General features: G+C 47.6%; 1 protein-coding gene across 1 annotated transcript; it reads right to left on the bottom strand.

Moving 5' to 3' along the window:
- Positions 1-34,729: 34,729 nt before the first annotated feature.
- On the bottom strand, positions 34,730-63,859 carry LOC133339710 (interferon-induced very large GTPase 1-like). Its single transcript, XM_061547864.1, has 3 exons — positions 63,796-63,859; positions 58,123-58,222; positions 34,730-42,037 (listed from the first exon to the last, which is right to left on the bottom strand). The coding sequence occupies exon 3, from the start codon at positions 42,032-42,034 to the stop codon at positions 34,787-34,789; it is 7,248 nt and encodes a 2,415-aa protein (XP_061403848.1). The 5' UTR covers positions 42,035-42,037; positions 58,123-58,222; positions 63,796-63,859; the 3' UTR covers positions 34,730-34,786.
- Between the last annotated feature and the right edge of the window lie 8,230 nt (positions 63,860-72,089).

The raw sequence follows: 72,089 nt of genomic DNA, 5'->3' as shown, positions 1-72,089 counted from the left end.
ATTCACTCCTATCACTCACATCATCCACTGACTCCATCAAACACTTACTCCCATCACCCACTCACTCCCATCACTCACTCTCTCCCATCACTTAATCACTCCAATCACCCACTCACTCCCATCACTCACTCACTCACTCCCATCACCCACTCACTCCCATCACCCACTCACTTCCATCAAACACTCACTCACTCCCTCCATTCAAAAACTCACTCCCATCACTCACTCCCATCACTCAATCACTCCCATCACCAACTCACTTCCATCAAACACTCACTCCCATCACTCACTCACTCCCATCACCGACTCCCTCCCATCATCCACTCAATACCATCACCGACTATACACTGCACTATACACTACACAATACATAAGACTGTTACACACTATACTATATACCACACTATACAATGCACTACTACACACTACACTACAACTACATTTAACTCTACAATACCATACACTACACGATCCAATACTGCCTAGTATTTATATATACTACGCTAAAACTACACTATACACCACACTACTATACACCATACTATACATACAATTATATACACTACACTATACTGCACTATATACTACACTGCTATACACTACACTATACTCTAATATACACTACACTATGCACTACTATACACTAAATTACTATACACTACTATACACTAATATCAGTACGGCGCTTGTGTCACGTTAGCAGCTAAGTAACGAGTTAAATTAGTTCCGAGTTAAGTACTAAACCATGTGTGTGTTGGAGAGTTAAACCACTACAACATTTTCATATTTGAGTTACAAAATTAGTTACTAGTTAAACACTAACTAGGTGTGTTTTGGAGCATTAACCCACTACAGCATTTACATATTTGAATAAAAAATGTGTTATTAGTTAAGAACTAACCAAGTGTGTGTTGGAGAGTTAAACCCACTACAATATTTACATATTTGAGTAAAAAATGTGTTACTAGTTAAGAACTATTCAAGTGTGTTTTGGAAAGTTAAACCACTACAACATTTACATATTTGCGTTACAAGTTAATTACTAAACAAGGTTCTCGTTGGAGAGTTAAACCACTATAACATTTACACACGATTCGAGTTATTGAATTAGTTACTAGTTAATCACTAACCAGGTTATAACCTACGTGTTAAGGAGACATCCTAAACTTAACTAAGCTAATGAGCAGACCTGGCTATCACCAATGCTATCACCATCGTAATGGCATTGAACTCTATAGCAGCAGGCACACTCTAAACTCGTGTTTTTACAGATGCATAAAGACTCAGTGAGACCCAGAAACCAATACTCATAGAAACCCACAGAGACCCACAGAACACACAGATACCATACTGACAGAGACCCACAGATACCCACAGAGACCCAAATAGACCCAAAGAGACCAATACTCATAATGACCCATATAGAACCACAGAAACCATACTCTTAGAAACCCATAGAGACCCACAGAGACACACAGAGACCATTGATAACCATTTAGACACACAGAGACCCATTGAGACCCATAGATATCCCCATAGAGACCCACTCAAAGAGACTTATGCTGACTCACAGACTCCATACTCATAAAGATCCACAGAGACACTTAGAGACAGACATACACCAATTGAGATGCATAGAGCCCCATAGATGCCCACACGCACAGAGACCTATACAGACCCACACTGACCCATTATCAGAGATCCACAGAGAATAATACTCATAGAGACTCATACAGACCCATAGAGACCCATAACCATAGAGACCCACAGAGACCCATTGAGACCCATAGAAACCCACAGAGACCCATTGAGACCCATAGAGACCCACAGAGACCCACTGAGACCCATTGAGACCCATAGAGAAACATAGAGATCCATAGAGATCCATACTCAGAAACCCATAGAGACCCACACAAATCCATACTCATGGAGACCCATAGAGACCCATAGAGACCCATATATATATACACAGAGACCCATTGAGACTAATAGAGACGCACAGAGACCCATAGAGAGCCACAGAGATCCATACTCAGAGACCCAGAGACCCTTACTTATAAAGATCCATACAGACCCACAGAGACCCATACTCATAGAGACCCACAGAGAACCACAGAAAACCACAGATATCCACAGAGACCCATACTTATAGAGAACCATACAGACACTCAAAGACCCAAACTCATAGAGACCTATACGGACCCACAGAGATCCATTCTCAGAGACCCATGAAGATCCATTTAGACCCATACAGACCAACAGAGACCAGGCCCATACTCATAGAGATCCACAGAAACCCACACTCATAGACTATCACTGAGACCCACAGAGATCCATAATCATGAAAACCCATATAGATCCACATTAATCCATTCCCTCAGTGACTCATAGAGAACAATACAGACTCATACTTATAGAGACTCATAGAGCCCCACAGAACCATACTCAGAGACACCATCAGAGTCCCACATAGACCCTTACTCATAGAGACCCACAGCAATTCATACTAATAAGGACACACAGAGACCCACATAAACACTTAATCATGAAGACCCATAGAGTACCATAGACAGCCATACTCATAATGACCCACACAGACCAACAAAGACCCATACTCATAGAGAGCCCTGCAGATCCAGAAAGACCCATTCTCATAGAGCCATAGACACTCATAGAGACCCAGAGAAACCCATACTAATAGACTGAGACCCAGAGATCCATACTCATAGACACACATGGATACCCATACTCGTAGAGACGCACAGAAACCCATAGAGACCCTAAATCATGAAGACCCACAGATATATATAATCATACAGACCCATAGACATCAACAGAGACCCATAATCATAGTGAACAACAGACCCATATTCGTAGAGAATCATATAGAACCAATAGAGATCCATAGACTCAATGAGTCCCACAGAGACCCAGAGACGTATAGATGCCCTTGAAATCCATAATCGTAGAGACCCACAGAGACCCACAGAGCCCCAGAGACTCACATAATCGACCTGGGTCATCACACATGATAGCAGCTCAACCACGTGGCTGATATCATCATCATCATAGAGACCCACAGAGACCCATAATCATAGACCCACAGAGACCCATACTCATAGAGACTCACAGAGACCCACCGAGAATCACAGAGACCCATAGACTCACAAAGATCCACAGAGACCAATAGAGATCCACAGAAGCGACCTGGCCATCACACATGATAGCATCTCAATCAAGTGGCTGATATCATCATCATCATCACGTGGACGCTCATAGCAGCAGACAAATCCTCCATACGCGTGTTTCTACACAAACCCATAGAGATACATTTTCATGCAGACCCAAAGAGACCTAAATTGATAGACTCATACAAACCCAAAGAGACCCATACTGACCCACAGAGACCCATATTCATAGAGACCCATACAGACCCACAGAGACCATTACTCATAGAGACCCACACAGACCCACAGAGACCCATACTCACAGAGACCCATACAGACTTGTAGAGACCCATATTCATAGAGATCCATACAGACCCACAGAGACCCACACTCATAGAGATCCATACAGACCCACAGAGACCCATACTCATAGAGACCCATACAGACCCACAGAGACCATTACTCATAGAGACACATACAGACCCACAGAGACCCACACTCATAGAGACTCATTCATAGAGACCCATACAGTCCCACAGAGACCCATACTCATAGAGACACATACAGACCCACAGAGACCCACACTCATAGAGATCCATACAGACCCACAGAGACCCATACTCAGAGACCCATACAGACCCACAGAGACCATTACTCATAGAGACCCATGCAGACCCAAAGAGACCCATAGTCATAGAGACCCATACAGACCCACAGAGACCCATACTCATAGAGACCCATACAGACTCACAGAGACCCATACTCATAAAAATCCATACAGACACCCATAGATACCCGGTAGTGTATGCCGTGAGGCTTACGTCCTTTCCACAGTCAACGTGTGGTGATGGCGTTGTTATCTTTGGTACCCTTAGCATATTGTTAGCGGCATCACCAGTAGCGACATCCGATGAGCATCAGCAGTGTTAAGTTTCTGTTGTGGTACAGAGTGCATTGGAGATACGGTGGGCGGGTCTGAGATCTGACAGTGGATGCAGTAAGTTTTTAGATCTTCACACAATCAGTGGTGGTGGCGTTACCTTCGGTAGCCTTAACTTTTGTCATCGACATCATCAGTAGCAACGGGGGATGAGCATCATCAATGTCGAGTTAGCATAATGAGTGTCGTGGTACGGAACACGTTGGAGACACGGTGAGCATGTCTGAGATAGCGGATGCTGTAAGGCGTACAGTCATCGCACAGTGGGGGTATTATCTTTGTTACCCTTAGCTCATTGTCATCGACATCATCAGTAGCAGCTCAACGTTCATTTGGCATCGGTGTGGTGGTGCGGAGTGCATTGGAGATACGGTGAATGCCTTGGGGCTTACGATTTAGCACAGTCAGTGTGTGGCGTTGCCGTCGTTATCTTTGGGCGCAACGTTTCTCTCTCTTTCTCAAGACAAACTCCTCCCGTTCCACCCCGAATCACTTAAAATCCCAGCGTCCTCCATCCTCAGCTCCAGCAGTCGGAGCCACACCGAGCCTACGCCACCGCTCCCGGCGACGAATTCCGGGCTCAGCTCCACCCTGGCCCCGTAACGAACTTTGGCGGAGTCCGAGAGGAGCCAAACAGCGGTGGAGGCATCGTAAAAGGCCAAGCGCTCGTTGCTCCGCGTCTTGATCCACGTGGCTCTCGCCACCTCGCAGGCGCCATGCCCGGGGTCCTGGGAGGTGATGCGGAACGAGAGGTTGGCCGAGGAGCCCGCGGTAGCCGTGACCACGTCCGGATCGGCGCTCAAGCGGCACTCTGCAACGGCATCGGAGGGTACAGAGGGGTTGGTTGGGTAGAGCCGCGGGGTGGTGGTGGTGGTCATAGTGTGATGGTGGTGGTGTTGGTATACTCAGGGTTGGTACGATAAAAATATCAACATACACACATACTGGGCATGTGTGGTGGTGGTTGTCATGTTATAATCAGTCTTGGTACGAAGGAAGTTTAACATCAATATAGGGGTATGTGTGGTGGTACTATAGAAGTGCAAAATGCATACGTATTGGTGACATGTTTCATGGTGATATTAGCAGGGTTGGTATGAGAGAAGTTCAACATACACACATATTGGGGTATGTGTTGTGGTTTGTGGTGGTTATCAGGAACGGTGTCAGGATTGGGATAAAAATGTCAGGGGTCAGGGTCCAACCCACAACCTCCTGTACACCAGGCAAGGTAGTTAACATCTCCCTAGCCACAAACGCTTAGTGGTTTTACGCTCTTCATTGTTGAAGATAATGCAAACTAACTTGCAAATTGAATACATATTTAGCTGTTATATGTTGACGAGTTTAAATACTTCATTGATGAAGATCGTGAAATCAATTTGCAATTAAATAAGAATAATTATTTAGCGGGTAGATTTTTTATGAAGTTATTGTTCTAGATAATGAAATTAATTAGTGATTAAAATAAGAATAGTAATTTTGCTGTTACATTTTGACGAGTTAAAGCTTTCAAATTTTTGAAGTTGATGACATTAATCTGTGATTTAAAATAAAATTAAAACGATTTAGCCGCCACTTTTGACAAAATTTATTACCACTTCATTGTTGAAGAAAGTTCAATTAATTTGTAATTTAAATAAACATTTATCTGCTATTTTCCAATGAGTTGAAGCTCATGATGGATGAAAAATATGAACTCAATTTGTCATTTAAAATAAAATTTAAACGATTCAGCTGCCAATTTTTGAAGAAGTGTATTACCACTAATTTGTTGAAGAAAGTGAAGTCAACGTGTAATTTAAATTAGAATAATAATTGACCTGTTAGGTTTTGACGAGTTTATGCACTTAAGTGTAGCTAAAAATGTAACGAATTTGTAATGAAAATAAAATAAACATTTAGCTGATACGTGTTGACGAGTTGAAGCACATCGTTGTTGAGGAAAATGAAGTAAATTTGTGATTTTTAAATAAAACAAGTTTAGCCTTCATGCTTGGCGAGTTCAAGATCTTCATTGTTGAAAATGAATAAATTAATTCGTGATCAAAATATATTAGAGAAGTGTAGCTGTTACATTTTAGCGAGTTTATTAACCCTTATTTATCTAAAAAATTATAATTAACTTGTGATACAAAGATACCTACTTAGTTTTTACTTTGTAATGAGTTTAAGCTGTAGATTGTTGAAGGTAATGACGTAAATTTACGATATAAAAACAGTAAACATTGGCCGTTACATTTTAACGAGTGCTTTAAGCTCTTCATTGCTGACAAATATGAAGTTAAATTTGTGATTTTAAATGCGTTGAAAAGGGTAAATTAGCTGTCGCATGTCGACGAAGTGTCCGGGTTTGCGTGCTAGTGCGCCCTTGCAAAGCGTTAACAACCAAACCAAAGCGAACTCTAAATGTTGAATTAAACTTAAGGGTTACTGATCAAAACGTTGACATTGGGCGGAATTTAAATAATTAACAACTACAAAATGAAGTAGTTGAACTGCTGAGACGAGTTCTGAATGTTGTAGAGATTTAAAGAATTAAAGATAAAATTTGTCAGTTAATAAACTGTGTGAATTGAATAATTATCATCATCACATCATTATCATCATCACATTATCTAAGGGCAGATATCCCGTTAGTAGAGAACCATGGACTCACACAGAGACCCATAGATGCCTCACACGGAGAAACCCACAGACTCACAGAGAGGCCCATAGATTCACGAAGTAACCAACTGACTCACACATAAACACACTCACATAGAGACCCATAGATTCCCCACAAAACGACTAATAGACTCACGCAGAAATCCATAGACTCACGCAGAGACCAATAGACTCACACAGAGACTGATATACTCCCACAAAGAACCATAGTTTTAAACAGAAACCGGTATACTCACATAGAGACCCACAGACTGACACAAAGACCCATAGACACACGTATAGACACATAGACTCACACAGAGACACATCAGATACCCAAAGGTTTAAACAGATACCCATTGATTCACACAGATACCTATAGACTCAAACCGAGACCGATAGACTCTCACATATACACATAGAAGCACATAGATACCCATATGCAAACACTGAGGCCTGTAGACTCACAAAGAAACACGTATACTCAAAGAGAGACCCATCGACTCGCTAAACAGAGACCATTCGACTCATGGAGACACTCAGGCTAAAACAAATAACCACAAACTCGCACAGAGAACCATAGACTCATACAGATACCCAAAGACGTACACAAAGACCCGTAAACTCATACAAAGACCCGTGGATTCAGACAGAAACACAGACTCACACAGAGACCCATCGACTCACCACACAGAGACAATTAGACTCACACAGAGACCCATAAATGCACACAAAAACCCATATACTCACACAGAGACCCATAGACTCACAGAGAGAGTCATAGACTTACATAGAGAACCATAGACTCACACAGAAACAGATAAACGTACACAGAGACCCATAACCTTGCACAAAAACCCATCGATATAAGCAAAGACAAACCCCCTTTGTATAGCCTTAACAAACTGTTGGGGCAAATGCTGTTAGCAAGCACCTATAAAAGCCGGCACTGCACACGAGGAAGTGGGTGGCCAACACCACACCCAGACGCCTTTGTCTTCCCAGTGGCAATCTTTACACACTGCACCAGGTACTCATTTGAGGCTGGTTTGACCTATTGGAGCCCCAGAACCGGTTCAGATAATCGTCACTGGTGTTAGCCATGAGCAGGAATTAAACCTGAGTCGCTGGGTTCATAGTGCAGCGTAGTGCGACCTGCTACACTACCGCTCCCCACACTGCCGACTCAAGAAGAGAGAGACATATACTCACACAAGGTCCCATAATCTAACAAAAAGACCCACAGACTCATGTAGAGACCCATACAATCACAAAGAAACCCATAGACTCACACAGAGTCACAAAGACTGAAACAGAATACCATAGACCCACAGAGAGCGCCATAGACTCACACACAGACCTATAGACACACATAGACAAATAGGCTAACACAGAGAAGCATAGACTTACACATAAACCCATATAATCAGAAAAAACCCATAGACTCACACAAAGTTCCAACAATGTTCCACACATATAACCTTAGAATCAATCAGAGACCCTTTAGGTAAAAAAATAGAACCATAGACTCACACGGAGTCACGTAGACTGACAAAGAAACCGATTGACTCGCAGAGACCCAAAAACTCACACAAACACACATAGACTCACACAAATACAAATAGACGCACATAGAGAATCATATACCCACACAGAGACCCATCGACTCACACAGGGACCCATAGACACACACATGTACACATAGATGTACATAGAGAACCATATACGCACACAGAGACCCATCGACTCAAGCGGGGATACATCGACACATACAGAGACACACAGATTCACACAGAGATCCATATACTCACTTAGAGGCCCATAGTCTCATGCAGAGACCCATAGACTTACATTGAGATGCATAGACTCTCACAGAGACCCAAAGATTCACACACACCCATAGACTCCCAGAGAAAGCTGTGGACTCAAACAGAGACCTATAAACACACATGAAGGTAAATAGACTTACACAGAGACCCAGACTCACATTGAGAGCCATTGACTCACACAGAGACCTATTGACACACATAGAGACACATTGACTTAGAAAGAGACCCATAGACTCACACATAGACCAGTTCAAATCGATAGCCTTACAGAGAAACATAGACTCACATTGAGAGGCATTGACTCAAACAGAGACCTATAGACACAAAAATAGACAAATAGACTTACACAGAGACCCATAGACTCAGACATAGACTCATAGGATCCCAAACGACACATATGCTCACACAGATACCTAAATTATCACACAGATTCCTCACACAACAGCTAAAAAAAATCACAGAGACGCATATCCTCACACAGAGACCAACACAACTCACACAGAGACCCGTAGACTCACACATAGACCCATAAACTCACACAGAGACCTATCGACTCACGCAGGCATCCATAGACTCACACAGAGAACTATAGACACACATAGAGACAAATAGACTCACAACGAGGCCCGTAGATTCACACATAGACCCATAGAATCACGAAAAAAACCATAGGCTCACACAGATACACAAAGACTAACACAGATTCCTCACACAGCAACTAAAAGAATCACACAGAGACCCATACACTTACAAATACACCCATAAACTCACACAGAGACCCATAGACTCGCACAGAGACCCATAGGCTTACATAGAGAACAATAGACTCACACAGAGACCCTTCGACTCACGCAGGGATCCATATACTTACACTGAGACCCATAGACACACACACAGACCCATATACTCACACATAGACCCATAGAATCACAAAAGACCAATAGACTCATACAGAGGACTATAGACTCACACAGAGACCCGGAAATAAATACAGAGACACCTAGACTCAGATAGAGTCACATAGACTCACACAGAGGCCCATCAATGTACCACAAATAGAAACTTAGAATCACTCAGATACCGTTTATGCAAAAAATAGAAACATAGACTTACACAGAGTCCAATAGACTAACAAAGAGACCCACAGTCTCATGCAGATACCCATATAATCAAACATAAACCATAGACTCACACAGACACCCATAGAGTCACAAAATACCCACAAATCTCACACAGAGACAAATAGACTCGAACAGAGTCTCATCGACTCACGTAGGGATCAGTAGACTCTCACAGAGACGTGTAGATGCACACCGAGACCCATAGACTCATGCAGAGACCCATAGACTCACATAGAGTCACATACACTAACAAATAATCCCATGGACTCACACAGAGACCCATAAACTCGCACAAAGAACCATATTCTCGCAAAGAGACCCATAGACTCACACTGAGACCCATACATGAATACACATACCCCTAGAATCACATAGAGTAACACAGAGACTGATTGATTTACCACACATAGCACCTTAGAATCAATCAGAGAACCCTTATGGTAAGGAATAGAACCATAGACTCATGCAGAGACGCATAGAATAATAAATAAAACCATAGACTCACACATAGACCCAAAGACATACAGATACCCAGACTCACAGAGAGCGCCATAGACACACATACACATAGACCCATAGACTCACACATAGACCGATAGAATCACAAAACGAGCCATAGGCTCACACAGTGACCCTTAGACTCGCAAAGAGACCCACAGACTAACACAAAGACCATTATAAATCCATATATTTACAAAGAGACACATAGACTAACAGTGAGACCCATTTACTCACAGAGATACCCATAGACTTACATTGCGAATAATAGACTCACACAGAGACCTATCGGCTCACACAGAGTCACCCCTAGACTCACGCAACGAACCGTAGACTCACATAGAGACACATATACTCATACATATACCCAAAAACTCACGCAGAAACTCATAGTCTGACGCAGTGACACATAATTTCACTCGGCAACAAACAGACCTCAATTGAACTCCACCCACTGAGTGGACAACAGAACCACAACCAATCAGACATCAATCAAATTCCACCCCTACATGGATTATAGCAGAGCCACAGCCAATCAATGAATCGAACTCAGCACATTAAATGGATGATACAAGAGCCATAGCCAATCAACGTCAATCAAACTCTGCCCCACCTTGTGTAAAGGTATTGCAACTACTGTACTGGAGATGGTGCGAGCATGTATATTTCAGATTAACTGGAGCAAAGTATTTGTTTAGTTTAAGGACCCTGATTTGACTTGTACATAAATCATCTCCAAGAATAACAATGAACATAACTGGTTCATTATATGATTAATTCGGGCTCAAGAAGACATGAACTCACGTGAAAATCTGAGGCACTCCGCAGTTAAGGCGCAAATTAAATAAACCGCTAATACGCAGGCAATCGATATTATAAACCTATTATTATTTGCTTTGAATGGTAGTTCGACATTTGATTGGATTATCGAGTCGAGTGTAGGTAGATCCCCCTCCTCTTAACGACTGTGATTGGTTCATACGAAACTGGCCGTTGAGTGGTTTGGCTTAATTCATTCCAATGGCATTGAAAGTTACACCCCCATTTCTGACCCAGAGCAAACGTACTTTGTAACATTTACACAATGGATTTTAACACGTGAATATACTAAACACATAACGAACACATGGCATTAAATGAAACGTGGTAAATCAATGCATTAATTCATATTTCACGTACCTTCAACAGCTCATCGTTTACAGGGGAATTGTCGGTAAGTGAACACATTGGGCTCTATTGAGGCACTACATACACGATACACTACTATACAATACCTTCCACTATACACTAATATGTGCACTACTAAATACAACATTACTATGCACTAAGCTACCATACACTACACTACACATAACACTATACACTACATTACTTTACACTACACTATACACTACAATGTATTCTACAAAACACTACACTATTATACACGACACTACTCTACACTAGACTGATATATACCACACTACTATACACTACACTATACACTGCACTACTATATACTACACTATACACTAAAATACTATATACTGTACTATACACTACACTAAATTCTCCACTGTATTCTATAGTATAGAGGAGTAGTGGGAGGAAGTGAGGAATCGGCAGGAAAGAGTGGGATGACGTCATAGCTTGGCGTCATGTATTCATAGGGTCAAGGTACTTAGGGGGGACCCCGGGGTGAGGGGCGGGATCGTTGTGGGGAGCCGAGGGAATGGAGGATGACACCCTGGAACGGAAGATACGCCGCTCGACACCGAGACCCTCGTCCGGGGTCGGAGTGGGATTAGTCTGGAGTTTAGGTCAGGATAGGTCGAGGACTTAAGAGGGTACTGGGACAGTCCACGGGAAGGACCAAGTGTAGAAGAACCTACCTCTGGTGTGATCCTGTCATCCTGTACGTGAGTGTAGTAGTTAATAAACTGGCAAAACCCCTTACAGAGAATCTCGTCTCCATGTGAGTTACACCACAACATGAGCATGAAGTGATCACGAACCTGCAACGTCACGTCCAAGTCGGTGGCGAAGCGCAAGTACCATCCAGTAGAGAGATTGGAGAATGAGGCGAGCTCAGAGGAGGCGCCCACAACGTCCCCGGGACCCGGAGATGCGCCCTGGGGAAGTTGGCCCATCGACCGGAGTGGAGGTGGCAGCCGCGACCACGGCCATTTCATCATCATTGCGGGAGAGCTGGAATTTACTCACCTCCCAGTTCGGACAGCTGCTGTAGACGACTGCTCAGCTCGCCACTGTGATGATGGAAGTGGGTGCCCAGTCGCGCGCAATCATCGAGCTTCTGGAGCGGGATCGCGCGCATCCCGCCGCCATTTCCCTTCCTGCCACATCACAGTTTCGCAACAATTCTTCCATCAGCGCGGGACTCGGGCGCCATCTTGCATTCCGGTGCGCCACCGCAAACGGACGCCATTTTGCACGTGAAGCGGGCGACACTGTACATACGACTCAGCAACCGGGCACCATTGCCCCGGCTCCAGCGACGCCGCTATGCATTAATTCTGGAGCGCAATCGCCGGCCCTTTCTTCCAACTCATTATTTTTGTGACGCTCGCCGCCCGTGCGCCCTTTTATCGCTGCCGCGGGTGACTGGGCGTCCTTTTGCGACCGCTTTGATGCGGCCTACATCTCTGTCGGGTGGCCCATGGAGGAAGCACTTGAAGCCCTCCCGACGGCCCTGGATGACAACTCTCTTGCAGAATTTAATTCCATCATGCCTACAGACAGGGCGACGCTTCCTATGGCATACGCTCAGATGGCGGCCATCTTCGAGCCGCTTTCTAGCGCTCGCCAACAGTTCCTGACGCGGCAGCAGGAGGATACCGAAAAGCCTCTCGCGTTCAGCAGCGCCTTGCTGGCGCTGGCCCGGGCCGCTTATACCAGCATGGATGCGGCGGCTCGAGATTTGTTGGTCATTGAACGCCTGATATTCCTCGCACGTGAGCTCGGGGTAGCCCTGTCAGTGGCAGACGAGGCAGATGTCTCATCCCTCAAAGTGGCACAAGGTATTCAGGCGCACCTCAGCCTGCGCCAGCCACCCGGGGTTGTGCGGGGGCCCTGAGTACAGTGATGGCCGTCACGCTGGGAGACGAGGACCACGACCACCTCGTCGCCTTCGCTGCCCGCGATTGACGGGGGAGAGGTTTCAGAGGCTGATGGCCGGACCAGCAGTGGCACCCGAGGTCATCCCTTTTGCAGCGGACGGTGTCCACCATTTATTTCCGCTGCGGTCAGGCGGGCCACATTGCTGTGGGCTGCCGCAACCCTGGGGGGGCCTTCAGCGGATCCTTGTCGTCCTCCCCCTCCACATCAGCGTTGTCCTCGGAGCCGCAGAAAAGTCGCGACGCATCACTCTACCGGCCGCTCCCTCCACCTCACACATGCAGTGGGGATGAGGCTCATATTCACCAGATCACCTCCCAAAGTTCTGTCTCACGTTGTACTCGCTCGCCGTCGGTATCCGGGTGGCCCACACGTGTCCATCAATAGGCTGCACTCACTCATTGTGTTGTGGCGGCCGCGGCGGCTTCTTCCGCGGTCGCAGGTTACATGCAAAGGGTGGAGGTTTGCATTTTGGTGGACATGGGGGCATCGGCCACGATTATATCAGAATGCATTTTTGAGTTGCTACCACGCAGCGTTGGTCCACTGAGACCTGTGCAGGAGGCATGTGTTGCCACAAATGGGGGCAGTCTGGGTATAGTGGGCCATATTGTGGCATCCATTCGAGTTGGGGACATTCAACTGGAGGGTCCTGTCTTGGTCTCTAAGACGCTCGCAGTGACCTGCCTCTTGGGCACAGACTTCTTGGCCAAAATGCCCATGAAGATACTCATCGACCAGGGTTGTGTCGAGTTACTATCAGGCCAGAGCTTGACCTTCATGAATTCTCCTATGGTGTTTGCGGCCAGTGTAACCAGTGTTTGTGCTTTTGCTAGGGATTCCTTGACTATCCCGCCAGTATGACAGATGCTCATACACTTGAGGCTGCGCGGGAACTTACAATTTCAGACTCTGGAGGCGGGCATCCTCTTAACGCCCCCCAACTATTTCTCACAGACACCCTCCCTTGTGGGTGCCCTTCCGGTTGTGGCAGCAAATCAAGAGCCATTCGTACAAATTCTCAATGCGGGGCCCTCGCAGGTAACAGTCCCTGCGGGCACCGTTGTCGCACACACGTCCCCGGCCCTCCCACCGGTCAAGGCGATGCCTGAGGGGGTAGTGGCGGTGGTTTTGCTGCCCGAAGTGAAGTCTGACACGGCCTGGGTGGATGCGCTCTGTCACGAAAATGATCTCTTGTCCCCAGACGAGCGGCGCTGGCTTCACACACTCATCACCAAATTCTCCGACGTGTTTAGTCACGGAAATTTCGACATTGGCCGCACGTCCCTGCTAGAACATCACATAGAGACGAGGAATGCGGCCCCCATTCGGTTAAATTCCCATCGCTTTAGCCCAAGGGAAAAGGAGCATGTCCGCTCAGCCATCGATGACATGTTGGCAGCAGTCATTATCTTTCCTTCAAATAGTCCGTGGGGAGCCCCTATCGTTCTGGTAAAAAAACTGATGGGAGTCTCCGTTTCTGCGTTGATTTCCGTAAGTTAAACAAGATTTTGGTGGCAGATGCCAATCCTCTGCCTCAGATGGATGATTTGCTTGATGTCTTCTCAGGCATGCGGTTCTTTTTGACCATTAATTTCCTTTCGGGCTTTTGGCAATTTCCATTGGACGAGGACATCAATCATCAAACCATCTCCCGCACTCTCACGTCCATGCTGTGCCACCATGTCAACGAGTCTCAGTCGGACTGGGACTTGCTGATTCCGGGCGTCCTCGCCGCGTATAGGTTGGCCCCTCATGCCTCAACGAGGTTCTCACCCTTCTATCTGATGTACGGGAGGGAACCGGAGCCCCCAATGCAGGTGCAATTGGGTCTGCAGCCACCTCTTAAGATATCCGCCGTGCCGGTGTTAATGAAAGGCACACTCAACAGACTGCACAATGCTCGCCAGGCGGCCATCAACAATTCGGCCAGCCGCCAAGCGGCTAACAAATTCCTACCAAGACATCAGGCTTCGGGGGTCCCATGAGTCACAGGGGACAGGGCGTGGCTCCATTGCCCGCAAGTGCCCGTCAGTACATCGCCTAAATTTCACCGCTCTTGGCAAGACCCTGTTGACGTCGTTGAGGCCCACCGGCCACAGTGTGTATGTATTTTATTCGGTCGCCGTTATTGGATAGTCCTTCCCTCTAGGTTGAAGAGGTATGTGGCGCCTTGTTCGTTTAGTCTATCCCCATCCCCACTCACGGAGCAGCCGGATTGTGATGCATCCGACGAGCCGGGCCACCCGGCCCTGGACGCTACGTGGAATAATCCACCTATCTATACGCTCACAGAACCTCTCCGAGTAGGTCCCGCCGTCCTGCTCATGGGGCCCATGACAATGGGACCTGCACCAGCGGATGCCTCGCCAGACCCCATACCGGACGACGCCCATGGGAGCGGACCTGCAGTGTACACGTGCTCAAGGGCCGCTCGGTTTCGCTGACCGCCAGGGGCCGTCCGGCCGGCAGCCAGCCATCGCGGACATCATGGCGCCGGCCGACCTGTGGAGGGGGCTTCCCGCCCTGCTGTCCTGCCTGTCTTGTTGTTCCCTGTGTCAGACATCATCTCCGCGTTGGAACCCCCAAACTCCTTCTCTTCTTCGTCATAATTACCAATTGCATGGGTGCTGATGTTACAGATTGTCTGCCAGGCCTAAAAGTTGTGTTATCAACCGGGACGGCTGTATTTTTTATGGGGGGGGGGGGAGGTGATGTAGAGGAGTAGTGGGAGGAATTGAGGAATCAGCAGGAAAGAGTGGGATGACGTCATAGCTTGACGTCATGTATCCTTAGGGGCAAAGTACTTAGGGGGGACCTCGGGGTGAGGGGCGGGGTCATTGTGAGGAGCCGAGGGAACGGAAGACACGCCGGAACGGAAGACACACCGCTCGGCACCGAGGCCCTCATCCGGGAAAGAGTGGGATTTGTGGGAAGTATATGTCAAGACAGGCCGAGGAGTTAAGCGGGTACCGGGATGGTCCATGGGAAGGACCAAGTGTAGAAGTGTCTACCTCGCCTGTGATCCGGTGATACTGTACGTGAGTGTAGTAGTTAATAAACTGGCAATAGCCCTTACAGATAATCTCACCTCATGTGAGTTAAACCACAACAATATTATACACTACACTTCTTTGCACTTCAGTATATACTACACTATACACTACACTGTTCACTGCACTACTATACACTACTCTATACACTACTTTGTAGAATGCACTATTCACTACACTACGATATACCACAGTTTACACAACTTTTACACAATTTACACCCATACTCTTATGGACCAATAGAGACCAATAGACACCCAGACTCATAGAGATCCCATAGACACCCACAGATATCTATAGATACCCATAGAGACCCATGCTAATATAAAATCATACAGACCCACGTAAATCCATACTCATAGAGACCTCTACTAAACTCAACTAGCCTGGCACAGCAGTCAACCGATAGACACTTGCAGGGTCTGTCACGTGACCTCACTAAGCTGTGGCCTATCACAACTTGATAGCAGCTCAACCCTGTGGCTGATACCATCATCGTCATCATGTGGACATTGAAAGCAGAAGCCAGACACTCTAAACCCGTGGTTCTACAGACTCATAGTGAGCCATATAGACCCATAGAGAATCACAGAGACTCATAGATACCCATATAGACTCACAGATACTCATAGAGACACATATAGACTCGTACTGACCCAATAAGCCCCCATACTAATAGAGACCCAGACTTAAACGAAGCTATATTTATAAAGCCGTGGCGGCGTTGATTCTAAATGTCGATTGGAAAAACCGGAGGAGCCAGAGACAAATCCACGCGGTGGCCACCACGGGTAGAGAGACGCAGACTCCAACATAGACAGCAGCAGCAGGCACCGTCTGGGTCTGGGATCGAATCCACGATGCCCTGTACACCAAGCGAGGTAGTCAACATCTCTTAGCCACCGTGGGCATTAGCGTCCGGGATCAAGCGCACGAGCCTTCCGCGTACCAGGCGAGGTAGTCAACATCACAACTCCCTGCGTACCAGGCGAGGTAGTCAAGATCACGACCACCCACGTACCAGGCGAGTTAGTCACATAACGACCTCCTGCGTACCGGGCAAAGTAGTCAATATAACAACCTCCTGCGTACCAGGCGAGGTAGTCAACATCTCCCGTGTGATTCCTACGGGGGGGGTTTCGCCACAGCTCTCCATTCGCGTGAGATTCTGACCCTGACTCGTGAGCCCCCAGTTCTGCTTTTTTGCCTCTTTTTTTCTTTTGAACTTGGCCCAGAGGGGCAGTGGCCTCCTTCCCGATAACCCTCAACAAGTTTTGACTTAAAACTTTCGTGACTGCGGGAATTCACGTTCTACGGTTCTTTTGGTAAAGTCACTTTGATAGAAAAATACCAATTAAATAATAAAAAATAAAGTGAATAAAAACATCACGACGCTATATCGTTGCGATCGAAATGCCATGATATTTTTTAATTCACTTCATTTTGTATTATTTTATTGAAACATTTTTTTTATCTACGTGACTTTACCGAAAGAACCATAGAATATGAACCCTCGACAGCCCCCAAACCCCCTCACTCCTTCCCTCCTTCCGTGCTTCGTTTTCGTTGGGAATGAATAAAACGAATTTCAGCCGACGCAATGGGGGTCAGACGCTGATAAGAAAGCTGACACCGCCATGTGGAGATCGTCTGGTCAGATTGGTTTCCCCGCCTAAAACCTCGAGTCGCCCAGGTGCGCTGGGAAATGTTAACTACCTCGCCTGGTGTGCAGGAGGTCGATTGGTCGATCCCAATTCTAACGCCCCAGTGGCTAGCATATGTTGACTAACTCGCCGTTTGTGGACGAGGTCGTGGGTTCGATCCCGGACCTTAACGCCCAGGTGTGCTAGGAAATGTTGACGACCTCGACTGGTGGGCACGAGGTCCTAGATTGGATCCTGGACCCTATCGCCCAGGTGCGCTAGGAGATGTTAACTACCTCGCCTAGTAAGCAGGAGGTCATGGGTTCTATCTCAGACCCTGGTGCCCGCTCCATATTTGGAGTCTGTATGCCGCTTCCTCTCTCCGTAGTCGCGTTTTATTTTTCCTTCAGGTCCTGTGCTTTTTTCCCTTACACATTTAGAATCAACATCACACGTTTATAAACATTGCTTAGTTTTAGTATTGGTCTCTATCAGTATGGGTCTCGGTGTCTCTATGAGTATCTATGGGTCTCTGTGTGTCTCAATGGGTCTCTATGGGTCTCTGTGTGTCTCAATAGGTCTCTGTGGGTCTCTATGGGTATCTGTGGGTCTCTATGGGTATCTGTGGGTCGCTATGAGTCTGTAGAAACACGCGTTTAGAGTGTCTGGCTGCTGCTGTGAGTGTCCACCTGATGATGACATCAGCCACGTGGTGGAGCTGCTATCAAGTTGTGATGTGCCAGGTGGCTTCTGCAAAAAGAGCGGCTCAGTGGGGCCTTACCTGGTGACAACAACAAGTTTTCATTTTAGTATGGGTCTATGAGTATGGTCTATGAGTATGGGTCTGAGCGTGGGTCTATGAGTGTGGGTCTGTGAGTATGGGTTATCGTGGGTCGGTATGAGTCTCTGTGAGTATGGGTGTCTGTGGGTCTATGTGGGTATCTGTGGGTCTGTGTGGGTCTCTATGGGTATCTGTGGGTCGCTATGGGTCTATGTATATCTCCATGAGTATGTGTCTATTGGTGTCTGTGGATCTATTTGGGTCTCCATTTCTCTGTGGGTCTCAGTGGGTCTATGTAGGACTCTAGAAGCATGTGTGTCTGTGGGTTTCTATGGGTGTCTGTGGGTTTATCTGGGTATCTGTGGGTGTCTGTGGGTCTTCATGGTTCTCCATAAGTCTCTGTGGGTCTTTATGGGTCTCTATTTTTGTTTTAGTCACTTTGTGGCACGTAACGGCTGTGTGTGCGTGTGTGTGTGTGGTGGTGTATGTGTGGTATGTGTGTATGGTGTGTGAGTGGTGGTGTGTGGTGCGAGTGTGTTTGTGTTTGCGGGGAGTGGTGGCACAGCGGTTAGCGCACTGTATGTGTGTGTGTTGTGTGAGTGTGTGTGTGATGTGTGAGTGTGGGGTGTGAGTGTGTTTGAGGGGAGCGGTGGCGCAGCGGTTAGCGCACTGTGCGTGTGTGTGGTATGTGTGTAAGTGTGGGGTGTGTATGGTGTGTGAGTGTGTGTGGGGAGCGGTGGCGCAGCGGTTAGCGCACTGTGCGTGTGTGGGGGGTAAGTGGGGAGGAGTGATGGTGCAGTGGTTTTCGCTATGCTAACCGCTGCGAACCCCACAGCGACTCAGACGCATCGAGACCCACACTAAAACTAAACTACGATTAGTTGTATTCTTAGGTTCTTTCGGTAAAGGTACGTAGATAGAAAAATAATAATAAAAAAGTGACTCAAAATGAAAATAATAAAAATTAAATACAAATAATTAAAAAAAACATGAATATAGGCTACATTCTACATTTATGTTTTTTTATTCTTTAAAATTTATTATTATTTTTATTCACTTTTATTGTTATTATTATTTTTCTATTTATGTAAATTTACCGAAAGAACCAACGAATATGAATTCCCGCAGTCTCGAAAGTTTTAAGTCAATTTAAATGTACGTTTATTTTACCAGGTCAAAGGCCCCACTGAGCTGTGGAGTTATTTGTTAAGAAGCGACGTGGCCACCACAAACGATAGCAGCTCAACAATGGCCGTCACTGTGGCACACACAGAGGGCGTGGGAGGCCAGAACCACCACGCCCGGCCGCCCTTGTCTCCTTCCACTGGCGATGTTTACTAAACTACACCGCTACACCAGGTAACTCATTTGAGGCTGAGTCGACCGAGGAGGGAGACCCAGGTACCGGTTCACATTATCGCTGTCACTGGTGTTGGTTTCCGTGAGCTGGAATCGAACTCGGGTTTATGAGCCGATGCCGGAACAGCGTGTTGGTAATTAGAAGCCATAGGCTGCACAGAAGTCTAAACACCACACACGCAACACACCATGCACACCACACACACCACACCACACTATACCACACACCACACCACACACTACACACACACTACACACCACACACACTACACGCATCACACTACACACCACACACACTACATGCATCACAATACACACCACACTACACCAAACACACCACACACACCACACTATACCACACACCACTCCACACACTACACACACACTAAACACCACACACTACACACCACACTACAGACCACACACACTACACACACCACACACATCACACTACATACCACACTACACACCACACACACACTACACACCACACAACACTACACACTACGCACACACCACACACACCAAGCTCCCCTGTCGAACTGAGGAGTGTAAAACTTTAGAGAAATAACAAAACATATAAATTATTTAACTATGGGAACAAAAGCGACCGTGTATGTATCGGTCATTTAATCAGCGGTTCCAGCCACCTACACATGGAAAGATGTGGTGTGCGTGGCTGGAGATAAGAGAGGGCGATTTCGGAGTTGGTTTAAGAATTTCTATAAATATCAAGCGATGTGAAGCCAATGGCGTGCGAAGACAGAGGTGGTCGTGACGCCACTGGTCACTCACTCAGTCAGCCACTGACTCACCCACTCAATCACCCACCCACAACTTACCCATTCACCTACTCGGTAACCCACCCACTCACTAACTCATTCAGTCACTCAGCCAACCACTCACCGACTCAGTTACCCACTCACCCACCGACTCACCCACCCAGTCACTTGCTCACCATCCCACTCACCCACTCAGTCCCTCACTCAATCATCAACTCACCCACCCACCCAGTCACCCACTCTCTCGCCCTAACTCACTCACCCACCCATTCACCCACCCACCCACTAACCCACTCACTTACTCACCCACCCACCCATTAACCCACTCACTTCCTCACCCACCAACCCACTAACCCACTCACTTACTCACCCACCAACCCCCTAACCCACTCACTTACTGCAATGAGTACCTGGTGCGGTTTGTAAACATCGTCACTAGGGAGAGAAAAGCGGCCGGGCGTGGTGCTGGCCACTCACCCCCTCTGTGTGTGTCACAGTGGCGGCCTTCATAGGCGCTTCTGCTGCTACTCGCTATTACTGACAGCCACTGGCCCCAAAAGTCTGTTAGAAGCTACACGGGGGATCTTTGTCTGTGTGTGTGGGTGCGTGAGTGAGTGTGTGGGTGAGTGAGTGAGTTGGTGGGTGAGTGAGTGTTTGAGTGAGTGGGTGAGTGAATGGGTGAGTAAGTGGGTGAATGAGTTGGTGGGTGCGTGAGTGAGTAAATGTGTGCGCTACGAACTTGGCGACCCGAGTTCGATTCCTGCTCACGGCCAACACCGGTGACGATTATCTGAACCGATCCTGGGCCTCCCTTAGGTCGACTCAGCCTCAAATGTGTACCTGGTGTGGTGTGTAATCATCGCCACTAGGGAGACAAAGGCGTTCGAGCGTGGTGCTGGCCACCCACCCCCTCGTGTGCCGTGCCGGCCTTCATAGGTGATCCCTAACAGCACTTGCCCCAACCGTCTGTTACAGGCTATACGGAGGATCTTTGTGTTGTTTTTATGTGTGTCTGTGTGTTTGTCTGTATGTCTGTGTTTGTGTATGTGTGTCTGTTTGTGTCTGTGTGTGTCTGTGTGTATGCATGTATGTGTGTCTGTGTGTCTGTATGTATATTTCTGTGTCTGTATGAATGTACCCATTTATGGGTGACTGAGTGGGTTAGTGGGTGACTGAGGGAGTAACTGAGTTGGTTTTTCGGCTAGTGGTGGGTAAGTGAGTGAGTAGGTGACTGCATGGGTGATTGTCTTAGAGTGAATAAGTAACTGAGTTGTGATTTGGTTATTGGACGAGTGAGTGAGTAACTGAGTGGGTGAGTGGGTCAGTGAGTGGGTGACTCACTGGGTGACTGAGTGCTTTAGTGGGATGGTGAATAAGTTACTGAGTGGTTGAGTAGGTTAGTGGATGGGTGAATGAGTGAGTGATTTGAGACTAAGTGGGTTAGTAGGTGAGTGAGTGAGAAACTGAGTGGGTGAGTGGGATAGTTGCTGGGTTAGTGAGTGAGTAGGTGACCGATTGGGTGAGGGGGTTTGTGGTTTCGTGAGTGAGGGGCCGAGTGGGTTAGTGAGCGAGTGAGTGGGTAACTGGATTGGTGACAGTGTGGGTGAGTGGGTTAGTGGCTGAGTAAGCGACTGAGTGGGTGAGTTAGTCTGTGGGTCAGTGGGCAAATGAGTGAGTGACTGAGTGGGGGCTTGGATGGGTGAGAGGGTGAGTGAATTAGTGGGTGAGTGGGTTAATGAGTGGGTGATTTGATTAGTGGGTTAGTTGTTAAGTTGGCGAGTGAGTGGGTTAGCGGGCGAGTGAGTAGGTGAGTCGGTGGCTGAATTAATGACTGAGTGGGTTAGTGGGTCGGTGTGTGAGTTGGTGACTGAGTTGGTGACTGGGATGGTGAGTAAGTGACTGGGTGGGTGAGTGAAGCTGATTTCATCGACGCACGCGTGATCGCCAGCAAGTTCCTTCTGAAATTACAAAATAGCTTCAACATAGCAGCACGCTTCAGGAGGTCTTAACACCCCGGTTAAGATTAAAAGGAAAAGTTGATGAAATAGACCCTGGTCCCTAGAAGGCATTAAAAGTGGCCGATAGCCCGCGTTAATATTTGTTCGTGTCTGTAATAAGGTACGGACTGATACGGGGTTGACAGGTATACGTATACACTACAGAATACACTACACTATACACTACACTATACACCACAGAATACACTACACTATATACTACTCCATATACTACCCTATACACTGCACTACCCTATACTACTATACAGTATACTATACACTACACTATATACTACTCTATATACTACCGTATACACTGCACTGCTATACACTACTTTTAAGTATACTACACAATACACAATATACTATGCTATACACTACACTATACACTACTATACACCACAGTACTATACACTATAAACTACTTTATACTACACTGCTGCACACTACACTATACACTACATTACTATACACTAGACTATTCACTACACTACTAAATTTTACACTATTTACTACACTGTACACTACACTAATACACAACACTATTCACTACACTACTACACACTACACTATGTACTACATTATACACTCCGCTACAATACACCATACACTACACTACTACACACTACACTATGCACTACACTATACACGACACTAATATGCACTACACTACACACTACACGATGTACTACACTATACACTATACTGTACCTGTCAACACATACGGTTTAACCCATATTCTTGTACAGAGAAATTGAGGTCCATACGTTGAAATTTATAAGGGGCAAGCGGTGACCAATGGGGTCTGAGTTGTTCTCTAATGAGGTAGCCAGCACCGATAGGGGGTTGACAGGTATGGGGTAGTGGAGTGTACAGTGTAGTGTATAGTGTAGTGTATAGTAGTGTAGTGTATAGTAGTGTAGTGTATAGTAGTGCAGTGTAGAGTGTAGTGTATAGTAGTGTAGTGTGCAGTGTATTGAATAGTGGTGTAGTGTAAAATAGTCTATTGAATAGTGTAGTGTATAGTGGTGTAGTGTATAGTAGTGTAGTGTATATTAGTGTAGTGTATAGTAGTGTAGTGTATAGTAGTGTAGCATATAGTAGTGTATTGTATAATGTATTGTAATGTAGTTTATAGTAGTGTCTAGTAGTGTACAGTCGTGCAGTGTATAATGCATTGTATAGTAGTGTAGTGTATGGTAGTGTATAGTAGTGTAGTGTATAGTAGTGTAGAGTACAGTAGTGTAGTGTATGATAGTGTATAGGAGTGTAGTGTATAATGTATTGTATAGTAGTGTAGTGTATATTAGTGTTGTGTATGGTAGTGTATAGTCGTGTAGTGTATAATGTAGTGAATAGTAGTGTAGTGTATAATGTAGTGTATAGTGTAGTGTGTTTCTCCCTTGTGACGGGACTTTGTATGGTGACCAATAGGCTCTGAATTCCTAAACGATCGACAGCCATGACGCAATCCCCACCAAGGTCTCTTGACACCTCCCGGTCTCTCCCAACCGCTCGGCACCCCCACGGGGTCCCAGCGGCGGGGAGGGGATTCTGTGCCGCATCTGTCCAGACGACAGCGGCCACCACCCCCCCCTACTCGCCATCCCCTGCCGTGAGCGGTGGCAACGCACGGGATGAGTGGAACGCCTCTGCCGCTTGCGACTGAGGGGCGTTCGGCGTTGGGTGGTCGTTCTTTGTTTTTGTTAACTTCTCCTTTTGAGATTCTCGACTCTATTTATTTATTTTACTGAACCTCTCGTCGAATTTTAACTTAAAACTTTCGTGACTGCAGGAATTAATATTCTTGGTTCTTTTGGTAAAGTTACGCAGATAGGTTCTAAATAAATGTTTACGCATAAACTACGATGATTCCATCGCTCGTCATCAGGTGGAGAAAAAAACAGACGACGACAACTTGCATTCCAATTGCGTTGCAATTGAAGCATCGAAGTTTTTTGTGTAAAAGTTTTGAACCTCTCTAAGTGACTTTACCGATAGACCCAAATAATTATTTCTCTCTGTAGTCGCTTGGACCCTGGAGCTCCACGTTTGTGTCCTGCACCATTGGTAGGCGTGGGGATCCTAGTGTGGAGAATGCGTGTCGTGGATTTGGAATTGTCATCGCTGTGGTTGTCGTTGTTGGCTGTTGTTTGTTTGTTGTTGTTTGCCGTTGTTTGTTTGTTGTTTGTTTGTTGTTACCTTGCTCCGCCGGTGCGACTGGCGGTAGAGCGACCAGCAGCAGCATCAGCCGGGCAGAAGCCGTCGCGATCCGGGCTCGGTCCCCCATCGCCTCTCACTCTCCTCTCTCTCTACTCACTCACTGAGCTCCCATCCCCCCACAGGGGACACACAGAGGGGGAGGAGGAAGAGGGCGGAGCTAGAGGGAAAGAGGGCGGGGCGAGTGATAGAGAGGGGGAGGAGTGGAGAAGGAGGGCGGGGCTAGAGGGAAAGGGGGCGGGGCGAGTGATTGAGAGGGGGAGGAGTGGAGAAGGAGGGCGGGGCTAGAGGGAAAGGGGGCGGGGCGAGTGATTGAGAGGGGGAGGGGTGGAGGTGGAGGGCGGAGCTAGAGGGAAAGGGGGCGGGGCGAGTGATTGAGAGGGGGAGGAGTGGAGAAGGAGGGCGGAGCTAGAGGGAAAGGGGGCGGGGCGAGTGATTGAGAGGGGGAGGAGTGGAGGAGGAGGGCGGAGCTAGAGGGAAAGGGGGCGTGGCGAGTGATTGACGGGGGCGGGGCCAGTGATAAAAGGGGGTGGAGCCAGCGGCTGAACGGGGCGGGGCAAGGAGAGCAGCGACGCTCGTAATTTCTGGAAAAACGTCATGGCTACTCCAATTGTAAATGTTGTGGGTTGACTCTCCAACACACAACCGGTGTGCTGAACTAGTAACGAACATGGCATGTTCGGTTTACATGACAACCCTCACTAATCGGCTGAGTCGGTTGGGGGCGGGTTTAACGGCACGTTTATATTTGCGCAATCTAACCCACAAAAACCTCTTTTATGGATTCTTGGAAATGTTGTTTGTACAAGTCACGCACGGTGATTAACAGGAACAAACATGCTGCTCCGTTAAATCCGAAACACACGCGATCACCACTACAGTACAGTAGTTGCAATATCTGTACACACAGTGAGTGGTGCAGTTTGATTGATGTTGATTGGATGCTGTCCACTTGGTGGGTGGAGTCTTCCACGCAGGAAAATTTTATCATCACTGAGCACCCACATTGATTTGATGATTGTGAGTATGCTTTCTCAATTTTCTTAACTTGAACCTTTGTAGTGACGCCGACACACATTGATACTTTACTCAGAGCCATCAATGCGGACACAGCACTATCTTATCTTAATGATTTTTAAATAGCGCCTTTATCAAGGTGCTTTAGAGCGATTATGAAGATTGTACATAGCGTAACAATAATTTGAAATAAATCATTGGGTTATTGTCCACGGTGTATTTTTATGCAGCAAAGCAAAATCGATTGCTAAAGAGGGGTTTGGGATAGGCCTGGTCGTAGTTGGGGGTGCAACAGAAATCTTGGAGGAGCTGAGAGGTCATTAGTCAAATTTGCATTGGGAAGACAAAGGGGGGGGGGGGACTGAGAGGGGCCAGGAGGGAGAAGGGCGTCCACGGCGATGGAGTCTCCAGCACCGCCCACGACGTCCACGACCTCCATGCGGCGTCCTAGCCCGGGGCTTGGTTCTTGATGCTTCAACTTCGTCTTCTCTACAAACCGTCCCCCTCCCCCTCCCCTCCTTGTGCTGTCCCCTTTCATATTTACCAAGCCGGCCCCCCCTCCTCTCCCTCTGGAAGCTTCGCTCGCCCCGCTCCCTTCGACCAATCAACGTCCTCCTCCAACCAAAGGTCGTCAACCGGCGCCCCCTACAGACGACCCTCGCTTCCCATCTTCTATGTTTGAATCTCTCCTCCAATCGCTTTGAATCTCCACCGATCCTGATCAATCGCCGTCCTCCTCCAACCGACGGTCATCAAACGTCGACTCCTCATGTCACTCATAATAGTAAGGTTTGTCATGTAAACACAACATTGTGGATTTCAAAACCCCACAACATTGTGGGTTTGGTCTCCAACACACCAGTGTGCTGAACTACTGTTGAGGTGCAATTTATGACTCCGAGGCAGGTTGCTGTTAGGGGCTCACGCCACGTTTATTTAAGGGCTTACGCCAAGTTGTTCAGGGCTTACGCCAGGTGGATAAGGCTAACGCCGAACCAGCACTCCCCGAGCCAATAAATCCCCAGGGGACAGGGTACTGGGATCCCTACACCCCGGCTATCTCGCCTCTCCACCTTGCCCCTGCCCGGGACCACCCCCAACCTCAGCCGGTCAGGCGGAGTAGCCTCCCCTAGCCTCGTGTGAGGATCGACTCCCCGAGTCCCCACTTCTACCCCCGACGAACCCAGGTTCCATCCCGGGTCCCCCTTTAAATACCCCCTGGGGGCATGACGTCATCGTCCTCCACGGCCCGCGTGACGTCACGTCCCGCGACGTCACTCTCTCCGAGGGCGCGCGTGACGTGATGTCACCCTCTACACCTCTACACTAGTAATGAATTGTCACGTTTTGTTTACGTTACAAACCTTACTAATTGGCTGTGTCGGATGATTGCGGGTTTAATGACACATTTATTTATTTACACAATCTAACCCCAAAAAATCCTGCATTATGGATGATATTGGTTCGCGAAAGCCTCCTACCAGGTGTTAAACGTTCAAGTCACTGATGGATGAGGGCCTCCCCCATGCCGTGAGGGGGTCGTGGGGGTTGTTTGACCATACTTCACCACTCGGGGGGGGGGGAGCAGGAACGTGGCAGCATTAGCGCGGCGCAACAATACACGCACCCTCCTCGACTTGCGAACATGATTCGTCCCTGAGATGCTTTCGTACATCGAATAGTTCGTCAGCTTGTACGTGAGTGAGGGTGTTCGTAAGTCTGTGGATGCTGCTGCGCTGCCCCCTGCTGCTGACAACGTGGCCTGGAACAGTTTTTAAAAAAATAAATACTCTGAATTGTAGAAATACCAGAGAAGTTACGTTATCCGTCATCAATGGGGAATGGAGGGTGCTGGGTAATCAAATGTGCCGGTTATCTGAGAGTTATATTTACGGCTCACCAATGTAATTTTTAAGAAAGAACAAAGCCTACATTTTAACTATGATGCTAGAAATTTAGCACTATTTTACACAGGTACGGGAGGCCTTTGACTTGTTAACGGGTTCCATTCATGAGGCGCGTTCGTAAGACGAACTGCTCATAAGCCGGAACACAACATGCAATTTAAATACACGTACAGACAGGGGTATTAAATGTTTTTGTAATTTAACAAAAAAAATGAACATTGTTATCTAATAATTAAGAAGAAATAATGTACATTTATTTGTGATGCTGTAATAAATACGTATAGGAAATGCAACATAATATTAATTAACATGAATAAAATAAAATAAATGTTTTAAAAAAGTATCGATTGAGAGTCGAAATGGGGTCGCCAGGTTGGTAACGCAGCGCGCTAACCGTTGCAATACCGCTCCCCAAACATACACACACACATACGCACATACGTACACACACACATACACACGTGTGCAACAACAACAACAACCGCCATTCGCCACTAAGTGGCGGTGACATCACCATGACGCTTGTGCCAGGCCATGTACATCTTGAGGCCACATGAAGTGTCGAACGCCCACCAGCAGGAGGTCACGGGGCAGACCCAGGTGCCACGGGTCGACTGACTGAGATGACTGGCTCATGTACCACCTGTGCCCTCTATTGTGCCAACTTGCTGTGCTTTAGTCACCCGGTGCTCCGCTCGTTGTTGTGAGCATCGCTCATCCGCGCTCCGTTGTTGTTGGAGGGCTACTGTCTCCAACTGCCCAGTAGCAGCGTCCTTCACGAGGCTCCTCCACAGAGGCCGATCTTTACACCACTGGTACCAGTCATCGGCAAGTCCACTCAGCTCCACATCCTCCTGTACCACATCACTCCATCTCTTCTCTAGCCCGTGCCGCACCCGTTTAGCCCCTTCGATCCGGCCGAACAAAAGCTGTTTAGGCATGCGGTGGCTGGGCATGCGGGCTACATGGCCCAGCCAACGCAGCCTTTCCTGCCGGAGGAGCTCACCGATGGGACTTTGCCCACATCTTTCAAAGATTTGTGAGCTCCTCACACAATCCAGCCTGGTTAAAGCCAGGATGGATCGTAGGCAGTCCAGCCTAAATGTTTCCAACCGGTGATGATATTCCATTTGGAGGGTCCACGTTTCGCAAGCGCAGAGAAGGGAGAGTATCCATCACAGGGGCATGGAGGTGGCATCGTTTCTTTTTGCAGATGACGTTGTCCTCTTTGCCCCGTCTGTCTGTGATCTCTAGCATGCACTTGAATGGTTGTATGTCGAGTGTAAAGCAGCTGGGATGAGGATCAGTACCTCCAAATCTGGGTCATGGTTCACTCCCGGGAGACAGTGCTTTGGTTTCTCCAGGTGAGGGGGGAACAGCTGCCCTTAGTGAAGAAGTTCTCGGGGGCTCTTTCACGAGTGATGGTGATTGGGAGCGTGATAGCGGACGGCGGATTGGTGCGGCGCCCGCAGTGTTGAGGGCACTGTACCATTTTGTGGTAGTGAAATGGGAGCTGAGTTCTCGAACAAAGCTCGTGGTTTACAGGTCGATCTACATTCACACCCTCACCTATGGTCATGAGTAAGTAAGTAAGAAGTAAGTAATTACATTTGATATTGCGCAGTCTTATGAGTCCAGTCCATCGGGAATGCGCATTGCTCACACGTTGAAGTAGGTTCTCTGAAACAACACTGTTTTGTGTCTGTTTCGGAACTGGCTCAGACTCAGGGATGGATCCTGAACATCATCCTTGGGTAATAGACCCCGGGGGCATCCCCGGACACGCTAGCCGGACTGTCAAGCTAGAATACGTGTCTAGTAGTGTATAGTAATGTAGTGTATAGTGTAGTGTATAGTATAGTAGTGTATACTATTGTATTGTTGTGCATATAAGTGTAGTGTATCGCAATATGTAGTGGTGTATAGCAGTGTATAGTGTAGAGTATAGTGTAGTGTAAAGTGGCGTATGGTAGTGTAGCGTAGAGTCGTGGAGTGCATAGTGTAGCGTATAGTGTAGTGTATAGTGGCGCATGGTAGTTTAATGTATAGTAGTGGAGTGCATAATAGTCCTGGAGCCCATTGGCAGGGAAAGGGAGGTTTAGATTGCCAGACTCAACATGCTGCCGCCGCGAACCTCACCAGAGCAATCGGATTGAGAAATGAATGAACGATGCTTATACCTCCAATGAGTCGTTAATACTCTGTAAGGGATAAGTATCATCCCGAGTCACCTGATTTAATTGCCTAAGAGCTACGCAAAACCTCAGTGAACCATCGGCCTTCTTTACTACAACCACCAGTGGGCCTTAGTGGCTGGTGGAGGCAGAGGTAAAATCTACTCTCTGCATTTTTTTGCTCCTTGAAGAATTGTTCTAATAAATACACAATCATTGATTTAGACTTACAAGTAATGCCTATTCTTAAACCTGACCGTGTGGATTATTTAAAAAGCAAGGCAATTGAACTCGAAGAACAATGCAAGTAGAATACAACTCTTTGTGCGACCTTTTTTGCAAAACAGAACCCAACGTCCCTCACATTCATTGCCATATGGTCACTATCTTGATCGTCTCATTTATTATTATTTTCAATTTTCCCTTGGTGTGTTTTGTATTTCGTGTTTGTCTTGTTCACCACTTTGAAAATCTGCTTTCATTAAAGCACAAAATAATTGAATCCTTTGATTTTTATAAATTTATTGATTAAAACCGAGAGTTATGACCCCATTAAAACATTGAATTGTGACTTTGAAAACATTATTTTAAACGGATGTTTTCTATCTAGTTGCACAGCCACTATATCATGCTCATGCTTCAGAACATACAAACAAGTATTAATTAATACAAATAACTGTGACCCCTTCAGCATTATAAACATTACACAATCCAGATTAGCTTAACAAAAAAAATGCGACATCCAAACAATCCTTAGTTCATTGGTTGTTGGAATACCAACCATATTATTGAAATCAGATTCTTATTCCCCAAAAATATAAGATACACAGATAACAAATATCATATGGCAGATAGCAAAGCACGATGCCGACACTCCACTTCGCAAATATGACTTAAAGATGTGCAATATATTCCTGCATTGTATTCAGATAGTATCATCTTTATGTATATATGAAGTTGCATGCGATCGAAAATAACAACTCAAATTCCAGAACGATTCCCAATTGCTCACGCACCTTATTTACAATGACCAAATTGGCAATGGACGCAAATAACTTAAAGTTGTTAATGTAAAATATGAAGTTTCGTGTAAAATAATTATATGAAAAGTCAATCATTTGTGTTGTCTTTGGAAGCGGTTGGCAGTTGTAGAACTTGATCTTTCCTCTCGTCCACCCTTCTGAAGCATCTTCAGCAATGATGCCACTTTTATTCGTTGCTTTTTATGAATCCATCCATGTCGTTTTCTTCATCGCCTTCCATATCCCTTCAAAGTGAGGCATTCCTGCCGCCTGGATTCCAAATAATGCCCAGATGATGAATGTGTTGTTCTACTTATTGATCTCAGCCTATTCGTTGGTATTTATAGGACCTCTGCATTTGTCGTTTTCCTGATCCGGCTTCCACTCAGCATTTACATTTTCAAGTTGTTTGCTTTTGGCCATTGATCTTTATGATATGTTCCACTTAATATGCAGTTTTTTCCTTTGTAAAACCATCTTCATGCTATGCGAATTGTGGTGTTAAAAATAATGTAGACTTTGCAATAACATACAATGGATCTGGAGGAAAGGAAGATGAGTAGGCAGCGTGGACAATATTTGCTAATACGCTTATCTGGATATCATACGGCATATTGACTTCGATACATCAAACGAAGAAATTGTATTGATTGTATGCAAAAGTGTTATTATTTCTTCACATTTACCAACCTGTGCGATTATATGTCCACGTTTGAAAATGTTGTTATCGTCATTATCATCAGTTACTGAACGTTCAGCTTAAAAAAAGCAATGGCACTGCCATAAATACACATTTATATATAAAACAGATTATTTGTGATAATGGGACTTTTTCATAGCACAAACAGAGGTCAGAGATATAGAGTGCATTAGGGTTGAAGACTAAGAATGTGAGTTTTTTGTTTATTTAACTTGTAATGTTGTAGGTGTGCCAATGAAGTATCAACCGATTCCACCTTCATCAGTCTCTTGTGATCTACATGCATGCATTTGATATTTACGTCCTAGGCACGTTGTTGATCATTGTCCAACCTCTCTTAACTTCGACTGTGCCCTAGAAAATGTGGTTAATAAGTTCCTCTGTTGTTATACAGATATTTCACAGCATGCTGCCAACCTTACTGTCAATTGTCTACTTTGTATTATAACATCATTAATCGAATACAAGTTTTAAAATCAATTGGGTCACAATACACATCTCTCCAATATCTGAACCTCAACATGAACATTCAACTAATGTTTTTTCAAATCCCATCAGCGACACGACATTTTGGGAGCACATCATTTCAGCAACATTGATATTGTATGGAGTCATATTGGCTGCCTGTTTGTGTTACTCAGTTTAACACGAATGCCTTTGCGATCAATATCTTCCATAATAGAGTTGTTTTGGGTTAGATCGCGTAAATTTGTGTTACTCTTTGCAAAGAAGTTGCTAAATATTTCTTATGTTGCTGATTTTCTTGACTGGTTCTATTTGAGTTTCCTAACAGTCTCAAGAGCTTTCTTCTATTTCTGTCGAGAAAAAAATAGTTGAATGAATTGCACAGATTTTGACCTTATTTTGTATTTGTTTACATTAGCAGTTTTGACAGGGCTGTTTAGTGGATGATTTATCATTCTTTCGTTGTCTCCATCAGGTCTCTTGGATTTCAAATTCCATGACTAATCACTTCGGCACATGACCCCTTAGTCACCCAGACCTATTTTAACTCCCGAGCCTTGTTAATAACATATTTTGGCCCTTTATTGAAATATTACATGAAATCATCCGTAACTTAATGTAGCGCTAACATTAGTCATGGTGCAAACCTTATTCAAATCATTGCTTAATATTCTGCCTTCATCTGTCGGCTCTGGAGTTTGTCCAAGCGATATTTCGCCTTCGTGCTCTTTTCCCTGAAATTCTTTCTCAGTTTAATTTTGACCATCATCATTATTAAGCCATCGTCACTTCCAATGTCTGCCCAGAGAAATATCCACTCTTCTTAGTTGACTGAAAATGGTTTGACATTCGTGTATCGTCAGTCCAGTAGTGAAATGCACCACAACATGAGTGCTACGTTGATCTTCTTGATGGTTTGTGGGGGTGAATGGTGTTGATCAGTACAATGTTGTTCAAATTAGTAAATTCTATGAGCCTTGTAAACCCAGCTAATTTGTGTGTCCCATGTGGTGCCATTCCAGTCATTGGAAGCATTTATTCACATTATGGATTTACAGTACCCCGAGGCTTGCTGAAATTGTGTTATATTTACTCAGATATGTGTTATTGGTGGGTCTGAACGTATATTTGGAGAGCAAACTAATGAATTGTGCGTTATGGTGATATCATTATTTTAATGGAAAAATGGAATTCAGCAAGACAGAATTGCTGCTGCAAAAGGAAATAAGCATAACAGATGCAGTTACTAGTAAAGATGTTTCAACATTTACTTTCATGTTATATTTGGCAGATATCCATGCTGAAAACAGAATACTTGATAATATTGGAACTTTTCAGCTTTGGAGTTGAATTCAAATGGCCATATGCTATCCCATGGAAATATATTGTTATGCTCATGCTGAAGCAATTTTGTATGAACATAAAAGTCTGAAAGGAACAATCGTGAGAGGCAAAATACCAGTCTTGGGCATTCATTAGAGGGGATGGACAGCTGATTAAAGCTCTAGAAGAGAGTACCCAGGGGAGAAGGCTCTGCCCCATGAAATAGGCGTCCGACACCAACATGAAGAAGAAAGCACAAGGCTGGTGAGTATTTGTGGGAACTTGAAGCACAAACTTACCATTAAAACATGCAATATTGATTTTAGTATTCAATTAAAAATGTTAAAGTAGAAACACAATTTAATATTAAGCACGTAGTTAGCTGATGTTAATTTACCACTTTCATTGACATTTCTATTCTTAATTTTGTATTTACATTTGAAGTGCATCACCAACAGCACGTTTAAACAAAACAAGGGTATAGAGGAATAAACACATTGGAAATGATTGTAGATATTTCTTTATGGATTACTTAAAAAGATGCATATATTTATTTTGCGCAAAAATATTCACGTCTAATGCAGATGATTAGTTTACTATAACATCCACAATGTCTCAAGTTAAATGTATGTACATATGCATGCATGTAACGATTGTTAAATCCCATGACATTTTAGAGATGTTGCTATTTGATGATTAATTGTGTTCGTTGTTATTAATTACATAACAAAATTTAATCTGCAGACTTTGAAACAGAGCCACATATTCATAAGTCAATCTGTAACATAGGATGTTCATTTGTAGTTTTATTAATCAACCTACAGTTTAATCTTGATTTGAAGCTTTTGTGACTGCAGGGATCCATACTCTTTGGTTATTTCGGTAAAGTCACGTAGGTAGAAAAAATAATAGATCACGACGTTTCGATCGCAACGCAAGCAACCGTCATCATCTTTCCTCCACCTGATGACGATTGCTTGCGTTGCGATCGAAACGTCGTGATCTATGATTTTTTCTAACTACGTAACCTACAGTTTCTCTAAATCCTCAATAACATCATGTTCTTCAATACATTCCCAACCTGATGGGATTTTTCCCAGCGCCGCAAATTTTAGGTTATAGCGCTTTTCTAAGTCTGACTTGAACTTGCAGACAAACCATTTCCAATATGGTTGTGTGGTTAAGTCTGGTGTTATGCTCCAACAAGCATATTCTGGCCCGGCTGTACGATAATCCTTACATGGTATTTTTCTGTCTGGAAGCACTAAGCTGTTGTTACTGGCAACTAAACTCGTGCAGATGTCGGTGACAAAGTTATCAGTTTCATGCCACATTCCTCCACTCACTGCCCTGGGGCGGTGAATGGGAACACTGTGGTCTCCGTCATGATTGGACATCGTGTTTGTGCAGATGGCTTTACACAACGGGCACTGCTCCCAGCACCCACATAGCTGCCGAAATAGTATTTCATGAGGTTTGTTCTGAACGTCTTCTAAATCATTTAAGCATGCAGACGAAAATGTATCTTTTAATCTTTGAGCTACGGTTTTCAGTCCTTTTGTTAATTGTTCTTTAAGAAATTCAATATCCGTTATTTCGCTGCAGTCGCCTTTGTCTAAAGTGTGTCTTGGGAGCTTGATGACGTCATCAAGCTGTGTGCAAAATGTATCCAGCCATGAAGATGCATTGTACTTGTTGTCTCGTACCATTTCAGTTGCTTTATTAATTGCCCGAGTAATTGCAGCTGTGGAATCCCCAAGACTTGACTTTAACATCTCGTGAAATATTTCATTATCGTTTTCCTTGCAATACTCTTCTACACATTCCATAATGTATTTCTGAAAGTGTTCTTTTGGATGGTGAATATATTTATCAAATTTTTTAAAATCTTTTTTCTTCGCTAAATCTATGAGAATATAGTTTTCTAATTTTGATCGATTTCCGTTGAATGCCGGAAATGTGGACTTCATTCTGCTTGCAATGTCAATGCAAACTTTATCATAAACTGCCTGTTGAATGGATGCTTTCAGTTTGTTACACAAAAAATCCACAAAAATAGTTGTGGACGTTGCGCCTTGGCAGCGGATTTTGAAGCTGTTGAAGTATTCTTCTTTCTTCCTGCTGAAGTATACTAATGGGTCGTTTTCCCTCTGGAAATTCTCATGCATTTTTTTAAATCGCCCCTTAACCTTTGCTAATATGTGGACAGATAAATCAATTTTGAACTTTTCTGTGAGCTTAAATCTTTCATTGGATTGTGAAAATTGCTGTATGTCTGAATTCATTACCTCTAAAATTTCATATATGTAGGATGGGTTGAAATTAGTTTTATGTTTCTCTTGGGTGGTGATGCATCTATCGACGTTAAATTTTACGTCAGTAATTAGTTCGTTAATTGACTTAGTATCCTTATCTTTGAAATGGTGACTCCTATATCCAAGCCATTTCGCGTTCATCATAATGTGTTCGTGTTGATTAACGTGAAATTCTGTCACTTTATGATAGTTACATATCACTGTTTCTAGGTGTTGAATTTGATTCCCATGAACTTTGTAAAGAAGGTTTTCAATTTCTTGTTTTACATCAAGCTTTAAAGGGCTGGTCATACCGTCTTTTATCACTTTAATCCAATCATTCCAGATTTCATCAAAAGCCCTGTCCCATTCTGCTTCATTTACATTTTTGTCTCTCAATTTTGAAGCCAAATCCTTGCTCTTCATAATAAGCTGATCTTCATAACTTGATCTCTGTAGATCGAGATTTCGTTTTTTGTCTTTTTGAGCCATCAGAGCAGAGTAGTTTTTGAAGGCATCAGACACTAGCTCTTCCTTCACCGTTTCCAATCCTTTTTCGAATTTAACTTTCCATTGAACCAACAATTCTGCATCATCTGCGCTGTTGAAATGTCCTTCTATTTTCTTTTTAATATCCTGATAGTTTGACAAAATTCTTCGTTCAATCTGTGATCGTGACATTATATCTGTATTGTTATCAATGCTGTTATAGAGTTTGTTCTCCTGCTGAAGAACATGACTCCTGAGTTCCCAAGTCCACTTTCCATACATTTCTTCCAGTTTGGTGTAAGCTGCGATCTCTATGGTGTTCTTAAAGCTAAACACGAAGTTTTCTGCGAGCAAAGCCGTCCATAGATCCTTAATGCGTGATTTGAATTCTGATATTTTCAAGACGTTGATTGTTTTTTGTTTTGTCGCATTTGTAAGTAACATTTCTTTAAGGTCTTTAATATTTTGGCAGTAGCTTGGATTTGGCGGAGCCATTGGAGGGTCTCCCTCCCAAAGATGAGCAAAGTAACGGATCTGAGAGTTCACGTCAAACCTGATCACTGCGTCAAATGATGCAACAGCGCACTGCTCCTGGTCTGCAGCCATGCGGGTCATCTCATCGAGTTTCTCCTGAAAGCGTCTCCTTCCCTCCATGTTCTTATTGTGAGCAGTCACATCTCCTACGTTTTGATGGACAAACACACAGCTCGGTGATAACTTCACCTGCCTCATTCTCAGAAACGCCTGCACAGCAATTTGTAGAATGTCTTGCATTTCAGAAGGGTTCTCTCCAAAAATGTTGATCACGGTCATGTTTCCCAGCCCAATCACAAACGTTGCCAGCTGATTGTCATGACTATGTGTTGCATTTGACAGCTCTACAGAACGCAGTCCTTCTGTGTCGACTATCAGCACGAACTCATATCCCAGCTGTTTACTGAACTCTGCCTCCACCTTCACTAACTGCATGTAGGCCCCTCGGGTGCATCTCCCACTGCCAACAGGAAACTGGAGACCAAACATGGCGTTCAGTAGCGTGGACTTCCCACTGCTCTGTATTCCCAGTATTGAGATAACAAACAGCTTCACGTTCCCAATTTTAGCAATGATTTTGTCCAAGATTGAGCTAATCCAAACGAGAGGGACATGTGCAGCATCACCATCCATGAGTTCAAGGGGAAATCCAGAGATCATCATTTCTGCTGCAATCTTGGGCAAAGTAGCCGGGAGTTCGTCACTTGATGGCGGTGTCTGTGAAGCTTCATAGATCTGACCAACTTCCCGAAAAACGTGATCAATTCCAAAGGAAGAGGCTTCAAGTTCTTCTGATATTTTATCCAACTCCAATTGTTTTGTTGCAATGTTAGAACCTTGTTTTTTCAACGCAATTATTGCCGTCCAGGCCTGATGATAAGTAAGATGAAGTTGTGATAGGCGATCTGCAGACATATTATCTAAGTATATGCGTAGCCAATGCAGAAAGTATGTTTTTACTGTGCATGACTTATGGTTCAAAATTTCAATCAATGATCTCATGAAATCGTTAAGAGGAAATGCTTTTTTAAGCTGTGCTTTCCTAATGCGTGTTTTTTCTCCTAAAATATTACTTTTGTATTCCTCAACACTTTGCCCCCCCCTTACCGTCATGCGAGTCAATTCTTTGTCTTTCTTGCACCACGACTGCCACAATTTCCCTTGAAGAGGCAAAAATGTCTCCTTTATGGAACACAGCGGCTTGTCATGTATAAGACTCAGCAAAACTTTCGCTGCTTCCTTTCCCTCTCTACATTGTTTTTCATCTTCATCAACAATGAAGCCATACTGTCTTGCAATAGCTGAGCAAGCTTCGATGTTAATTTTTCTTTTTGAATTTTCTAAAAACGATTTGATTATTGACGTCAATTCATCGATTAACTCAGCCTCATTTCGATTCTCGACAGCAATTTTCACGTTTGTTCCAGATACTCCATTGGAAACTCTTTTTTTGTCAGCACAGAGGCAAATTAGCGGCTTTGGGGAACTCAAACATTCGTCTAAGATACGTTTGCCTTCTTTATTGCGATCACCATCTGACAGTAATATAACATTTATAGACGAAATCTCATGTAAAAATTTCGCCTGTGTTTTGTGTTCTCTTGCATCTCCGTGGAGATTAGTGAATGCTATGCAGTCATTAAATACATCATTGTCCTTCCCACCTGGAAGATACCAGGCGATCTCTGCAACTCCTTTCATTAGTTGACCATCCCTGCTGCTGCCTCGGCAGTGTCTATGAAAGAAAACTCGATGGGTTTGATTTCCGAGCAGAGAGTTCATTATCTGAGATTTCGATGCAGGTGATTCACCAAATCTTACGAAGGACACGAGTGCAGTTTTGGCATCATTGATTGCACAGTTTTTAGATTGCCATTCGTTGGTAGATACATCACGGTATTTCCAGCTCTTTTTAATCTGTCTGAATGACCATATAGGGAATTCTATTTCTGAACGACAAGGATTTGGAACTAAAAGCGGAAGTGCGAACTGGATGAATGAAAGTTTGGTGTAAATGTACTGCCTTACAAAATTGTCTCCACAATGGAAAATTGCCATTTGTAAGTCCATAGGGTGAATTTGGGTTTCAGTGTGTGTCCTAGGCCCATCGCTGTTATTTATTACATCATCATCATCATCATTAGAAAAAAAGCTATCACTATTAGGGCTTTTATTTGTATTCGTGGACTGAGATAAGTTGTTTAATTTGCCTTGGTTTTGATTTTCACACTGAAAACTAACACATCTTGCTCGATAGTCAATCATCGTCAGTTTTTGCAGGTAAGAAAGAGCAAGTTCTTGTTCTGTACATCTATCAGGGTTAGTTTGAATTGGAGACCCGTTGATAACACATACATCACTTGTGTGTAATTCTTTGGGGTAGTATTTTATCAGTGAGAGTCTTTCAAGCAGATTCATGAACTTTTCATCATCATCATCATCATCATTTATTCGTGGTTGAATAGATGGTTTATTTTGTAATTCTTCTTGCCTTGAATATGTGTCCTCTTTCCATCCCCCCTGGGAAAATATTCCTGCATTTTGCATCCTACATTCTTTCTTTGAACTACATGTTTGTTCTTTGAAAGTTCCAGCAATAATGGATTCCAGCATCATATCAAGTTTATTCCAGTCAGTTGGCCCTATTTCACTGCATTTAATCACATGGGAAACTTCAACACACATTGTTTCTTCGACCTGGGATCTCATGAAATCGAACTGTTTTCGCTTTTCGGCAAGAGTCCTTGCATTAGACAAACCTGTCCGTAACACGTATGCCTGAGCTCTGGATTTGTCTTGTAGCATCAGTCTTGAGTACTCTCCGTAAGCTGACTCTAGTGCACGTTGAAGATGATCAATGTTGTCGTAATCCAGGGGATGCTGAAATCGTTTTTCCTTTACACAGTAGCCAACAGCAGAAGCAACTGAAATGATGAGTAGCTTTTGTTCGATGAGTTTTGATCTTTTCAGTGATTTACAGAATGAATTAAATGCATGTGTGATTTCTTTGTTTCTTTTTTCATGTATTTCTGAATAAGTTGGTGAAAAGTCAACTTTCAAATGTTCTTCTGCTTTTGATAAGATGTTCACGAGATCTTTAAAGTCAGATAATTGAGTAGGGACTCCTTCAGACTCATTCAGCCACTGCATAATGGAGGCGAATTGTGGGAAACTGTCAACGTCACAGCTGTTTGGCTCCATAATAGACCGCATAAGCTTTGTGATTTTCACCGTTTTGGCAGGTGCTGTAACAAGCTTTGACAACAATGATTGGAGGGCTGGGTGAGATAAACAGGTGTTTATCCAAGTTAAATTGCTTTTTGTTTCATCATATAACGTTTGTTTCAAATCAAGTATCTTTTTTAAATTATTTTCCATGTCGGATTCTTGCCAATGTTTAATGTCTTGCATCACTGACCTGGCTTTAGCGTTAGCAGAGACCAATATATCTTTAAGACAAAAATCTGGATTTTGGTTTGTCAAAAGTGTGTATGCCTCCTTGAGCCTGCTAGCTATCAAGGTATTTTGAAAATCATCCTTGTGGTTAAACTTGACAATGTCCCACACTGGAACCAACGATGTGCCTAGATCAATGACAGACCACGTCTTGGTGTTGGATACAATGTCGGTTTTCCATTGTTGAAGAGAACAAAGGCCAGGTGATCCACCTATTGTACTTACGGAAAATGTCACCTTACTAAGAAGTGTAGCATTGTATTTTTCAGAAAATTCCGTTGTAAATTCGGATGCCATCATGCTCACACCACCTGCACTACCACTGCTATTGTAGGCAGAAGTGGAATACATTTCCACTGCCTCCGAAAGCATATTTCTGCATTCCTTTTCCTCATCTGAGCTGATTCCCTTTGCTGATGCTTTCCACTTAAATATCCCACCAAAGTGGACAGGGCCCGTATGGGCATGAGAGCCAAAGTTCTCAACAAAACTTCTTAACCTGTTTCTTAGCACATGCGTTTTAAAAAAATCCTTGGCGGTTTTTAAAGTGTTTTCAACGCTTTGTAATTCCTCCAACGCCTCATCAGAGAGCTTGAGTTGATTAAAGTCAAGACTTCCTGAAGCAAGTGGTAAGTACAGGTATTTGGCGCTATGAATGCAGGTATCCGTGGGCTTTTCTTGTTGCTTTTTTACATTGTGTAATGCCTTGCTATGCCGTGAGTTGATTTCTTTCTTCAAGGCCTGTAGGAAACCTTCTTCTGTGGTTATGGTATTGAATCCCATTATTTCCACTGCTGTCTCAAATATGTTTTCCTCTTCAGATGATGAAAACTCTTGTAGCTTTATCATCGGCTGATGTACTGGCCCAGCAAGATCAAACGACATTGGGATGTTTAAGAGTTTGCCTCTTTTCTTTAGCCTATCCTTTATTTGACCAGTTCGATACACCCCCTCCAAAGCAAGTCCATTAGATGCATTTTGTAAAAGACTTAGACGTGAAATAGTCCCACGTAAAGTTGAAATGTCTGCTAAATTTAACTGCTTTAGAGAAGTGTTTGCCATATCATTGGAATGGCTGCTATCACACAATGGGGTTTCTTTTGCTCCTTTCAATTTCATTTGCTGCTCTGTCTCAGTCTCTATGTTGGCCTCACCACTGTAAATTAATCTTCTCTGATGGATTTGTTCTGGATGCTGCTTTGTTGGTGCATCTTGCTTCTGTTTATTTCCAATTGGCTCACATTGTTGTGATTGTTTTAAAACAACTTCATTGCCCGATATTCCCACTAACTTACACAATGCCTTTTTCTCCCATGAATGCCGGCAATGTGGTTCTATGATTTCAAATTCTTCAGGGCCAAAATATTGCAATGCTTGTACATTGGTGATTTCCAAAATATCTCGTAGTTTCGGAATCCAAAAAGTTGTTTTAAGACCTAAGTCTCTAAGTACTTTGGCAAGCTCATCCTCAGCTTTTATGTCGTGTTCCTCCTCTTCAGACATAGCCTTGAATACACACATAGACATCGTCCTTAATTAGTAATACAACATTTAACAATAATACAAATCAATGTATAATTCAGTTGAATATTGAATGTTGTTTTTAATCATAGCATAACAAATATTCAGACGAATAACCAAAGTTCATCACCTATTTAAATGTCAAACATCTGTGAGAAATTTTAAATAAAGAATATGAATATTAAATAAAGTATTTCCTTATACCTACCATGCTTATCTACGTTTTAACAATACCAATTAAATGTAAACAATTGATTAAGCCATTGCTTGTTGAAATTTGGAATATAACAGTACGGAATTAATTCCTTTAACGGGCCCAATTTTTTAAAGAGACTAATGGGAAGTGTTTTAACTTACCATGCTATAACAAGCAGCACTTCAGCCATGGCACCATAGCTAATGGATCAATACTGCCCAGCTCCTGTGTTCAAGCTCCACACGTGGTTCTCATGCCACTTGGCCCGAAACTCTTTTCCTCAAAAAACTACTTTCCAATTGAGAACGTTTTTGGCTGCATGTCATTTCCCAATGCAAATGGTGATAAAAGTCGGTCTTTATCCAATGCAACACGGCCCCTAGAGGTAGTAGTAAAGGGTGTACTGGGGTGGGGCCAACGTCATGTATATGTAGAGGAGTAGTGGAGAGTGGTGGCGTCGTGTGCGCTGTCAGGTGCGGTGAGCTCACGGGACGTGGGGTCGCACGCGCTGGGCAGTGCACGTGACATCACCCCTTCGAGGGTATATAAGGGAGACCCCGTAACGTAAGCGGGGTCACTGGAGGAACGGGGATAGTGGAAGGGGTAAAGAGGGAACCAGGGATAGTGATAAGTGTTAATAAACCCTGGCGGAAGCCCCTAACTCAACCTCCGTCTCCGAGTACCTCCGTCTACGATACAACAACTGGCGTCAGAAGTTTACACCGTCGCCAACATGTATAAAGCGGGCGCACGGCGTAGGAACCCACCGGCACATGACTTGGAGGGTGCCGAAGGCGGAGAGGAGGCTCCAGCAGTGACCCCGGAGCCCGGGACCCCGGTGACGGTTCCCGTGGAGACGAGCGGGCCGGAGCGGGAGGAGTCGGCTGCGGGGAGTGCCAGCTCACCGCCGCCGCCAGAGACGGAGAGCGTCCCCGCAGCTCTGCTGCAGCAGCTCCTGCAGGCGGTGGGGCAGCTGACCGCCAGGTTGGCCGAGGTGGAGGCGCGGACGCAGCCAACCGCCCCGCACGCGGGACGGGAGCAACTGTCAACTGCCAACGTTGAAAGCGCCGCAGTTTTCCCAGCGACCGCTCCACCGGAAATGGCCGCCATGTTGGCTGCGACGCAATCCGCGGCGGCCATGTTGGCTCGGGAGCCATATGCGGCCGCTGCTACGGCTGCCATGGCGACCGCGACGCCGCGTCTCTCCACCGACGCGGCCGGGATTTCTCGGCACGCCGCTCCTGCGAGACCAGCCGCCGGCGACGACGCGGCTCTACATCAAGCTGCACCCGCCGGGGGGGCCCCAGCGACCGCTCCACCGGAAATGGCCGCCATGTTGGCTGCGACGCAATCCGCGGCGGCCATGTTGGCTCGGGAGCCATATGCGGCCGCTGCTACGGCTGCCATGGCGACCGCGACGCCGCGTCTCTCCACCGACGCGGCCGGGATTTCTCGGCACGCCGCTCCTGCGAGACCAGCCGCCGGCGACGACGCGGCTCTACATCAAGCGGCGCCCGCCGGGGGGGCCCAGGGTAAGTACGCGCGTGCCGTCCTCGCCGGGCCGCCGGGGTGGGCAGCGGCGGCTGCTGCTGCCCCGTACATCGCTGTGCCGCCGGAATGGGCCGCGGGTGCTGCCGCGGCTCAACCTGTCGCTGCGCTCACGGGGCCGGACACCGGCGATGCCGCGGCTCTGCACCTCGCCGTGCCTGCGTCCCTTCTCATGGATGACGCCGCAGCTGCGTGTTATTCTGCCGCGTCTTCGGCGTGGCCCATGGAGGCTGCAACGCCGTGGCGCCTCGCCGCGTCGCGAGAGGTTGCCGCGGCTGCGGCCGCTGTCCCGCACCTCGCTGCGCCGGCGGGGAGGGCCGCGGGGGCCACCGCGGCTCCGTGTTTTACCGCCGCGTCTTCGTCGTGGCCCGGGGAGGCCGCAACGCCGTGGTGCCTCGCCGCATCGCGAGAGGTTGCCGCGGCTGCGGCCGCTGTCCCGCACCTCGCTGCGCCGGCGGGGTGGGCCGCGGGGGCCGCTGCAGGCCCGAATTACACCGCCGCGTCTTCGGCGTGGCCCGTTGAGGCTGCAACGCCGTGGTCCCTCGCCGCGTCGCGGGACGACGCCGTGGCTTCGTACGCCGCCGCTGACCGGTGGGTCGCGAAAGCGCAGGTGCCTTCACACTTCGCTGCGTCTACGGCGTGGCCCATGGGGGCCGCAACTCAGCCACAATTCGCTGCGCCTACGGCGTGGCCCATGGGGGCCGCAACTCAGCCACAATTCGCTGCGCCTACGGCGTGGCCCAAGGGGGCCGCAACTCAGCCACAATTCGCTGCGTCTACGGCGTGGCCCATGGGGGCCGCAACTCAGCCACAATTCGCTGCGCCTACGACGTGGCCCATGGGGGCCGCAACTCAGCCACAATTCGCTGCGCCTACGGCGTGGCCCATGGGGGCCGCAACTCAGCCACAATTCGCTGCGCCTACGACGTGGCCCATGGGGGCCGCAGCACCACCGCACCTTTCCGCGCACCCTTACGCGTCTTCGGCGTGGCCCGCGGGAGCCGCAATGCTGCCACCGCCGCAACACGTCGCGTCCGCTGGGTGGCCCGCAGGTGCCGCTTGGCTTCCACACCTCGCGGCGCCGCGCGGCCAATGGCAGCGCAGGTTACCCGACGTTGCGCCGTTTGTCGCGCAAGGGGGCGACTGGTCGGCCTTCCAGGACCGGTTCGACGCGGCATACATGTCGGTCGGCTGGTCCATGAAGGAGGCCTTGCCGGCGCTTCCGACCTGCTTGGACGAAAGGGCTCTGCAGGCCTTCAAGTCCATCCATCCGGCCAATCGGGCTACACTCCCGGCGGCCTATATCCAAATGGCCAACGTTTTTGAGCCGCCGTCCACCGCGCAGCTAAAGTTTTCATTGCGGCGGCGGGAGGAGGGGGAACTGCCGCTGGCCTTCCGCTGCTCGCTCCTGGCCCTGGCGCAGGCTGCATACCCTGACCTGTACGGCAGGGCACTTGATTCTATGGCCTTGGGGAAGCTGCTTGACCTGGCAAGGGAGCTAGGAATTGCTCTGTCGATCAACAATGATCGGCAGATCACATCCTTGGCGGTCGCAGAAAACATTCAGGCGCACCTCTCCCTCCGCCAACGGCCTCAGATGGCGGCGTGTGCAGGGATCCTGGCGCCGGACGGGGGGGACACCCTCGCGGCCCTGGCGATGCCCGATCGTCGAGGAAGGGGGACGGGTGGTCGCCGTCCGGAGCAGCGGGGGCGGCCGGGACCTTCCCGTCCACAGGAGGCGGACACGGTGGCCTGCTTCCGCTGTGGTCAGCGGGGCCACATTGAGCGGGGCTGCCGGAATGCCCCGGGGGCCTTTGGAAAAGGGACTCCACCTTCTCCCAGACCCTCCTTGGCATCGGGTTCGGGGCCCCAGGCGAGTCGCGACGCATCATCTGCGCGGCCGCTCCCTTCACCTCATGCATCTAGCGGGGCTAGGGCCCATCGTCATGGGGTTGTCCTCGAAGGGTCGGGTGCACCATCGTCATCACCCCCTCAATGGCCCAGACAGACCCGCCACTGGGATGCGCTTGCGCATAGGATGGTGGCGGCAGCTGCCGGCTCCTCAGCGGTGGCAGGATATGTGCAAGGGGTGCACGTTCGCCTCCTGGTGGATACGGGGGCGTCGGCCACCATTATTTCTGAGGCCATTTTTGGGCTGCTACCCCGCAGCGTGGGTCCATTAAGGCCGGTTCGCGGGGCTTGTGTCGCCGCGAACGGCGGCAGTTTGGGCATCCTGGGCCACGTTGTAGCGTCGGTTCGGGTTGACGAGATTGAGTTGGCCGGGCCGATTTTGGTCTCCAGGACCTTGGCAGTGCCATGCCTCTTGGGGACCGACTTTTTGTCTAGGATGCCCATCCGAATTCTCGTTGACCAGGGCTGTGTGGAAATGCCGTCAGGGAGGTGGCTGCAATTCCTACAATCACCTACCGTCCTGTCTCCCTTGGTCGCCGGTGTACGGGCCTTGAATAAAGTGCCGGTGACCGTACCACCGGCGTCACAAATCCTGATACCCCTTAGGTTGCGCAAACCGCTCGAAATGGGCTCCACGGAGACGGGTATCCTCCTGTCCCCGTCAAGCTACTTTTCAAGGACGAAGGGGTTGGTGGGCGCCTTGACAGCCGTGTCGGGGGGCCAGGACCTTTTTTTGCAGGTCCTCAATTCGGGACCCTTGCCGGTCATAGTCCCGGCCGGCGCCGTCCTGGCACACGCAACCCCGGCTCCTCCACCCGAGAGCGCTGCCCCGGATGGAGGGGTCGTGGCGGGCGTGATGCGCACGGGGGACCCCGACGCATCATGGATCGCCACGTTGTGCGACGAGAATGCCTCGTTGTCCTTCGGGGAACGTCGGCAACTCCGCGACCTCATCGAACGGTTCACCGATGTGTTCAGCCAAAGTAAGTTTGATCTGGGTCGCACTACTCTTTTGGACCACCACATAGACACGGGCGACGCGGCCCCCATTCGACTTAATTCCCACCGCTTTAGCCCAGCGGAAAAAGATCATGTCCGCTCGGCTGTCGAGGAAATGTTGGCGGCGGACATCATCTCCCCATCTACTAGCCCTTGGGGTGCCCCCATTGTGCTAGTCAAGAAACGGGACGGGAGTCTCCGGTTCTGCGTCGATTTTCGTAGATTGAACAAGATCTCGGTGGCTGATGCATATCCATTGCCTCGCATGGATGATTCCTTGGACGCCCTCTCGGGCGCGCGGTTCTTTTCGACTTTAGATTTGCTCTCCGGCTTCTGGCAATTGCCACTGGATGAGGCCTCTAGACCCAAAACAGCGTTCCGCACGCCCCAGGGGTTGTTCGAGTTCAATCGGCTTCCTATGGGTCTCCATTCGGCCCCGGCCACCTTCCAGCGTCTCATGGAGATGGTCTTGGCGGGGCTGCAGTGGGAGTCTTGTCTAATCTACTTGGATGACGTTATTGTTTTTGGCCGTACGTTTGGCGAGCACTTGCAACGCCTTGAGGCGGTGTTCGTCAAAGTGCGTGCTGCTGGCTTGAAATTCAAACCCCAGAAATGCCACTTGCTACAACCATCGGTGAGGTATTTGGGACACATTGTTAGCACGTCAGGTGTCGCCACGGACCCGGATAAAACGGCTTGTGTCCGGACGTGGCCGACTCCCACATCTGTCGCGGAGGTGCGTAGCTTCGTTGGATTCGCATCGTACTATCGCCGGTTTGTCCGCGATTTTGCGACAATTGCGAAGCCACTGCACGCCCTTTCCGCCAAAGGACAAAGGTTTCACTGGGGCGCGGAGGAGGAGGCGGCTTTTGCGGCGCTTCGCACGGCCTTGGCGGATGCGCCGCCCTTGGGGTACCCGGATTTTACGAAACCCTTCCTGCTCGATACCGATGCCAGCGACACGGGAATTGGGGCTGTCCTGGCCCAGGTGGTCGACGGGGTTGAGAGGGTGGTAGCCTATGGCAGTCGCGTTCTGTCCTCGACGGAACAGCGATATTGTGTGACCCGGAGGGAGCTTTTGGCCATAGTTTATTTTGTTCAGTTGTATAGACCATATTTGTACGGTAGGCTGTTTACGGTCCGAACCGACCACGCGGCCCTGCAATATTCGCTGAAGATTAGTCAGCCCTCGGGTCAGCTGTCTCGCTGGCTCGAAGTGCTCCAGGATTACCCTTTTGATGTAATCCATAGGAAGGGGACACAGCATGGAAATGCGGACGGTTTATCCCGATTGCCGGCAGGCGGCGGGTGTGCTTGCGCCCTGGGCTCTAGCCGTTGCAAGGCCCCAGGGGACGCCGCGGCCCAGTTGGTCGCGTCGGCCGAGGCGGACACCCCTCCAGGTGCGGCGTCGACCGCAGATTTCGGCCTTGGACTTCCCCGGGAGGTATGGTCCGGCTTGCAGATGGAGGATTCCTCTCTGCTGAAGCTACGGCGCCGTGTCGGACATAACGCCCGGAGCTTAGCTTCGTCGGCTGCCCCGGCGATCGCCGTGCATGACGGACTACTCATGCGTTGGGATGCCCAATTGGAACGCTATTGTGTGGTTGTGCCCACTAGCCTGCGTGGTAAATTAACCCGAGCCATTCACGAGAAGCTTATGCACCTTGGCTACCACAAGACCTTATTGACCCTTAAGCGGGACTATTACTGGCCGGGTGTTGAGGGTGACGTAGCACTGATTTTGAAGGGTTGCCACGACTGCGCGCGGAGGAAGGCCCCAGTTGTCCAGGACCGGGCCCCGCTGCAGTCCATCCGGGTTTCTCGCGTTAATGAGCTCGTGGCGCTCGACATTTTGGGGCCATTCCCTGCATCCCAACGGGGCCACAAATACCTCTTGGTGGGCGTTGAGTACCTCACACGTTGGCCCATGGCATGGCCTTTGGTCGATCAGTTGGCCTCTTCTATCACCGAGGCCTTCGTCCAGGGATACGTGTTTGACAAGGGCGCGCCGGAACAATTGTTGACTGACCAGGGGCGGAATTTCTCGTCTAGGTTGCTCAAGGAGGTGTGTGACCTCCTTGGCACCAAGAAAATCCGCACCTCGCCCTACCACCCCCAGTCAGATGGGATGGTAGAGCGCTTGAACCGCACCCTTACGTCCATGCTGTGCCACCAGGTGAACACGTCCCAGTCAGACTGGGACCTGTTCGTCCCGGGGGTCTTGGCGGCGTATCGGTTGGCCCCTCATGCCTCCACGGGATTTTCGCCTTTTTATTTAATGTACGGTAGGGAACCGGAGCCCCCGGTGCACGTCCAGATGGACGTTGGCTCCTCCAAGAAGGGGTCGTCGGTGCCGACCCCTTTGAAGGTCGCACTTGACCGGCTGCGCGAGGCGCGACAGGCCGCTGCCGAGAATTCCGCAAGCCGGCAGGCGGCTAATGAGCGGCTGCCAAAACACCAGGCAGCTGGCCTCCCGTGGGTAGCGGGTCAAAAAGCGTGGCTGCATTGTCCCCAGGTCCCCGTTGGCACATCGGCCAAATTGCATCGCCCTTGGCAGGGACCCGTGGAGGTTGTGGAGGTCCGCCGGCCGCAATGCGTCCGGATTCGATTCGGTCGCAGGCAGTGGATAGTGCACCCGTCCCGGCTCAAACGTTATGTTCCATCTACCCTGGGGGATCCACCCCCAATTCCGGAGCGGCCGGCTGATGATGTATCCGGCGTGCCTGACCGGCCGGGTCTCGTTGACGGAGGTGACGTCCGACCTGTGTGTGTGCCCCCAGGCCCCTCCCGAGTGAGGCCAACAGAGACCCCCCAGGCACCGGAGGCCACGGCGGTGGGCCTGTTGCCCGCTGACGGCCCACCTGCACGGGTGGCGGACACCGCACGAGGGAGCGGGCCAGCAGCGCATACCCGCTCGAGGGGGGTGCGGCTCCGGTGACGGCCCTGATGGCCGTTCAGCGGGCCTAGCCCCTGGCGCCCGTTCGGCGCTATCCGGCGGATGAGGCCTTCGGGCTCTATTTGTTTTGTTTTTTTGTTGTTACTGTTCTGCTTGAAGGGCCGTGCTGCCCTAAGGTTGATTGCAGCCGGGTCGGCTGTTTTTTTTTTACGGGGGGGGGGTGATGTAGAGGAGTAGTGGAGAGTGGTGGCGTCGTGTGCGCTGTCAGGTGCGGTGACCTCACGGGACGTGGGGTCGCACGCGCTGGGCAGTGCACGTGACATCACCCCTCCGAGGGTATATAAGGGAGACCCCGTAACGTAAGCGGGGTCACTGGAGGAACGGGGATAGTGGAAGGGGTAAAGAGGGAACCAGGGATAGTGATAAGTGTTAATAAACCCTGGCGGAAGCCCCTAACTCAACCTCCGTCTCCGAGTACCTCCGTCTACGATACAACATATAGAAAAAAGTGGTGCGGCGCTTGGAGTTGACAGATGGGGGAATACTATGAGGTCTGGTCTTAGAGATCGTGTGTCTACTGTGCAATTACAGGATCTGGTAGAGGTTAAAAGTGGTGGTACTAAGGTATGGTGGTATCAAGAGCTTTGACCGTGATGCCATCTTGATCTGAAAGCCAACGCTCTTTGTGCCAGAGTGAGTTAAGGCCATACACGCACACACTGTGTGCCCCTGCGCGAGAGTAGGGTGGTCTTAGGCACTTCTCAAAGCTACAATCACACTGGGGTCAATCGATCGCATAGGGATAATGTATTGGACATCACATTACATTATCCCAATGTGATATTGTACATTACATTATCCCTATGTGATAATGTAATGTACAGTACATTATTCATTGTAGTGGCTGCTAAATTGGTGATGGCCATTGCTTTTTCGGGGGCTTGTATACATTGATTACCATCACATGACCAATCATGACGGTTATTATTCATGTGCCACCACTGGTGGTATTGGACTTGAGAGCACGGGCCTTTAGTCCCTGCCTCAGGCAGGTGGTGAGGTGATGTTTAGGTTGGTTAATGGCAGCACCAAAAGTGTAACCATTGTTTCTGTAATTTGCTATCCGCGTGCTGGCACAGAATGGTATACTCTTCTTTGAATGAAAAAAAGTGTACGTCTGCTTTTAAATTCATCATAACTACAGTATCATATGAACAATTATATGTGTAGTAGCGTTCACGACTCTTGGACACCGGAGTTGGAGGCACACGGGTTTATTTAACACAGCACGTTCGTGGCATACAGCACTGGAGGGGGTATCGGCCCCCTCACCCGACTAGCTGAGGATACACGTCCTAGCTACTCCTAGCCTGCCTCCTAGTCCTCCACTAATGGGCTAGGGGAGGCTATCTGGCCCGACACTGGTAAGTCGGGCCCGGTACCCGGAGTCCCAGACCAGCTCTTACAAGAGCACCGGCTCTGGCTCTCGGGACCACGCCGCTGGCTCGGTCCTGTTCGGCCCTGATAAGGACAGCGAACCAGGGGAGTCCAGGGCTCTATCTAAGACGTCTTCAATCTTCTCTGGTTAGCTTTAACATAACTCCCGAGCCCTTTGATACATCCCCTTTTATACCCAACCCCTCGCTGAGGGGTGGGGCCCCGGGGGATCATAACGTCCGAACCAGCCCCCCCCAGGGTGCCTGGCTCGGACGTCGTAGAGGGCACCTCCCCGTGCACTTACGTAGCCCCGCCCACTGTGTTTGTTTGCCATAGGCTGCCATGCATAACGGGCACCCCTACATCCCCCCCCCCCCCCCCCCCGCATAGCTTGCAGCCGTCCCGGCTGCCAACATACAAAAAAAATGACAATAAAAGTGCATTTACCCCCTGACCGCGCGTGTGCCTCACTATTTTTCAACAATAACAGGAACAACAACAAGAACACAACAAAACGCAACAGCAAGAAGAGAAAACAACCCGACGCACCCCCCCCTGAATAAATACGAATTCCGTAAAAAAAACAGCCTATATACAATTTGCAGGGAACCCACCACACACACAACACATGGTGAACCCAACATATGTACATTCAATGAGCAGGGAACACACCACCCACACAACACACAATGAACACAACCTATGTACACATCTTCCGGCCTCACAACAGTCTGCGCATTTTAGCGCGCGTCCTTGCAGCGGGCCCCTCACGCGGGGTAACCCCGGGTGGCGGACCGTCAGGTGGCAACTATCCGTCTCGGAGTGAGTCCTCATCCGACGCCGCGCGACCCTTGGCATCCCCAGGAGGGGTGGTCGGGCGTGAGCCCGTCACTCCTGATGCACCTGGAGGTGGCACGGCCGGCAAGGCATTAGGTGAGGGCGACGGAGACGGACCCAGTGAGTCGGTCGACCCCCCACATGTTTGGCCACGCGTGTGTGAAGTGGGGTTGTGTACCGCAACGAAGGGTTTTAATCTAGAGGGGTGCACGAACCACCGCCGCTTCCCCCATTTGATGCGCACGCACTGCGGTCGCAAAACCTCGACCACCTCCACAGGGCCCCGCCACGGCCGCACCAGCTTAGAGGAGGTTGCCAGTGGCACCTGGGGACAGTGCAGCCATGCCTTGTCCCCCGGCTTCCACTGCATCATGTGCGCCCGACCAAGTCTGAGGCGCTCATTCGCTTTCTGACGGAGGTCAGAGTTTAGCATTGCAGCATCCCGCGCCTCTGTTAATTTGGCCAGATTAAATTTTACATAGTCAGCCAATTTAGTTTTTCCCTGCGGCTCGGGGATCTGCAGTTGGGCACGAACAGGCGGGTCGGGTTCGCGGCCGTACATGAGGTAAAAGGGGGAAAATCCCGTAGCTGCATGGGGTGCCATCCGGTACGCCGCCAAGACCCCTTGAATTTGCAGGTCCCAATCGGTATGTGAGTCCGAAACCTGCTGTGACAACATTGACGTGATGGTGCGATGCAGACGCTCGACCATCCCGTCAGTTTGCGGGTGATACGGGGAGGTACGAATTTTCTTCGTGCCCAGGAGCTCACAGACTTGTTTGAGTAGTTTACCGGAAAAATTTCTGCCCTGGTCGGTTAGCAGCCGCTCCAGAGCACCTTTGTCCAGGACGTATCCCTGAACAAAGGCCTCCACGATGGCTGCTGCCGACTGGTTGGCAAGGGGCCAGGCCATAGGCCAGCGTGTAAAATACTCCACACCAGTCAACAAATATCTATTGCCCCTGGGGGTGGCGGGGAATGGACCCAAAAATATCCAGCGCGACAAGCTCGTTTATTCTGGACACTTTGATCGATTGCAAGGGTGGGTTAGACTCCCGTGCCGGCGGTTTTCGTTGCGCACACCGAGGGCATGATCCCAATAAATCCCCAACATCCCTCGTCATGCCAGGCCAAAAAAAATCAAGTTGTAGCAAGGCGAGAGTCTTTTGGGTCCCCAGGTGTAGAAGGCGCTCATGAGCGGGCCACACCACCTTGCCCCGCAACCCAGAAGGGACCACCAGCCGATGTCGATGGGATTTCCTGTCCCAATGCATCAGCAGACCTTGCACCATTTCCCATGCATCAGAATCACCCCTCACCCGCCCAGCACCGCCGACGCGACGACGCCACCCGAGGAGGGAGGTATCCTCCATCTGGAGGCGCCCCCATTCAGTGACGGGCAACCCCAACAGGGAATCTCTTCCCTGTTGTTCGATCGAATTAGTAATCAATGTTTCGTCGTCGTCGGCGGCCGCCAAGACCGGAACCGATACGTCTCCTGAAGGCCTGCAACGTCCAGACCCCAGGAGGCATGCACATTCGGAGGTGGTTGGCATGCGCGACAGAGCGTCCGCATTGGTGTGGCGAACGCCCTTACAATAGGTGGTTTCAAAATCAAAGTCCTGGAGAATCTCCAACCATCGAGACAATTGTCCCGATGGTTGTTGAACTCGCAGGGCATACTGTAGTGCCGCATGATCTGTGCGGACGGTGAAATGCCGACCGTACAGATATGGGCGATACTGTTGGATGAAATAGACAATTGCCAACAGTTCCCGACGGGTGACACAATATCTTTGCTCCGCAGGAGACAACACCCGACTACCGTACGCGACCACCCGTTCCACGCCGTCAACCACCTGGGAAAGCACACCCCCAATACCCGTGTTGCTCGCATCGGTGTCGAGCAAAAAGGGCTTAGAAAAATCGGGGTAAACCAAGGGAGGAGCTTTTACCAGGGCGTCCCGAAGGGAGCAGAAAGCAGCCTCCTCCTCTTGACCCCAGTGGAACCGAACCCCTTTTGATGTTAAAGCGTGCAGGGGTTTGGCAATCGTCGCAAAATCAGCGATGAACCGTCGGTAATACGACGCGAAGCCAATGAAACTCCTGACCTCTCCCACCGAGGTGGGAGTCGGCCAGGAGCTGACACACTGCGTTTTGGCGGGATCGGTAGCAATACCTGAGCGCCCCACGATGTGCCCCAAATAACGCACCGAATCGCGTAACAAATGGCATTTTTGGGGCTTGAATTTCAAATTAGCAGCCCGCATCTTTAGGAAAACCGCCCGCAACCTCTGGAGATGTTCGTCAAAAGTTTTACCAAAGACGATAACGTCATCCAAATAAATGAGGCACGACTCCCATTGCAATCCAGCCAAAACCAATTCCATCAAACGCTGGAAAGTTGCCGGCGCTGAGTGTAAGCCCATCGGCAACTGGTTGAATTGGAACAGGCCGTGCGGTGTACGGAAAGCAGTTTTAGGCTTTGAATCATCGTCCAGAGGAAGCTGCCAGAATCCCGAAAGTAAATCCAGTGTGGAGAAGAATCGCGCTCCCGCCAAGGCGTCCAGCGATTCATCCATCTGTGGGAGCGGGTATGCGTCGGCAACCGAAATTTTGTTAAGGCGCCGAAAATCAACGCAAAACCGCAACGAGCCGTCCTGCTTTTTAACCAGGACGATCGGCGCTCCCCAAGGGCTGGTGGAAGGAGAAATGATGTCGGCGGCCAACATGTCATCAATAGCCGATTTGACATGGTCTTTTTCGGCGGGACTCAACCGAAAGGGATTCTGGCGTATTGGCGCGCTGTCACCCGTATCAATATGGTGACGCAGCAGATGAGTGCAACCCAAATCGTATTTATCTCGACTGAAAACGTCAGAAAATTCCCGCAGTAGTGTGTTAAGTTGTTGACGCTCTGAATTTGACAGGTCCGTCGATCCCGCACAAAGCGCCTCGAGCCACCCTTCATCGCTGTCCGAATGTGGTCGCGGCGCAGGGACAACGCTGACGTGATTCGCGACGGGTTCCTCACAAGGCACCGGCGTTGCGTGAGCAAGCACGGTCCCCTGTGGGACCACCACCGTCTGCGAGCCCACATTGAGGACCGCGATGAAGGGGTCTCCGTCCCCTCTTACTATGGTCTGGGCCGGAAGTAAATGAGGTCCACTAACCCCGGCCCTAGACGGCCCCAGCAGAACCCTTTGGGCCCCAATGCCCTTAGCGAAGGGCCGCTGAAGTTTCAAAGGAATCAACATTTGTGCCCCCGGAGGGACGCGCACCGTTCTATCTACGAACGCCGGCACCGTCGCGAACGCCGTCCGACTCGTAACGGGGGATGGCAGAAACGCCATGCGTCGGCTCGACGGGAGCTCAATGCATCCCTGGTCGATTAATATCCTAATCGGCATTTTAGCCAGGAAGTCCGTCCCCAGCAGGCACGGAACCGCCAGCGAGGAGGAAACAAAAATCGGCCCAGACAATTTCATTTCCCCAATACAAATTTGGGCACGAATCTGTCCGATGATGCCAAGTGAGCCCCCGTTAGCAGCATAGAATGGCACATTAACAGGCATCAAAGGACGGCTCTGGGCAGGGAGAATATTGTCGATGTGCCCCACAACGGCAGACGACCCCGACGATGCGGCTACAACACGATCGGCCAACACGGACCACTGGCCGGGTTCGATATGAGTACCCAGAGTGGTGCGTGTTGGTGCGATGGTGCGCGATATCGGCCCCCCATTCGTTGCGGTGTTTGAGTGCGTGACGGGCGTGTGCGTGGGCCAAACATGAGGGGTGCCGCGACTTGCCGGATTATGATGGTGGAGCTTGTGACGAGGGCCGTCGTCCCGTTGAGGTGTCGTCCCGCGCTGCCGAGGAGAGCGGCACCCCGAGGCAACATGGCCCCGGATGCCGCAGTTGTAACAGCGCGGGAGCGCTGGCGACAACAATGGATGTTGGAGATGGCTTGAACCGCCCCGGTCCGCCCGTACTCCCGCACCATGCTGCCGTTGATGTTCGATGGCGCAAACCTCTTCCGCCGGGAGGGTGGCTGCAGCGACGGCACGCCCGCTCGCCGCCTTGCTGGCCTTCCGTCGTTGTGAGCACAGGTTTGCGTGGAGGAGTCGGGCCGCTTGGAGGGAGCACATCTCTGCATCGTCCTGTGCGACGATGACGATATCTAAGTCGTCAGCCAGCAGGAGTATCTTCTCCGTAACCATGGCGTCGACACCTTCGTTGTCCATCCGTGGAAAGGCCGCCTTTGCCAGTGCCAGGAGGCTTGTGCGGTACGCCAGGGGCGACTCCTTTGCCCCCCGCTGGCGATCGTAAAAGAGTCGGCGACAGTCCGACGGTGGACCGTATACTGCAGACAGCACCTGCATCGCCTTCTGCAGCATGGAGCGCCTCTCCTTCGGTGCCGATGTTAGAGTGGCGAGGGCGTCGCTGTCGAGGAGTGCCGGCAGCGCGCGGAGAGCCTCGGTGTCCGTCCACTGTGCCATCTCCTGGTGAGCGAGGAAGCGCCGCTGGAAGCCGCCCCAGTCGCCTTCCTCGCCCACAAATTCTTTGAGTGGAGGTAGTCGCTGATGTAAGGCAGCGGCTGCCGCGGAAGATCGCACTCCCTCGTCCCCCTCACTCGGCTCTGCGTCGGCGCGAACAAGCGATTGGATCGCCGGTCGCACCCGTGGTGACGTTCCGTCCGTTGGTGATGACGCGGCAGGTACTGTACTCCCGCCGTTGGACGCGATGCTCAGGCCGGCCACGCCTTCAACAGCAGCTGCGGCGATGGCGGGATTTTCAAAACGGTGCTCCGTCGAAATGGCGGGAAGGCACTGTGGTCGTCGGCTGCCATCGCCCCGTGGCGGTCCAGCAGCCCCCAGCTGTGTGATGTGGTCGAGCATGGTGGCAGCGGCGTACAGCAGCTCGGCCAGCTTCGCGTGCGCCTGTCTCAGCCCCTCTGTCGACAGTTCCCCTTCCTCCTGCTGCTGTGGTGTGGATGCCTCCGGCCCCGGTTGCTCGGAGCCATCTTCAGCCGTCTCGGGCTCCCCGACTGCAGTGGTGTCCTCCGCCTCTGGTACCCTGACTCGAGCCGTCCGGCGCGTGTCCATGTTCGTTGTTGTTTCACTTCTGACACCAGATGTAGTAGCGTTCACGACTCTTGGACACCGGAGTTGGAGGTACACGGGTTTATTTACCACAGCACGTTCGTGGCATACAGCACTGGAGGGGGTATCGGCCCCCTCACCCGACTAGCTGAGGATACACGTCCTAGCTACTCCTAGCCTGCCTCCTAGTCCTCCACTAATGGGCTAGGGGAGGCTATCTGGCCCGACACTGGTAAGTCGGGCCCGGTACCCGGAGTCCCAGACCAGCTCTTACAAGAGCACCGGTTCTGGCTCTCGGGACCACGCCGCTGGCTCGGTCCTGTTCGGCCCTGATAAGGACAGCGAACCAGGGGAGTCCAGGGCTCTATCTAAGACGTCTTCAATCTTCTCTGGTTAGCTTTAACATAACTCCCGAGCCCTTTGATACATCCCCTTTTATACCCAACCCCTCGCTGAGGGGTGGGGCCCCGGGGGATCATAACGTCCGAACCAGCCCCCCCCAGGGTGCCTGGCTCGGACGTCGTAGAGGGCACCTCCCCGTGCACTTACGTAGCCCCGCCCACTGTGTTTGTTTGCCATAGGCTGCCATGCATAACGGGCTCTCTCTCTAACACCCCTACATATGTATTGACTGCAGTCTCCCTAATTCTGTATTAAGTGTTTGTTTTCGAATGCGTAATCAACTTTGAAGCTGTAAATAACAATTATTAAATGCATAAAATGCTTTCCAACGAAAATACTGTAAATATCAAATCATGAATATATAATGGACAGCACCAATGATTGGTGGAAAACCTACCACCTCCACAGTCGCTGCCCACCACTTACATTGGCTGCTGACATTTGGGCTATGCCCATTTCAAACATTTATAAACAGTTGTCTTTAAAAGCTAACCCCCTTTTCCTGGTGACAACCGCTTGTGTTGCGATCGAAACGTCGTAGTTTTTTGTTATTCTTTGTAATTGTCTTTGTACCATTCTACGTGACTTTACAGAAAGACCCAAAGAATATGATTTAAATTTATTGATTACTACAAATGCATAATTAAACATGCCATTTACATGACAGAGACATTCCAGTTGTGATGCCACCTTAATCTTCACAATGCAAGTGCCAGAGTTGACCATCTCATGGACTCACCTCTTGCTTGCTCAGAGCACAAAGGAGGCTGGAACTCTCTTCCTGACCCTCTTTATAGACAGACAAGTGCGAGGGTGCGGTGGAGTTGCATTGTGTCCAGCTTTAAAATATAAACAAAGCAAACACGTGATTAATTATTTTCAAAGTACACTACAAAGTAACCACAATTTCAGATAATTGTGAACTATTCATGAGTTTACTGACGCACATAGACTTTCATTTAAAGGTTATTACAACAACATACACATTGATACAGCATCTAAATAGAAGTTAATCTGAGCAAAACCATTAAAACCGGATGAATCCCAGCATGGTGGGAGGTGTTGGTCATTGCAATACTCAAACCCGACAAACCAACCGATGACCTGGGAAGCTATGGGCTAATATTACTCATGTGAACGACCTACAAACTCCTGGAACGTCGAGTCAGTGATCCCTATAGATCAAGCAGGATGTGTGGACTTCTCATCGGACTATAGCACAGCCTGGATTAAGGACTTGATGTGGCAGCTCACAAGGACCATTCCTTGCCTGAAAACAATCCTCGTGATATGGAAGATGCAGATCAATAGTTCACTGCGTGTCTATATGAGCAACAAAGCCAGCTCACCCTGGCTCCTTATTGTATATACAGTCGACCCTTCTGTATCGCGACTTTCCCCATCGCGGTTTCGATATATCGCGGGGTCGGCATAAGAAATTAAATTGGAATTCTTTGGGGAGTTTTTGGGAGTTTTGCGAAAACCGCAGACGACATGTGAAGGCCAGCAAATGACATACAAAGATAATTGTTTTTTTACCCTTCTATCTGGCAACAAAACTGACACCTTTTTACAAAGAGTCATGTTTGCATAGACCACAATATCTGCAGTCATAATGCAAACAAAAACACAACTCTGATAATGTGCACTGTCCTTGAAGTTGATTGGTCCACACCAGAGACAGCTTTCCTTAGAGCCTAGTCTCACATGGGTTGGACCAGATGACGCCAAATGGCGCACACTATGACTGTAGGTATTGTGGTCTATGCAAACATGACTCCTTGTAAAAAGGTGTCAGTTTTGTTGCCAGATTCAAGGGTAAAAAACCAATTATCATATTTTGACTGGCCAATGAGGTTCCAGTGGTGTAAATGCTTACCCCGAGCTCTCATAGTCTGATGGTGCATTGTCTTTGAGTTGTGCGCCTATTGGCGTCATCTGGTCCAACCCATGTGAGACTAGGCTCTAAGGAAAGCTGTCTCTGGTGTGGACCAATCAACTTCAAGGACAGTGCACATTATCAGAGTTGTGTTTTTGTTTGCATTATGACTGCAGATATTGTGGTCTATGCAAACATGACTCTTTGTAAAAAGGTGTCAGTTTTGTTGCCAGATAGAAGGGTAAAAAACCAATTATCATATTTTTACTGGCAAATGAGGTTCCAATGGTGTAAATGCTTACCCCGAGCTCTCATACTCTGATGGTGCATTGTCTTTGAGTTGTGCGCCTTTTGGCATCATCTGGTCCAACCCATGTGAGACTAGGCTCTAAGGAAAGCTGTCTCGGGTGTGGACCAATCAACTTCAAGGACAGTGCACATTATCAGAGTTGTGTTTTTGTTTGCATTATGACTGCAGGTATTGTGGTCTATGCAAACATGACTCCTTGTAAAAAGGTGTCAGTTTTGTTGCCAGATAGTAGGGTAAAAAACCAATTATCATATTTTTACTGGCAAATGAGGTTCCAATGGTGTAAAAGACATACAAAGAGTTTAGTAACGCACAAATGCATCAAATATACGCATACTATCATTGTATTTATTGTTTAATACCATAAATATACACAATTTTTCTTTAAGTAAAATTTTGTGAAAAGTTAGTTTGCGCGTTGGTTTGGAGGATGCCAAGCTTGTTTACGGCAGCCTCTCGCGTGATATCTCACAGCCCCTCCCTCGAACCCCCTGGCTGGAGGTGCTTGCTTCGCTCGCCAAGGGGACCAAAACATTTTACGCGTTTTTTCCAGATGACGGGGGGGGGGGGGGGGCTGAGCCCCTAACCCCTGTGATGTGAAAGGGTCTACTTAGGGCTGAATGATAAATTGATTTCAAATCGAAATCGCAATTTGAAACAATGCGATTAGCAAATCGCAAACATTGCGATTTTTGGCGATTTGAAAAGTCATCCTACTTTCTTATTGAAAGTGTTTTATTATTTATTATTATAACTTGATTTATTTAAATTAGCAATTGTTCTATGTTTGTTTGTTCTATTGAATTAAAACATTTTAAGTTCTCACCCTTGCATTATATTATTGTAATAAAGGACTCTGCAGGTCTCCGTTTGTCCTTTATTGGGTTCTTGTCTCGCACCCGCGGCGTCCTCAGCCGGACCCGCGTCTCTTCTGTCGTGCACCCCGCGCACGCGTCGTGTGCCCCGCACACCCCGCAGCCACACCGCTGCTCCGTGTGCCCCGCACACTCCGCAGCCACACCGCTGCTCCGTGTGCCCCGCACACTCCGCAGCCACACCGCTGCTCTGTGTGCCCTACGCACACCTCTAACTCCTCACACCCCGCTAGCTCCCCACACTCCGCTAGCTACTGCTACCTCATGTACACCGCCGGCCGACGGTGCCGTGACTCCGACCACGTGGCAAATGGCGCCACTCCTCCGCCACCACCCAGCGTGGCTCTCCCCTATTCCACTTTCTTCCAACTCTCGCCCTATATCCTACTTCTCACGTGACCCTGACTCCTCCTTCCCGTACTGCCCCCGTCTCCGCCCCTACTCACCCCGACTCCCATTGGAGCCGAGGTGAGCAGTGGCTCCTCCCACTCGCTCTGTCGACCAGGCTCCGTCTCCACAATACTCCGGCCCGTGTGAGTGGCGCGGGGGCAGCACCCACCATGTCCTTGCTCGCATTACACTATATAGGGCAGTTCATATTTTGATGGTATCATGTGGTATTGCTCCATCACATGTTTTAAATTTATTAACACAGTGAATATTGAACTGAAGCTTGACTTAAACAATTTAATCGCAAATCAAATCAAATCGCAACATGTCAGAAAAATCGCAATTAGATATTTTCCCCAAATCGTTCAGCCCTAGATCGACTGTATGACTATTAGACATTTTTGTAATGTCTTGTCTATTTTGAATGTCGCAGTTCCTGACAGACACATATGCATTCACTGCATGCCAGAAGTCGGGAAAACCAGATGGCAAAGCCACAACCGTATTAGAATGAGAAGTGGGTAAACAGAATTAATGAGACATCGATCAAATGGGAATGATGAGAATAACCAGAGCTGAGGAGGGCCTGGATGACATAGTACATTTTGCTTCCCGGAAATTAACCGAACTCGTGTTGTGAAGGAGGAAGACGTTCATGACAGGCCATAGAGGAATAACTCTTGCATGGGCAAGGATTGACCCAGGGAAATTTCTGAGAGAGAATATACGCAAGGGTGGACCCATGGCAAAACACCATAAACTCGCTGCTCACCCAATGGCAAATCCATGGCAGAGAGACAAGTATGCCCCTTGCCATTTCGCTCTCTGAATTAACAAACCCTGGTGCCTGGAAAGTTGAAACGTTCAAATGCCAACCATGCATATGAACATTCTTAAACATCATGGTATTAAAAAGTTACCTTTGGTGATAGGAGATATTGTTAAGTGACAATACAGCACATAGTCAGGGAGTTATGAATACGACTAGTTACATGTTCTATTAACATCAACTTATCAATACATAAGTGCCATGAGATCTGGGTTAAGCATATAAACTGGATAATGACGTATGGAAGTTTTGTATTGAAGTCTTGAACCAAAGGATCATTCAGAAAACATACATAATACGAATAACGTATATTCTCCACGACAAAAATTGCATTTATTCCAGGGGTATAACCGGAGCCTGCCAACCGCCTTTGTCTTCCCAGTGACTGTCATTGCATGCTGCAGCAGAAATTAATTTTAGGAATGTATCGACCTAACGAGGGAGGAAAGCCGTTTCACAATCAACATGGCTACAGACACACACAACACCTAGGGGCAATTAAGTGTGTCTATGCTCACACATATCGTGGGATGACCTCCGAAGGGAAGAGTTTGATAGAGGTTATGACATCAAGTACCAGGATGTCTGCGGAGCCAGAACCAGGGATGATCTCAGGCTGACCCGACAGATGCACCACGTGTGCAAAGGTGGGAGGAGAATGTCGGGCGGTAATGTATACTAGGTAATTAATCACACGAGCTAGAAATAATATACAAACAGCACACAATAATATTAGTCAGTTCTGCACTGGCAGACTCCGGGACTTTCTCTCGTGACTGGCAACAGAGTTCAGTTCCTGCTGAGGCACACTAAGTGTCACGAGAAGGATTATATTACGTTTTTTCTTTGTTTTGGGCCGCTTGCAGAGCCAAGAACTGCGCCTGTAGTGTTGCAATAAGTTACGTGGTAGAAGAAAATTGTTAATAAGAGCACCCTAGTGGTGAGGTCGTCTTATACAGCCCTTTTCATGCTACTGTCGTGCGATGAAATGTTCTGTTAAATACTGCACATTCATTGGAAAGGGCGCAGCCTGAAGTGCAACACATACAGGTTTCCCTCGCTTTGTGGTTGTAGATGTGTTCCAAGAAAAAAGGCACACAAACCGAAACCACACAGGACAGCTAACCTGCCAAACAGTTCATAGAGTACACACACACACACACAATGGTGTCCCACGTCCGATCACGAAGCCGTATATGAGTGAATTTAAATTGCATATAGCGAATTTTGGGTAGAAATACATTCGTCCAAAATACATGATATTACACAAAACCGAACCCGCATAAAGTGAGAGAAACCTGTACTGACTAGCGGCAACCTTAGTCTACACCACGTCACTTGTATGTGCATTTATTTACGTACACATACACACCTCACTTGCATACTTTGGTGTTTAGATTGTGTCCTGTGTTTAAACTTAAGCACGATTTGTTCGTCACAAGTATACGTGGTTAATGCAGACATGAATCCTTGCAAAGGTTGCAGTTTGGTGTTTTAACATCTTAACACCTCTTTCATTGCCAGAAAGGGCAAAACCTATTCGTATACCCTGAGTTTTTGTTCTATATTTTTCGTTAATGACCACATGTCCGAACACTGTCAAAGCAGGCAGTATGCACTGTGATTGGCATATCAATAGAGAATGCGTTTGATAAATAAATACTATAAAGGGAATCGCAAACAGTGCAAAAAGGATAATGTTGTTTATCGGCTATGGCTAGTATTACAAACCAACATCAAGGTTCGCGTATGTGCAAGTGTTCAGTCAAGATTAATGTTTGACATATTTTTAAAACGTCATTTTGTTGTTGTCTAGTCTGTAATAACTTATAATATTTCATTACTTTGGTGTGTTTGCATGCAGTCCGATATTACAGGGCCATTTGTTCAACCTATTTAACATCGCTAACCCATTAGACATTAACATGCAGTTTAATATGGTATTATTTTTTAAACGTAGCCTGTTAACATATCTGATTTAACATAGCCAGCCTATATTAACCACACATAGTCTATACAATGTACGTTCTAACATATATACCGTACATAATTTACCTGTAACTGATTTCAATATTTTTAGGCTATTACTGGCCAATGTACAGCCGACTTGCATCTCTGATAATACTCACGATGTTCAGGTGATAGAAAGCTGGAGAGCGCATGTCATTCGCTCCGTCTCTTCTGCTCTCTGGATTCACCCAGGCTTTATATTTAGATTCACAAAAAGGTGGAGCTTCCCAGACTCCACCCAGTGCTTGATAATAACGAATGCGCGTGTGTGTCTGTGTGTGAGAGACAGTACGCGTGTGTGGACGTGAAATAAAGATTGTGAGCGTATGCCCTTCGAGTTGTTAAATATTGCATATTACCGCGGCAGTGAGGATAGAGTATGAAGAATGAGTGTCTTGAGGAGTCGGGTAATGAGATATAATTTTCAAATTATATAAGGCTCTCAATGCACTAAAACTTAATTCATACACTAACTTGTTATGCATATATGTGGAGCATCATGGGCGAAAGGACACATAAGCAGAACTCCATTATATATCCACATATAAATAGAAAAATTGTTTAGTCCATTGACCGTTTATTTTTCCGGGCGGACATCAATCACCAAGCGACATTTGTAAGCAGTCAAACTACAGACTGGTCTCGATGTGCTGATCATATCCAGCATTTCAGATTTTTTTTGTCTCAAAGACAAATTTTCGTAAGCTTTTCTTACTTGGAAAGCATCCCACTGTTTCAGAAGAAAGCAAGACAGCCAACCCCACATTTAGTGCCTCAAAGTGCACCTAGCCTGGCACAGGCGCCGTGATGACGTCGCCGTCACTTTGTGGCGAATGGCGGGTATTGGTATTGGTGTGTGGGGAGCGGTAGTGTAGCGGTGAGCGCACTGTGCTACAAAAGTGGCGACCCGAGTTCGATTCTTGCTCACGACTAACATCAGTGCCTGGGTGTGGTGTGTAAACATCGCCACTGGGGAGACAAAAGGGGCCGGGTGTGGTGTTGGCCACCCACTCCCTCGTGTGCGTGCCGGCCTTCATAGGCGCTGCTCACTAACAGCATTATTGCCTTTTAAGGCTACACGGGGAATCATTGTCGTCGTGATGTGTGTGTGTCTATGTGTGTCTCTGTGTGAGTGTCTGTGTGTGTGTGTGTCACTGTGTGTGTGTGGGTGTCTGCAATTGTGGTAACTCATTGCCCCCCCCCCTTTTGAATAGTATCAGGACTCACGGTAATATGGAAATAAAAGTGTTTTATGTAAAATTTCGATTTAAAGCTTTCGTGACTGCAGGGATTCATCTTCTTGGTTCTTTCGGTAAAGTCACGTAGAAGGGAAGTAATAAAATAATAAAAATAAAATATAATAAAATATTATTTTACGTGACTTTACCGAAAGAACCAAGAAGATGTTTTATGTTACTTTATTTCATGTTTAATTTGATTTATTAGACAGCTTTTTTATAGTGTTACATGGAAAAGTACCATATTCTTAATTGTGAGTTTGACAGTGATTCCCTTTCTGTTGAACCTTAGCACATTTCTTAACACTGACCAAATTTAAATACAGTTGATTAATGTGTTCTGACTCACGAACCGTTCGAGTTATGGGCGGGTCACAGGATTTAATGATGTTCGTAACCCGAGGACTGCCCGTATTCCTTCATGACTGATAAAAAAAAAATTATCCCCTTAACAGCAGCATCCCTGCTTCCACCCCTGATGATCATGGTTGGCTCCATACGGTGCAAAATATTTTCAACATAAATAAAACAAGTCTGTACCATAGCCTGTCAATCAGTATCTGCATATGTAGACAATTGATGGTATTTATTTTCATATATTCCTGAACGCTTGGTTTATAATATTTAAAAAAATATCAGTCCTACTTTAATAAAATGGTTTTTTTTTAGTTTATACAAACGGATGCCACCATGCATGCATACCAGTTTTCCATTATGTTATTTGCTAAAGTGGTAGCGAATGTGTGTATGGATGGGCGTGTGCTGTCTCAGAATTCGTGGTTTGTCCCGAATCATGTTAAAATGTTCTTGACATTTGCCATGCTTATAATCTACAATGCCATTATTATTTTTTAAAGCTGTTTGGTTAAGATTGCGTAAAAAAGATTCCACCCCTCCAGTCTTGCCTTGAAAAATCAAGTTTTTAAAACATTTTTGCTTGCATTGTGACTTTCATAGAATCTTAAATATGCCAGTGCCTTCCATCAAATGTCTCAGAATGTAGTCTTTTGCCTGACAGGTGCATTTTATCATGCACTCTTGTACATAAGTAGGCAGATGTTGCTCATTTTAAAGTGTTTTGTTCGCATATGTGATCACCTGCATTTGTACATTTTATTTAATTTTCATCTTTACATTTTCTCGTAAAACCCTTTTGAGATGTGTGTAAGCATCAAACTACTTACTTTGAAAGTTAAAAAGCGTTAATCTTTACACGTATATTCATTGGGATTTATAATGTTTGACTCGAGACAAACACTTATTGCAGTTTCCCTGATGTGCGTATTCGGCTGTATGACAGCATATCGTGAATGACTGAAAACTTTACTCACACTGGGTTACTTTAACTCATCATCGTTTTAACTTTCTGTAAACTTGAGCAACTTGCTGCACCCTATAAGTTTGTCAAAGTATGTTTGTGTATGTTTGTGCGCAAGTCCACCACCGCAGTTCACCTCACCAGCATGTGTGTCGCCAGGGCACCGACATTTGATCTTTGAGAATTAAATTTCGATTTAAAGCTTTCGTGACTGCAGGGATTCATCTTCTTGGTTCTTTCGGTAAAGTCACGTAGAAAGGAAATAATAAAATAATTAAAATAAAAAAATTAAAATAAAACGGCTGCTTGCGTTGTGGCCGAAACGTCGTGAGAATTTCAGAATTAACTTTAAGGCATTAGCAGGAGTTGTAGATTATCAAATGGCTGTTGTAGCTATAGTTGTAAATCGTTGCATTTATTTCGCACCGTATGTAGCCAACCACACTCATCATAGGTTCGGGGGAAAGACAACAAACTAAACACAAAGCAGTTCTTAAGAAATTAGTTTTCCCATCTTGATTTAAAATTGCATAGCTCCAGTAGTTTCCTAATGTCGAAAGGAAGAGCGTTCCAGATTGACAAAGACGTGCACCTGATCGCATGCGATGCGGTGACCATCTTAATTCGATGACCAGTCAAAATACTCTGCAAGGATGAGCAGATGTCACGTGATGATTTATGATCCTTGACGAGATTAGAAAGGTATTGTTGTTCATTTGTGGCAATCATTTTGTGTGTAATGGCTGCAAACTTATAATGTATTCGTTTAGCAACCGAAAGCGAATGGAGATTGGTGAGCACTTGGTGTACGTGGTGTGATCTTGCAGTACCCGTCACGACACGTGCCAACAAATGTCGTACAGGCTGCAGCTTTATAATGTTTTTGCCAGACGTCTCGTAGAGTAGAGTTGCAATTATCTAACCTCATCGATACGATACTACACGCCACCGTGTTGGCTATGTCATGACTCAATGGTTGTCGAATGTGTTGTAGAGCCATGGAATTAAACTTGCAGGACTTGATTATATTTCGTATTTGGAGATCATATGGCATATTCTGTATCGAGAATGGTGCCGAGGCTCTTTAGATTAGTAGACAACTGAATCCTGACGTCTGCAACCACCACACCTGATCCTCCCAAAAAATGTTTAACCTCAGCCTGAATGCACACCAGCGGAACCGGCGAATGTTCTGGATTAAGCAGCAGTGGGAATTAAGAATATTGATGGAACTTGGTGACATCGACGAGCGGAAAGACTTCTGTTGAAAATAGGAAGGACCTGAGGACAGACCCCAATGGTGCACCAACCGGATTGGTACTGACCTTTTTAAAGTTAAATGTAAAAATAATCTAATTGACTTCTCTAAAAAGACCACATCCAGCCAAGAATGTATATTAAGCGTGGGAAATGCTCACGTCTTACATTGCACTGCTAGACAGTGTGCAAAATATTCACATTATAATTAAACCTGAACAAACTGTTCCCATATCTGAATTATCGCCGAGCCCTATATCTCCACCTGAGTAAAATCTCCCACATCCAATATTCCTTGCAGGATCTTTCACTTAAGACCCTCCCCCATGTTGTCATCACATTTGGACTGATCTACTACAACTATATCCTCTAGAGTTTGCACAAATCCATCATCTCAGAGCTCCCAATAATAATAAAACATAATGATTATCTATAGAGTGCCTTTACATGCCCTATCTGAACAAATAGCAATCAAATTAATCACGAGTCTATAGGAAATTGAAGTGAGAAATATATGTAGTATCATTTATAACTTAAAAAACGTGAGTTTTTGGGTGGGATATTGAATGATAACAGCTTGAAAAAGTAGTGCCAGACTGGTTCAAGCCGGCAAGAGCAAAGGTGCGGTCCCTAAACACTATGGACTGCATTCCAAGCGAATGCCTTCAAGGCACTTGTCCGTTTCAGAATCTATAAAAGTCAAAATGACGTACGGGCGAATGGATAACACCAGATTACGAGACCGCACGCACACACACACACAATCACATACATTTCTTCCAGGGGCGAGGCCAGGTTTTAAAAGATGATTTATGAAGATTGTGAGCGTATGCCCTTTGAGTTGTTGAATATTGCATATTACATAGGCAGTGAGGATAGCGTATGAAGAAGGAGTGTCTCGAAGAGTCGGACAATGAGATATAATTTCCAAATTATATAAGGCTCTCAATGCACTAAAACTTAACCCATACACTAACTTGTTATGCATATATGTGGGTCATCATGGGCTAAAGGACAAATAAGCAGACCTCCATTCTATATCCACATATAAATAGAAAAATAGTTTAGTTCATCGACCATTGATTTTTTCCAGGCGAACGTCAATCACCAAGCGGCATTTGTAAGCAGTCAAACTACAGCCTGGTCTCGATGTGCTAATCAAATCCAGCATTTCAGATTTTTTTTTGTCTCAAATATATATTTTTGTGAGCTTTTATTGCTTGGAAAGCATCCCACTGTTTCAGAAGAAAGCAAGACAGACAACCCCACATTTAGAGCCTCAAAGTGCACCGAGCCTGGCACAGGCGCCGTGGTGACGTCGCCGTCACTTTATGGCGAATAGCGGATATTGGTATTGGTGTGTGGGGAGCGGTAGTGTAGCGGTGAGCGCACTGCGCTACAAAAGTGGCGACCCGAGTTCGATTCTTGCTCACGGCTAACATCAGTGCCGGGGTGTGGTGTGTAAACATCGCCACTGGGGAGACAAAGGCAGCTGGGCGTGGCGCTGGCCAATCACCCCTACGTGTGCCGTGCCGGCCTTCATAGGCGCTGCTCACTGACATCACTTGCTCCTATAGCCTATTAAAGCTACATGCGGGATCATTGTCGTCGTGGTGTGTGTGTCTGTGTGTGTGTGCCCGGCAAAACAACCTCCTACCTCCTCGCGGTGCCGGATGGGCAACACTGTCGTGGACATTGCTGTGGGAGGAGGGCCAATGCCACATTGGCCTCTCCCCTCATGGCGTCTGTGACCACCACAGTGGCTAAACGGGGGCTTTGGACGGGTGCGAGGGGCTGGTAACCCCTCCACCTTCAATAAATTACCACTGAAGACGAACATCCGTGGAGGGATGCAAGCAAAGCCGATGAGTCAGATGCCTTCTATGACCTCCTGTCACAGGTGCTGGCTAAAGTGGCCAATCGGGACAGAGTCATCTTGTTGGGTGACTTCAATGCCCGAGTTGGTCATGATGCTGGCACCTGGTCTGGAGTGATTGGAAGGCATGGGCCAGATTAGCTGAATAACAACGGTAGGAGGCTGCTAGATTTTTGTGCAGCCCATGGGCTTGTAATTACAAACACGCTCTTCCGGCATCGGCGCATCCACACAACATCATGGACGCATGCCGGGTCCAAGCAAGAACATCTGCTGGACTACATAGTGACGGACCAGCAGATGCGAGCCCATGTCCTTGACACCAGGACCTACCGTGGAGCTGATCTGCCCTCTGACCATCGACTAGTCATCAGTAAGATGCGCCTGCCATTCTTCCACTCCGGTGGTGGGTGTACACCCAGGACCCCATTCCAACCTAAAGTGGCCTGGTCTCAGTTAGCTGATGAAAGTTGCAAGTGAGAATTTCATCATCGCTTGCAGCTGGGGTTGGCATCGCCCCCCACTCCTCCTGATGTCGAGGGTAAATGGGCGAGATTTAGGACTGTGACTCATGCAGCGGCAATGGCTTCTTTGGGTACGCGGTCCAGACCTCCCCAGAAACCCTGGCTGACAGAGGAGGTGTTCAGGTTAGTTGAGAAAAAGCGACAGGCCCACTCTCAACGGCTACAGCATCCCACGTCAGAGAATGAGGAGGTTTACCGCAGCCTTCGCTCGGAGGTTCGGAAAGCCGTAAGGCGCTGCAAGGATGGGCGGTGGTCGCGGGTTGCTGAGGAGATTGAGTCTGCCTCAGTGGCCCGCTATCACAAATCACTATTTAATTCCATCAAAAAATTAACCTGCAGCGCCACACCTATTACCATCATTAGGGGAAAAAACGGTGATCCAATCTCCGACCCCCAGGAACAGGTTTGCAGATTTGCTGAGCATTTCTGTGAGGTCCTGGGGGAGGGGAAATCCCTAAGTCAGGAAAACATCATGGCACAACATGGGGATAACCCTGCTGAGGCTGCGGTGCCTCAAATATTGGAAGAGGTCACCATCTGTGAGTGGCTGGCTGAGGTGCCAACTGTTGAGGAAGTACTGAAGGCGATCCAGAGTCTGAGACAAGGAAAGGCACCGGGCAGAGATGATCTCCCAAGCGAAATGCTCAGGGAGGGTGGCGTTTGTGCACAGACTGCTGTTGTATCTATGCCCTGTTTTTAAAAAAATTAAGAATAATAAAAAAAATGTCTTTTTCTATATATATATATTTCTAATTAAATAATGGAAACAGCCCCTACTCCTCACAAACACACGAGGAATCTGTGAAACGGGGAGGGCCATTAAACGACAAGACTTCAGAGCACAGAGAGGTCAGAGACATCCAGATGGACAAAAGGTCGATGGCCTAACCTTCCCAAGACGTCTGGAGATGCACAGATAAGGTGCAGAGCAGAGAAACACAACTGTTGCAACTCGCGTTTTCTTTAACGTTTTCCTTAACGAAAAGTAGAAACTTAACAAAAATAATTAACCAGCAAACAATAGGGGCTTGTTATAAGATATTCCCTTATATTACTCGTATTCACCGCATATATATTATTTTGTATTGTATGTTTCTATCTACATGACCTTCCTAAAAACTAAAGAATACGAATTCCAGAAAGCTTAAGTGGAAACTTAGTTACACTTAACCTCAGGACATTAAAATATAACTCAGAATAAAACACCAATCCCTGGAAACAAACGCATAACCAAACTTGGCAAAACCTTCAAAATAATGATGTAACGAGGATCATTACGAATATTCATTAAACATAGACCGAATAATAACCACGATATACTAAGACCGAGGGAACTCATAAGAAATATCAAGAATAAATGTAACACACAGGACCACATAAATGTATTGCAAAAATCTCCTCAGCCACCTTTGTCTCCAACGGTCCAGCACAAACAGATGGCCCCATAAATACTTAGGGGGTTACAAAGGGTCGCGAAGGGGGGTCTGTGCTGACATTCCGAGGGCGTCTGTTTTCTTGTTTGTTTTCCTCTCGCAAGAGACGCGGAGAGAGGAGAGGGTGTTCACGTTTTTGAGTTTAAGCACAAACGCGCAGAAGAGTGAGCAGTCTGGTTCGAGTCGTGCTCAGTCTTGTAACTCGGCTTGCGACGCGGCATTGCGACGGGGCTCGCAAGGGAGCTGGGGCGGATCGTGGCTCGAGGAGAGATGGGACGACGAGGGGTCGTTCGAGTCGCAGAAGTCTGAGTTCAACCTGGGTCGAGGCTGGGTTCAGCCGTGCTCCGGCTGGTGGAGCGTCGTGAGGGAGCAAACACCGATACCGATGGCAGGTGTCGCTTCTCGCAGAACGAAGTGTCGAGGTGTGGTTAAGTGCGAGTGAAGCTGGCAGCTGCACGAACAAAGGAAAGCACGGAGAAGAGAGAGTGACGAGTGACATCAAGCAATCAACCTGTAGAAAGGGCGGAAATCGCCAAGCGTCGACCAAGCGAGCATCGAAAAGGACGAGCAGCAGCGGATGAGCAACAAGAGCCATCGTTCATCGCCAGAGCGCTCCAAGCCGGTGAGCGTGCACAGCCACGTCGTCCAGAAGCCTGAGCCAACACAGCCTGAAGTAAGGGCAGGTGTCCGTGTGAAGTTGGCAGCGATCAAGGAGAGAGCGACGACAATATCATCGCACCGCCGAAGGCGAGCATCGTGCCGACTCA

The sequence above is a fragment of the Lethenteron reissneri genome, unplaced genomic scaffold, assembly GCF_015708825.2.
Source record: "Lethenteron reissneri isolate LAM-NWPU_2019-01 unplaced genomic scaffold, ASM1570882v1 scaffold_213, whole genome shotgun sequence".
In the NCBI taxonomy this organism is placed as follows: Eukaryota; Metazoa; Chordata; class Hyperoartia; order Petromyzontiformes; family Petromyzontidae; genus Lethenteron; species Lethenteron reissneri.
This window is presented reverse-complemented; position numbering and strand designations above follow the sequence as displayed.

Bases quoted from the DNA above. Each gene is read 5' to 3' on its own strand.
- LOC133339710 (XM_061547864.1), bottom strand. From the start codon at position 42,034: ATGTCTGAAGAGGAGGAACACGACATAAAAGCTGAGGATGAGCTTGCC.